We start from the raw sequence: 68,950 nt of genomic DNA, 5'->3' as shown, positions 1-68,950 counted from the left end.
TCTCTAACTTAATTCTATCCTATCTATGTCATTTATTTCATTAACATTTGTACTTAATTATTGGACGGCTTGAAACCGTTCTTCTTCTTAATTAATTTGAGGTAATTAATATTTCGATACCCTTTGTTAGTTTCATGAATATAGATGTGAAGAAAGACAGAAGTAAAAGAGTATTCCAACATAAGTTTTTTTTAATTTTTTGAAAGGCTCTAAAGATGATTTCATTACTTAAAGAAAAGTGTACAAAAACTACCCATTATACAGGTAGTAGAATAGCCAAATCATGTAGGACAAGCCCCCAACTTGAAATGAGCTGTGTGTATGCCAAAGTAACAAAAAGAAAAAAAAACTGACAGAACAACCACTGAATGACAATAAAAACCAGAGCCATCACCCTAGCATCCACCTATCAACAGGAGTCGAGCAACAGCTCCACAAAGCAGCTTCCTGGCAGGCTAACCAAAAACATCCCAGCAAGCCTCGAGGTTCTGTCCTGTCAGAGTATATTCAACCAAACTGTACGCAGGCTAAGTGGGCAGCGGTTCACCACCTCCACCCTCATAGCGTCGCTCTTGGGCACAATCGGGTCGTCCCCCACTCCCACGCTCCTTTGGGCCAATTTTTATTTTTTTCAGAAAAAGAAAACCCCTCTGTCCCCTTCTAAGCAAGAATCAGAACATAAAGCCCATGTCTTGAGAGCTGCCTTCAAACTTCAGAACCATTGAGAAAAGAATCGACGCAAACTTTGCTATTGTTCATTCTACTGATACCAACTACATTTATTCCCCTTTTATCTGATTCTTGCATTTTCAATATAAGGAAAAATACTATAATTCGAATCTAAAATATTTATCAAGAATTTATTCCATTTCCTTACTAATTTTTTTAATTAACAATTAAGAATAAATGAAAATGACCATTCTTAAACAATTTCATTTCACTTATATTAATTGTATATAATTCTGTGATCTCAATTATTCATGGGAATGAGAATTTTATATAATTCCAGTCTCTTTGCAGTAAATTGAATAATTACAAATTTTGAGTTAAAATAAGAATTGTAAGTTTTATAACCCTTTGGTCACTCTCTTTGAACATAATCATGAAAACCAAATGCCAAAATAAGTTTAATATAACAATTTTCTGTTCCTTAGATGCAAGCCCCAAAGGCCATAAATATTCATTTCATCAACATATTGAGTTCATCTCTGTGTTATCAAAGAATGCTTTGAAAAGTTGTAGCTTCACTAGAAATCGGGAGTTGTTTGATTGGACTTTGACTTTCTGAATTCTTCCCCTTGTTTTTGAACAATTTAGAAGAATAAATGAAGAACACATTTGCTCTTCACAAGTCATGGCCGTAAAGGCCATTTTGCAATTGTGATAAACATGACTCTTACTTCGAGGTTTTTTGATACGTGTGAAAACAACGTAAAATAGTTCACACCATCTTATTCAAAGAAATATATATCAATAATTAAAATTTAAAATTTTAATAAAAATTTTGTATTCATATTCTGAGATAAATACAATAAGACTATGAGATAGTTAAGGATTCACCAATCCTTTTGTATTATTCAAAATCATTTGTATTAAAATAAAAAAAAAACAAAAAATGATACATTCAGACTATCAAATCACAAATTTCAATCACCTGTAGAGTTAAGGTGGTAACGGCAATCACCTCTCAATTTTTATTTTTTTTATTATTATATTTATAATCATTTTTATAATTACTTTTTAATCACTTTTCATGTAAATTTTAAATTCACCCTTGATTTCAGCTAAATCAGAAGAAAACATTCTTCTGGAATTCCATCACCCAATAGCCATTAGCACAACAAACAAGTTTAAAAGTTGAGAATCCAGCATTTCTTGCTAATGCCTCGTACTCTTCCTTTGTCCTCTCTTTTGCACCAGGGATAACGTTAAACAAGCATACGTCAAGTGTTAAGGTATTCTTGGTCACAATGTCGGTCATGGGAAACTCTGGCACAATTAATTCCACCACTACCACTTTACCAAACTTTGGTAAAGCATTGTAGCAATTTTTCAATAACTTCAAGCATCGATCATCGCCCCAATCGTGAAGTACACACTACCAAATTTCAAGTTAAAATTACTTTTTAGATTAAATAAAAATCAGTTTAATGGTTGAAAATATGTAATCAATGAATATATATTGAACTACATATCTTTCGTGTGTGTGTGTGTGTGGTACATACACACACATATACTAACCTTCATGAAAATAACTTCTCCTTGAGGAACTTCGATAAACATATCTCCTCCGACATGGTCAACACCTAAAATAAAAAAGAGAAAATGAAAAATTATTTCTCCAACCAGTCAAAGTTGGGGTACTTTTGAAAAACAAATTAAATTAAATTGAGAGCAGAGAACACTATTTATTCTCTTCTAAATTTTCTGTGCCAAAAAAACCTTCCAACAATAGCAAGACAGCAGAATTATCTATTGAATTGATTACCTAAAAAATGGGGTGCCTCTTTAATAACATGGGGCAAATCAAAGTTAATGCCCTTAGTTTGTGGATACTTGGAAACTATGAGCTTGAGATTTGTACCCAATCCACCTCCCACATCTACAAGTTGGTTTATGCCTTCAAACCCCTTATATATTTCCAGAACTTTTTCCATGATTATGGCAGTTTGGTTGCCCATTGTACTGTTGAATTTGCCACTTATTTCATCATTTTTCCCAGCAAGCTCAAACAAATCCATCCCATGTGCCTTGACAAAGGGTATGGCGCCACCTTCCAATGTTGCTTCTTTCAAGTGATGCCTGCATAAGTGCATGTAAAACAAAATTGGTTCACTATTATGAACAATATTGTAATATCGACATGATTTTACTTAATTAAGTGAACTATAAGAAACTAATTCAGAGTGAACTCTGAATAAAATTTAACTGAAAAGGATTAGAAGGATTTTGTCGACAAATACAAATACAGTCAATCCTAATTAAGTTTATAACAAGGCAATAATAATTATAAGTCCCCTTTGGGATATCCTGCAATTAAGAATTTGAAATTCCAACTTGAAAGTGTATTAGGTTCTAATCCGGGAAAGCGAAGAGTGAGATTTAATTATAGGGTAAACGAGTAATACCAAGGTTCAAGCAAATATATGTCCGTTGAAATGGTCAGTGTCGGAATGAGGGAAATTCCATCATCATTATGAAGGAAATATTTTGCGATGGGTGCTAAACCATATAATCTTTGAACATGTCCATCTTCGTTAGTGGCAAGATCGCATGTTAGAATGGAGTGACTAGCAAGAACACGAAGAATGCGGTCAATGATTGATGAAGCATCAGGGTTTTTCGTAGGGAGGTGAGAGGCAATCTCAATAGGAGAGAGCTTGCTGCCTGCAGGGCTAGCTTTCGCAATGATCTCTAACAAATCAAGATCGATGGCAACTTTCAAGAGCATAGGAAGAGCTGTAGATGTAGCTAGTTGCATTGCCTGATGCAATTCTTCTTCTTCTTCATTTGCTGTAATATGCTGCTTGTCTAGTTTTGAACTCATTTTTTCTTGAGTACTGGATATGGAAAACACAAAAGAGTGTGGTGATGAAGTGTTAGCTATGTATTTGGAATACTGAAAAGTCTAGTACTGCACCCGCAGATTATATAGAAAATCTTAATTTGTCAGGTGAAGGTGCCACCAACTGCGCGCTCATGCAATTACGTAGTCAAGTTGGTATTGGAGATGGTTGCTGACTACCGCCGCTGTTTAAAGAGGCAAATTTGAATTTTTCCATCTTCAAATCAAAATGAAATGTCAAATACTTTCTTTTATTGTTTTCTTGTATCAGGTAACTATTATTTGAGGTTATCTCTACCATTCAAAATTGGCCTTTACTTGGTACCAGGTCTTGCCTTCTTTTTTTTTTTTCTTAAATGTATGCATATCATTTTTCTTTCGAAATAAAGAACTATACTTCATTACATTTTTTATGTTTAAAAATTTTTCACTTAAAAATACAGTGACAAAAGTATAAGAGCCATCGGTCAGGAAAGAAAGAACCCAACACCCAAACAACAACAGAGAATCGTAGAACCATAACAATATCATCAAACTAAACACTAACTAAAAAACCCAATGAACCCAACTCAACCCCAACACATACAACCCAAGGCCACTCATACCTTAATTCTAAGACCTCCCATTACCCTCAAAGGTGGCGCCACCTTTAGAGTAACTAGATCCAGCATCACCGTATCCACACTCATGGCATCCACATTCGTGTCTGCAATTGGCATATCCTCAGCCACCTCCACGGCGTCCACCTCCGTAACCTCCCTCACAGCAACCTTCATATCCAATGCCACCTCCACCACGACTGTAACTGCCATTTCCACCACCAAAACTGTCACCGTCACCACCACTTTGGTGAGATTGAGCTTCATTGATGATGAAATTCCTTCTGTCAAGAATCTTATCGTAAAATAAAATATATTTATTAATTACCAGCATTCAAACTTTTGATTTAATGATAATTACATGTAGTTTTATATACAAAAGTTTAATTCATATCTCCTTTTTCTGAATAAAAAAAGAAATCATGCGTTAATTGCTTCCCCTACGAGTTTCATCATATAATCTTCACTTGGCTATCATCTTAAACAAACTTTGTTTTAACCAAGGGTATATTATCAACTCTTTAGTTTAAAAAGGTTAGGCTTATTTGAGAATTTCTTTGTTGGAGTCTAAATTTATAAGTCGTGGAAATTGTTACTTTCTTCGTCCATGTAGACTGAGGTAATTGGGATCTATCCAATGAAAAATCACCTTAAAAGTTAGATAATTACTTGAGTTAGAAATAATTCGAGACTTTTTTTTCATCCTATTCAGAAAAAAAATTAAAGATCATATTTACTTTTGCGAAATCAAACAAAATTTATTAAAATCAACAAATTGACAAATTAGTAGAATATTTATGATCTCATTAAATTAGATGAAATAACATAAAGTAATGCAATCCAACTCATCGAAAACCTACGGTCAAAAACAGCATCCAAAAGTAACCACTTCCCGCTTACTACCAAGCGTAAAACAATATGAATTTATGTTAAAAAGTATGCAATGAATTTATTTCTTTGTAAGTGTGCGCAAAAGTAACATTCTCTATTATTTTCTTTAACCTGTCAATTTCATTCTAGATCCGTAGGTACCCCAAGGTCTTGAGTCCAGTTTATACACCTGAACACCAAATACACATCTAGCACTTGGCTTATGTCCTCAAAGCCCTTGTGCTGTTCTAGAAATTTTTTCATGACAAGGGTGGTGTTGTTGGACATCACTGTATTGAACATGCTGGACAGCTTACTGCCTTTTCCAATCAACTCAAACCAGTGCATTCCAAATGCTTTGACGAATGAGAAGCCACCTTCCAATGTTACTTCTTTCAAGTAGTTCCTGTCGATAACATGATGAAAATTATTATCACCCATACTAATCATGAATAATATGGAAGATCTCGTCAAGAAAGTGCTAAATTAAAAATCATAATTATCGAATATAATATACATATATGCATGTATGTGTATGCATATATGTGATTATGAAGCAATATATATATATATATATATATATATATATATATATGGGTTTGGATGAAGATCTTAGCTGCGTTGGGATTTTATAGTTGGGAGAATAAATAGATCTAAGACATGAATACTTTATAGAATTCATTTTTTTTTTTGAGAGCACTACTTAACTCTCTAACTTAATTTCATCCCACCTAAGTCATTTATTTCATTAACATTTGTATTTAATTCTTGGAGGGCTTAAAACTTTTCTTCTACTCAAGTAATTTGAGGTAATTAATATTTTGATTTCCGTGATAGTCGAATCATTTTTTATGAATATAGATGTGAAAAAGATAGAAGTAAGAAAGTGCTCAAACATAACTAGTTAGCTAGTAATAATGACAGATCCAAGATTTTATATGATAGGTAATTAAAGAATAATTATATAAAGTCACTATAAGAAAATTAAGTTTTAATCATACTTCTTTAGGTGATATATTTTTTTGTATAGTAAAATTTTAAAAAGTGTAGCTATTTAAACCTTTAGTTTCACTTTTTTCACATTTATTAGTAATATAAAAAAGTGCAACCTTTACTAATGTATGTAATTCTTATCATTACATTTTATTCATAATGCATTTAAAAATTTATATAATGAGGTTAGATCTACAAAAATATTTTAAAAAATATAAAAAAGTGTTATTAAAAATATTTTTAGTAGCACATTTTAAAAATGTTCTGTCTTAGGTCAAATTTGTTGTAGTGAGTCATGGATCTATATATTTTAAATTTTATATATATATAATAAAAGTTAAAAGCTGAAAAACTAAAGGGTGGCAACCGTCACCACCCATTACTACTTTGGCTTTGTCACTAACTAGTAAGCTACAATATTCTTTATTTGGATGGAAAGGGAACAATTATATATAGAAAGTCTGTTGGTGCAAATGAAGTTTAGATGGAATTCAAAGAATCAATAAAAATGACATCAAGACGAGTTTTTCAATAGATGCTATATTTAAAATTTATTTCACCCTCATCTGTAAGTAAAAAGAGAAATATGTTAATAGTTTTGGATATACAATAAAGTCAACATCTAATTTCATCTATACTTTACAAGAATAGACTATTAAATACAACTGAAGGTTTGCAAAGTTGTTCAATCTTAGAACTTACTTTCTACAATAAGTATATTATAAGAAATTTGGATTTCTTTGGTAATGATGAGAAATTAAGAGTTTATATTTGTTTTCAAAATATAACACTTCTATCTCTATTGAATTTTTTGCTCTTATTTTATTTATTCTTGGGATATCAAAATAGTTGACAACAAGTCTTTTATATAGACTTACAAGTATCTTTTCTCAAGAGCAGAATCCTTTTTATCAAGTCACCTTTTTATCTTAAAGATATCTCTGTATTTTGTAATACACAATTCTTGGATAAAAATATTATTTTAATAATCATTTGATGAAAAGATAACCATTTATTTCATAAAACATAATCTTTAAGCCATAATATGAAAAGATAACATTTTATATCCAAACTTTTTATAACATTTTGATTTAAAGGTGTTTTTTCAACATATTACTTTATCAAGAAATAACTATTCATATGAAAAATTTACCTATAATTCAATAGTCACATTATATCACACTATGTAACATAATCTTATATTTTGAAAATACACCAACAAAGTCTTGGTAAGATAAAGGCCTCATAAATAACTTGGCAATTATTGTTGAATTTGAGATGGATAGTGAATGGTGACTGCTACGGCTATCAGTGGGCAGGTGTCAAGAGGAAAGTGCCTCTATCTCACATTGAACAGGAACGGGAGGTCATGGGCTCTTTATAAGCGGGTGTGCTGCACATTCCTATCAGCACGTTTATGGGGGAGAGGGTAATGACTGACTCTCCGACACTCCTACGACATGCCAAGTATCCCGACGGATCAGGGTAGGCAGGGTTGAGGCTGGTGGGTCCAGTGGGAGTCGTCGAAAGCGGTGTTGCGCACCCTTCTAAGCACGTTTATGGAGGAGAGGGCAATGACCCCGTGATAAGTGGTATCAGAGCAGACCGGACCTCGTCTAACTCACGCCAAGCGCTTGGACCCAAGGGACTCAGGGTAGGTAGGGTGGCCGACGGCAACAAGGGCGTTGCCGAAATCAGGTGGGAGAGAGTGTCACGAGGAAAGTGTCTCTATCCCATATCGGACATGAACGGGAGGTCCTAGACTCTTTATAAGCGAGTGTGCTGCACACTCCTATAAGCACGTTTATGGGGGAAAGGGTAATGACTGACTCTCTAACACTCCTGCGACATGCCAAGCGTCCCGACGAACCGAGATAGGCAGGATTGAGGCCGGTGGGTCCAGTGGGAGTCGCCGAAAGCGATGCTGCGCACCCTTCTAAGCGCGTTTATGGGGGAGAGAGTAATGACCCCGTGACACAGGGACGTCTTTGGGATAAGACCACCAAAATAAAGGCTTTAGGCCCTAAATTTTCATAGGCCTCATAATTTTATAATACTAATATAATTAATTATATTAAAAATAAATAAAAATTAAAATAATTAATAAAATATTTACCTATTCTCTCATGCCTAATAAATATTTATTTTCTCTCACTTTCACATCCCTATTCATTCTCAACTGTTTATCTCATTTCTTATTAAAAATATATAAAAGTCAAAATAATTAATAAAATGACATATTCTTTTACTTCCCTAATCATGAATCTGATAAATCTCAATTTTTTTTATCACTTTTCAATCCTCACAATGCTGTTAATTCTCAACTATTTTTTTGATTTCCAATCAACTAAGCATAATATGTATTTAATGGTCTCCAACCATTTTTTTCTTATATATGAAACTAATTTTTTTTTCAATTTATAACATCCATTTATGAATTTTCTCTCCTTATTTGCTCTTTCTTCCTTAACTTTAACAAAAAAAAAGTCTCATTTTCATAATTTCAATAAAAAAGATTTCATTTGAATATTTAATTTTAGACCTAAAGTTATTGAGCTGTCGTTGTCTATGGGTAGAAATTAACTAGAGGTGGAGGGGGATATTAGAGGCCTGCTCCACCAACCGTTTTTTAATTTTTTATAACTTACTCTTTTTTTTTGAAATCTTATAATTTCACCCCTATAAAATTTTTAAAGTTTTTCCAACATATTTTATTTGTTTGAAATTTTATAATTTTATCTCTACAATAATTTTTTATTTGGTGAGATGTCCACAACAATTAGTCAACAATTAATTTTAATAGAATTAAAATAAAACCTATTGCAATAGAATAATTCTCAAACCCCACTTCTCCAAAACCTCACAACCACCACCTTTTGTAGAAACCAAATACTATAAAAACCAAAAAATAATTTTTTATACTTTTTGTTTGCCAGCATTCTCGATATGGAAAACCTCTAATCAATAACTCAATTTCATATCATAAAAATCTATAAGTTTGGTTTATTTACTTATTTTATTTTTGATATATTTTTCACTTTTAATTTTTTTTATTTAATAATTTCTACTTGGTAATTTTGATTTGAGATTTATCGTCTTAGCCATTTTTTATTGAAAGCAACAAAACAAAGATTTGATTAAACACCTAATATTAGTTATTACTTATTTATTTTGGGGTTACTTGATTGCTTTCCTACAAATTCTTTGTGTTTTTTTTCTTAGATTCTTGTGAACAATTAAGTTTTTTATTTGGGATTGCTTTGTCAATAAATTGTTTATTGATATTGTATTGAATTTCTGTGACTAATTTTAAAGAATTGCTTCCCCATTGAATTGTTTATTTATAGTTCTTAATATTTTTTAAGGGATTACTTCCAATTGAGGTTTTTGTTATTATATTTGTTAATTTTTATTTATTGTTAAGTTATCTAAAAATTGAGATTGTTATCATTATTGAATTATTTATGATTATACTAGTTAATTCTTTTCAGTAAGTTATTAAAATTGATTCTTTTAAATAATTTTCAGAATTTAATTTTATAATTTTCATATGAACTATTTTCATCTAAGTTAGCTTTATATTTTTGTTAAACATTAAACTTTTAACATGACTGTTTAATAAATATTATTTTCAACTCTTCACCTCTTAAACGTAAAATCCTAATCCTGTCACTGATAGAAACTACAATCAAGTTGAGATAAAAACAATATGAAAGTGAAGGCATGTAGCAACTTTTGTACGTTACACTTCATTTCTATATTTTTTATTTAGGTTTTTGACTTTGACTTTTTGAATATGAGAATATATATATATCAATAATTGGGCCTGAATGAGTGTACCAACCAACTACTCCAATAATAACATTAATTGGTAGTTGCAAGACAGCAATTTTCCACAAGGTTTGTTGAAATCGTGACGGAAACCAAAAGGACAAAAAGGGTAAGAGAAAGAAACGGAAACAAATGTTTATTTTACAACTTGTTTAGACAAAGATGATTTTCTGTCTCGCCAACTCCATTAAAGACTCGATGCAGAAAATTTAAAAAAGGCTAATCTAGCTAGTAGTGCCATGAATAGTGAAGCAGTCCATGCAGGTCCTGCTTCTCTAGAATTGTCATTCATGTTTTCCCTGTTTTGCTTATTCATTATTAAATGGCAATGAACATCACTAGCTATATGGAATGCTAGGAGCTTTGGAAACACAATAATCAAGTCCATGCATTGCCCGTAAAAATAGATTGTTAAAGAAAAATAAAGACAAATTAATGTAAACTGAAATCAGCAAATATATATATATATATATATAAGCTCCAAATTAATGGTGATGGCTCTCCCTTTAATTGGCAATGTTAACATTTTTGCACAATTCCATGACCCAATAGCTGTAAATACGACAAACAACATTCAAAGTTTTGAAACCAGCCTCTCTTGCCAATGCCTCAAATTCCTGTTTTGTTCTCTCCTTTGCACCAGGGATCATGTGCAACACACTCACGTCAAGCTCAAAGGTAATCTTAGTCACAATGTCAGTCATGGGGAATTCTGGTAGTAAAGATTCCACGATCACCACTTTACCATTCTCTGGTAATGCTTCAAAGCAATTCTTCAATAGCTTTGAGCATTGTTCATCGCCCCAATCATGAAGTATCCACTGCAAAATTTTTACAGCAAAAAAAAAAAACTCTTTTTTTGTCTACAAAGAACCAAATTTATTTATGATTGTAAATATAGACATAAACAACAAATTATTGGAATCACTTGCTTCAGTTGATCAAACAAATTGTTAGTGTACTAACCTTCATGAAAATCACTTCTCCTTTAGGAACTTTGCTGAACATGTCTCCTCCAACATGCTCCACTCCTAAAATTGAGAAAGAAAATCAAGAAAAGTTTAAGTGGAAACTAAATTTTGATCATACCTTTTTTTTCCATTTCTTAAACTTTTTTTGAATAAAAAAAATGGGAATTTTTACTTGAAATAATAAGGTATGATTAAAAAGAAAAAGAAAATACCAAGATATATAGATTGAATTAGAAGTGGCTAGCTAGAATTACCTGGTATGAGGGGTGCATCTCTAACGACATGGGGCAAATCAAAGTTAGTACCCTTAATTTGTGGGTACTTGGAAACTAGAAGACTAAGGTTTGCACCTACTCCACCACCAACATCTACTACCTGGCTCAAGGCCTCAAATCCCTTGTAAGTTTCCAGGACCTTTTTCATGACCATGCCGGTGAGATTGCTCATTGAAGCATTGAACATGCTACTAACTTTATCATCTTTTGCAGCCAGCTCAAACAAATGCATCCCATGTACCTTCATGAATGGTAACACACCCTCCAATGTTGCTTCTTTCAAGTGATACCTATGTGAAAAATCGCAAAAAAAAAAAAATTAATTAATTAACTTAGGAAATAGATGCATAATATTCAACTTAAGCTTAACTTAACAGTCATTATTGTTTTCTACTAAAAAAATTGTAAGGTTAAGATTCAAATCTCCTTTCGGAATACTCATAAACTGACAACAGATAAAGATGAATATTGGAAAAGAAAGAGAAACAACTGACCAACACTCCATATAAAATTTTTCCAAAGACACTCTGAGGGTAGGAACAAGAGAATTTCCTTCTTGATTTCGGACGAAATATTTGCCAACTGGTCCTAGGCCATATAATCTTTGAGCATGTTCATCTCTTCCTGCAACTAGTTTACATGTTAAAATAGAGTGACTGGCAAGAAGGCGAAGAATGCGATCGAGTATGGTTGGGGCGTCTGGGTTTTGTGTAGGAAGACGAGAGGCAATCTCAGTAGGAGAAAGCATGCTATTGCTAGCAGTTGCTGCTGCCATGATCTCTAACAAATCAAGATCTATGGCAGCTTTCAATACCAGAGGAAGTGTTGGAGCTGTAGCTGCTTGCAGTGCCCGCAAGAAATCCAACTCGTTTTGTGACATTTTTTGTTGGTCTGGTAGTGAAGCCATGTTGCCTGAATATCTTGCTCTGGAGATGGGTTTCTGTCTACAAGTCTTAGCTCTTGAGTCTTAGCTATATATTTTTAGGTGAAATACATCGTATTGATATTATCAATTATATTATCAGGATTTTAATAAATAGACATCACATTTCCAACTGATTACCATGTTTGATAAAAAAATATTATCTTGGGATTGTCAGTATCATGGATAATCACTGATTACCATGTTGGATATAAAAAAATATTATCTTGGGCATGTCAGTATCATGGATGATCAATGAGAATGCAATTCTCATTGAAAATGGTTGGGAAAGTTACAATTTTTTGCTTCCGTATTTTAGCCCAAGTCCTTCTCCTTCTTCTTCTTCTTCTTCTTCTTCTTCTTCTTCTTCTTCTTCTTCTCTTCGCCCCCAAAAACCCTCGCCGCTGCAGCTTGTCGCCGCACTTGTGCTATCAAATGGTTTGATTAATCTCTACCATTCATTTTCAGACTCTGACTGATTGCTCTTGGAATTATATTCAGATGAGCAAACTGCAAATGGGTTTTAGAAACAGATTGCAGATTTTTGCAGACATGTAATGCAGGGTTTTTTTTTTTTTGACATGTAATGCAGGGTTCTTTTATCATCTGAACATTAAAAGGTAGCTCAAAATCTGCACATTTACCTCTTTGATGATTAAAATTTCCGAAAAAACATTGATGTAATGCTCCAGGTCCTGTGCTAGAGCTGTGGGTTTAACTTCCACTGCAAACCGATCAGCTGCTTCAAGAGGTTGGCTTTGTGGGTTCGGGACAGGGGAGAGAGGGAAAGCAAAAACCCAAAGAGTCAAGAGGAACAGAGCGGAAATAAAAAATCCATTGAAGTCAAGTGATTACAAATTTCATATTACATAATTTGGCTGGGTGATATATTTAGGTTGACTCTGTATGGTGAGGTTGCCATGCTTGTATGCTCTGTTAATCATGGTGTCTGTAGTTTTCTGGGCCTCCAGGGTACATGGCCAGCTCCTCTTACTATAGGCTGACTAATTTTATTATTCTTGACTATTTTGTCAAAGAGATTGCATAGTTATTAGTATTAAATAAAAATTGTAATTACAATTGAAATAATTTTTTAATATATCAATTTATATTTTCATTTACAAGAGTAATTTTGTAAATTAATTCTATATTGTCAATAAATTGCTCCTAAACGAATGATACAATGTTGTCTTTCTAAGATTTTAATTATTATCTTTTCATATATACCCATCACTACAATATTATTTCTCAACAATCATTTTACCACTAATTACATTCTATTCAGGAGCGAAGTTAGTCAATTTTTATTGAAAAGACCAAAGATTAAAAAGAATAGAAGTTAAAAATTTTTAAAATTAATGTATTGAACTTAACCGTTAATAATTAAAAGATTTATAATAGACAATAATTTTACATTACATGTAAATCAAAAGAAACAAAAAGAAAAAAAAAACTTATAATAGTGCTCTAAGAAAGTTTTGTTCAACGATGACAATATTTTTTTGGATATAAACGACTAAATTATTTATAAGAAACTTATCTATTTTATTTCGAAATTTTGTCTTTCTCATTATAATCGACTAAAAAACTAATGTAATCAACATCCAATATTTGTACTTTATTATATTTATGTTTATAATACTAAATATTAAACTATAATACATAAAATATAAATAGTTAAATAAAATATACATAATTAATAATTTATTCTTACACTCAAGATAATTTCCTTTCAACTAAATACAAAATGTAAAGCACATTAAAGACATATATTCAAGATAATTTTTTCTTATATAATTAGAATTAATAAAAAATAATACATTAGTGAAATTTTAAACAACAACTAATAATGCAACACTAAAACTTATATTTGAGAATAATATATACAATAATTTTTTAATTTTTAAAAAATTAAAATCGTTAAAAATAAATTTTACATAATAAGAAAAAAAACTCATGACAAGTAAAAAATATAACTTATATAATAAAAAAAAATATAGTTGATGATTCGTAAAAATTTAAAAAATATATATATAAAAACTTAAAATATTGAGTAAATAAAATATAATTAAAACAAATAAATAATAATATAAATTAAAAAATCAAACAAAAACTTTACTTTTTTGTAATTTCACAATATAAAAACAAAAAAGAAAAGAGAAAAAAATGAATGGAGAAACTTCAAAAATAAAAAAAAATTAAGTAAAATTGAATAAAATTTGTGAAGTCTTTTTATTATTTTTAATTATATTACTTATTTTAAAAAATCATTAAAAATATATAATATATAAAAAATTTCAAAAATTTGGAGGAGCCACAAAGGGACGCTCCGCCCCTGATTCTATTGAAAGTTGCTTTATTTTGTTTCTTTTGTATTTTATGACATATTTGGTATATTTAAGATATTATAAAGTATAAAATACAAAAATTGCCATATGTAGTGTACTAAAATGCATGAAATATAAACATAAAGTGTCACGTGCTAGTATGGCCATGCCTTGTAGAATGTTAATTCTTATCTTTAACAAAGTACAGTCAACTATATATTCCTTCCATCCTTTTTTATTTGTCCCTTTTCTATAATAAACGATATTAAGAAAAAAAATACAGACTGAATTCAATCTAATGATTCTCTGTCTTTGTGATAAAAGCATCATCATCATCATGAGATGATGAAATATGAACAAAAAGAGGCCCTTCTGCTGTTGAACCTGAGAATGCAAAGAGCATGGTCATGAGAACTCTTTGAATGATCAGTATCTCAGTAAACTCAAAGGAAAATGAAGTATGGTGTCTCAAACTTGAAACCTCAGAATGCTATTTTAATGGAAACTGTGTTTATAGAGACATGATTTCAATGAAAATGTGTTTCCAAAAACGATTTTAATGCTAATATATGACCAAAAAATAAAGAAATTAGTCGAGTTTCATGAACATGTTCAAAAGAGCTTTATCCTTGGCTCTATCTTTTACCTTAATCCACTGTGGGCAAATGAAGTGTAGCACTAATAAGCTTTGAAATTCTGCAATAATCAACAGAAGCCAGAAATATCAATGTCAGAGCAAGAATTTACTGGAACAGCTAAGGGCGAAATCATGCATTCTAATCTTAGACTGCCTAAGTTTTAACATAAGAAGGCTTAATTTGGCTTGCAGGGTTTAAAATGATAGCTTCCCCAGGTACATTAGGGATCATTTTCATTATCTAAAATTACTTTAGAATTTCAGGATCTGCATTCTGAAAAACAAAAACACTTAGGCAGCTAATGTAACTGCAGCTATCTGGGGAGTGAAGGCTTTCATTTTAAAGGTGGTGGTAAACTGGTTTTGTCAATTTCATCTTATATATTGCTTTTGCTTAAGTTGCATTGATGAAATATTTTATCATTCAAATCAGATAGGCCCTTTTTTATTAAGTTATATGTAAAAATGAAAGTTACCAATACAACAAAGTATAGCATTTCGTATAAGAAATTATTGAAATAAACCAAACAGTCTGATCAACCAACCAGTTAGTTGGATCAAAACTCAAACATGGTGGGATTTGAATCTGGCATCCCAGGATCTTAGGGTCTCCTCCATGTCACTGAGACAAGATCTCGTTCACAATAGACTTTGATATATGTGCTTTCTAATTTACATTTTAAATTCGTTTTGTTGAATATTAAAACTAAACTGCAAAATTTGTTTTGAATGAGGGCAAAGTAGTTCAATGCAGGTTGCTGAGGGTTTCTCACGGGCATATGCGCAACAATGGTTATAGGAAGCCACTTTGCAGGAGAAAGCTTCTAGTTAGACCATCACTTTAAAAAACCACGACGGACATTGTCAATAGAGAGAGAGAGAGAAAACTATAGGCTACGTAAAAATCAGTTCATCAGAGCTAGGTTTGACACTGGCAACGATGGAACTTTGGATTCTCCGTCAGGCATCAGAGTAATAATAGTTTCAAAAGTAGCAAGGTGAACCATAGCTTGGATTTATGGAGAGATTCCCTCCACTCCATCTATGTAGGGAATCTAAAACCAGGCATCTCAAACGCAGAGGTTAGGGATTGGTTCTCCCCCCTCGGTAGAGTCATGGATGTCTTTGTCCGTCAAGGCAAGGACGAAAATAGAGGTACTTGTGCCTATGCCTTCGTTAGGTACAAAGAAAAGGAGGAAATGGCTAGAGCAGTTAAATGTTGAGATAATTATGTCATGGATGGAAGATTTCTAATTGTACAAAGGGCGATTCCAAGACAATTCTAAAACCATTGCTCGAGGGGAGGAAAGAGCACAACATTTTGGACAATGGTTTAGCAGTCGTCCTAAACTTGCTGCAGCTTTTGATAGGTGGTCCTTCACATTGGTAGTACGAAGGCCTACTCCCTACGGACACAAATCTTATCAGAGTAATTTTCCTGCAGTTAGCGAAGCTAGGTGGATTTCAAACAAGGCCGATGTCGAGGAAATTAAGTTTGATTCAACCAGCATCAGAGGAGAGATGTGCTGGGTCTTTAGAAGTGCAGTTCGCACATTGAGAACTAGGGTAAGGGTGTCAAAATCCAAGCGGCTTTAGCCAGAGAAGGGACTGAGGTTGAGATAAAGACGTTGGACGAATACCACGTAATTGCTACCTTCAAGGATAGGACTTTCATGGAGGATCTCATCCAATTTTATTGAGATAACTTTAAAGATTAGTTTGTGGAGCTAGTGCCATTTAAAGGAGAAAGGCAAAACTTCAGTCATGAAGTATGGGTCAAAGTTAGGAACACACTATGGTTTTTGCGGCATGAAGACCTTTTCAAACTAATAAGTGATAAATGGGGGACATACATTAAATCGGATGCCGCTACCATGAACATATAGAGATTCAACCAGGCTAGGATTTTGGTTGGAACAAACAAGACAGAGGGCGTCTTCAAGGACTTATGAGGTTAATGAGGGATCCAGAAAAGAGAGGGAAATCAAGTGCAACCAAAAGAGAGCCGTTAACGAAGGTCAGCTTAGCCGAAGTACGGGGAATACAGTGGTTGGGAATAGTAGCAAAGAAAGGACAAACCTCGAGAAATTAGCCATTTGGGTGACAAAATTGCGATTTTCAAACTGCTAAGGCATTAACCAAAAGTCAATTGAAAAGAACAACTAATCATAGAATTGATGGAGCACAAATGGTGGCAAGATGTCAACAGATTGTAAGGCTTGTAAAAAGTATTGATGATGATTACACGTCAAACTCTAAGTTAGAGAGTTTGAAAGATAACTCAAAGAAGACAGAAGCCAATAAAGGAATTTCAGTGGACTCAAGTGAACACGTGATAGGCCATATTTTAAATAGGCCAAAACTGTGACATATGGACTACGTCGCCGATCAGTGGGAGTTTGGGGCCTCAAGCACAATAAATCATGGGCCCAGTGGAAACATGAAGCAACAGAACCTGAAGTTGACAAACATGTTAGATTCCATAGTGAAGGTCCCTGAATGTGGGGGGTCGATTTCTGAGGGAGTAAGAACAAGACAGGGAGTGGGCCCAGCCAACAATTGGGACTCTAGTGGATCCAATGCGAATAATCTCAGAAACCCAATATGTGGGAATTGCAACAACTAGGTGATATCACTGCAAAATGAGAAGAGAGACGAAGCAAGTGGTCAAGAAAGAATTGTTGATGAGGATGCTCCGCTTGTTCAATGGGTCCCAAAAAGGAAAAGGAATTTGATTGGGAAAAAGCTTGCAAGGATAGCTTTCAGACTACAACATAAAGGGTGGTCAACGGTAGGGACAACAAAAGAAAAAAAGGTAACGCAAAGGGAAAAAATGAAAGAACTAGTGGTTGTGGTTTCAGAAGAATCGACGACAGGGATGGGTTTGGAGAATTGTATGGAAGAGGTCCACCGCGAGGAAGACTTGATGGAAGAAGGGCACAACATGGTTCAACCAAGCCGTGTAAGCACTTCGGAGACTATACAGGTTACGAAGAATATATCTGAAGGCCTTGGTGATACTATAAAATCAGCGATAGGCGAGATTGGATTAATGGAGACAATTCAGGTAAGTCATCAAGTGCAAGTCGGGAACGGTAGTCAAAATGTGGATAGGGGGGTCAACCACAAAGAAGAGGATTATGTTAGGGTCAGAGCTAACATTGAGAAGAATATATCTGAGAAACAACGAAGAATGCGGTTAAGAGAGGCAGTGATGAAGGGATTAAATTGAGAAGAGAACTAGTTACAAGCTGAAATTAAATCTTTAGGTGGCAATATTATGATTAATGACAAAACCATTCAGGAGGACGCAGAGAAAGTATGAGGGGTAGCTAGCAGATTGAGCCTTCATTTCACTGAGGACAGGGAGTCAATTACAAGGGAATTTAATAAATTGGAACTAGAGATGCATGGCAAAGAAGCACAGTAGGTACTAGAAATAAGGTACATTGAGGGTTAAAGCAGTAATTGGATAAAGATCATGACTTGGAATGTCAGGGGCTTGGGTAAATTTGAGAAACGCAGGGCCGTGAGGAACCTAATCAACGCTAGAAACCATGAGTGGTATTGCTTCAGGAAACAAAAATTAAAAAAGTGGATAGAAGATTTCTTAACTCGCTGAGTGAAGAAGTGAGTTCAAAGGGATTGGGGTCAGCTCAGAGGGGGCATCAGGGGGTGTTATTACTTTGTGGTAGGAAAAGTATTTCTTGGTTGATCATAGTTATGTCAGTAGACATTTCATACTGTTGGAAGGTAGAATGACAGATGGGAATCGGAAATGCAGAATAGGGAATATTTATGCACCAACAAATGCAAGGAAGAAGGTGGAAATGTTTGTGAAATTAATGGAAAAGGTAAAGGAGTCAGATCTTCCATGGCTCTTGGGTGGTGATTTTAATTATGTTCCGAAAATAGAAGAGATATTAGGAGCTACCTTAGATGACAGAGATATCGAGTTCTTTCAACAAGTGGTCAATGAGCTCAGGTTGATCAACTTACCATTTAGAGTGGGGGTAAGTACACTTGGTGTAACAACCACAACAAGGTGATATTCAGTAGACTTGATAGATTTTTGGTGTGTCAAGAGGTAGTGAAAAAATTTCAGAACATTAGGCAGTGGTGTTCCTTTTTTTGTTGTCCGACCATAACCCAGCAGTTCTGAGTGTTAATGATACTAATTGGAGACCTAAACCCTTCCGTTTTTATAATCATTGGTCGGAGGATAATCATTTTCAATAGATTTCTGACATTGCATGGGATGAAAGTTGTAAAAATAGTAGAAACCAGGACATTTGGGGAAAACTCAAGGGCATTAAACCGATGATCAGAAACTGGCAGCACTCTGTCTGGGGAAACCGACACCTTAGAATAGCCAAGTTAGAAGAAGAAATTCAGCCAAAGCTAAACGAATGGCACAGTAGGTGGAGGGATAGCTCGTACAAGGCAGAAGTTGCAAGACTGAGGACTGACCTTTGGGCATTATACAAGGCAAAGGAAGGATCCTGGCATCAAAAATCTAGAGCGAGGTGGTTCCTGCAAGGGGATAAGAACACTAGATTTTTCCATGCTATTGCCTCTGCGAGGCATAAGAGGAATTTTATTGATAGACTTAAAGTGAATGATGTTGTTCTTGAAGATACGCTAAGTTATCAAGAAAGCTGCTGCTTTACACTTTGAATCTTTGCATGGACAGAGAAGAGTTCTTGAGTTACAGAATTGGGATATCGACTTTCGTAAGGTTCCTGAACAATTGGTTGATGGGTTGAAAATTATGTTTACAGAAGATGAAGTAAAAGAGGCCATTTTTAGCTGCAACGGCAACAAAGGCCCCAGACCAGATGGTTTAAATTTTCTTAAAGCTCAATTGCAAAGGATCAAGGATGAGGTAATGGAGGTTATGCACTCGTTTTATGATACAGGTGATTTCGATAAGAGACTCAATTCAACTTTTATTACCCTTATTCCGATATGCAACAACCCTATAATGCTTGGTGAGTATAGACCGATAAGCCTCGTTGGTAACATCTACAAAGTAAGGGCAAAAGTCTTGGCCAAAAGACTCAGTATGGTTATAGGTGATGTGGTTGAACTGAACCAATTTGCATTCATAAAAAAGAGACATATTACTGATTAAGTCTTAGTTGCTAACGAACTTACTGAGAGTCTACGAAAAAGTAAGGAAGGTAGAGTTTTCTTTAAGGTTGACTTCAAAAGAACCTACGACAGTGCAAACTAGAACTTTCTGGATTTTTTGTTGAGCAAAATAGGTTTTCAAGATCGACGGAGGAAATGGATTAGGAACTGTGTCTTGACTGCAATAGTAGCTATACTTATCATCAGATCACCCACTAGGTTAGCCAAGATGAGGAAGGGTGTAAGACAGGGCTGTCCTCTCTCTCCATTCCTTTTCAACATTGTTGCTGAAGCTTTTAGCTGCAATGACATTACATTGAACCAAGTAAAAAGAAGGTATGGAAAATGTCGTTCTTTATTATTGTGTGGGCGGTATGGATGTCAAGGAATGAATTGGTGTTTGATGGCAAAGCTTGGGACATGACCTTGCTTCTGGAGCTCATTAAGATGAGGGTGGCTTAGTGAGCTAACTATAAATGGCCTAAGGAAACTATTTCCATTTTTGATGTTTGGAGGCACCCGTGTAACGTTTGTGCAAACTCAAAAGAGACAGTCAATAAAGCTTCGGTTCTATGGGTAACCCCACCAAAGGTTGGTTGAAATTTAACACGGACGATGCTTGTAATGGTTCCACTGCTCAGACAGGTTTAAGGGGAGTTCTTCGAGATGGAGCTGGGGCAGTGAAGATGACATTCTCAAAATCAACTGGTTGTGGTGATGCCCACTCAGCTGAAATCCTTGCCATTAAGGAGGCAATGGTTTTGTTTTCAGCCTCCCCGTGGGCTACAAAGAAAAGTCTTATCTTGGAAAGTGACTCCGTGAATGCAGTACTCTAGATTTCTAAGCCTTCTGGACTCCCATGGAGGTTACCGTATATTGTTTCTCAAATTAAGTCAATGAGCTCAAAGTTTCTAGGTTGAGATACCAAACACATCCCCAGATCGGGTAATGACATGACTGACAGCCTTGCCAAAAACAGGGTGGGAAGATCAGACGATTTATTGTATATTTTTCCTAAATGATGCCTCAGCCTTGTAAGTGTGGTTTATGACTTTCTGTTCCAGCCAGTAAGGAACGGAAACCGGAGTTTACTGTTTTCACTAATTACTGGTTCGTTTTAAGATTTTTGGATGCTAGTAAAATTGATGTGTGATTGTTCAAGAGGCCATATGTCGTATTGTCCTTGCCTTGGCTCTTTTTTTGTAAGGCAGGTTAGTAACTGACTACTATCTCAAGTCAGATTCTTTTGTAAATTACAGGGACTCCCTGTCTTGATCAATGAAAATCCTTACTTATTCCAAAAAAAAAAAAAGTTAGACCATCACTTTGATCCGGCTGGGGAAAGCAAAGTGGACTGGAATTTTTAGGAATTGCAAGGAAAGGTTTTGAAAATCTTACCTGCTCTTTGAACAGCTGCTGTACGGTGGTGTTATGGCTGCCCTCCGTATGCCCTTTAGCTTCATCTTCTGCCACTTGCACTTTTTGCAGCTTTGGTGTACTTAACCCTCCCTTCGAGAAAATCTTCATATTTGGGCACTGCATCACAATTAGTTGTTCCAAGGATGGGAAGACAAGGTCACAGCTTTCCAAGCAGAAACATTCCAGGTTTGGTAGACAATTAAGTTCCAAATATTTCAGCTGAGTGAAAGCAATTGCATCCTTCGTTTCCTCACCCACACATGCAACAATATTTTCTATCATTTTGCAATCTGTTACGCTCATTCTAGTTAACTGCATCAAGCTTTTAGCTGTTGAGTGTGTTACCAAATTTAGGAACCCATGACATTTTGATACTTCCAATGTAATAAGGTTTTGGAAAGAAGCTGAAGATGGTGCTAAACACTTCAATTTGTCACATTCCATAACTTTTATAGTTCTCAGCTTTTGGAAGATTGGTCCAGGTTGAAATCCTTCCTCCCAAAGATGCATCAGCTCAGGAAGTCTAAACAGCATTAATTCAGCCAAGCAATGAAATGTCCACGCATGTTTTTCCTCACCAGCAAGCCCTTCACATTGGAATATCTTGTCAAAAGAAGCATCACCTACATCAAGTTTTTCAAGACTCTTTAACGATCTGAAGAATCGACATAACAAGGTAGCTGATTGCTTAGGGAGCCCTCTGAGCACAAGAACTTTTAGTTTTCTGAAATACTCTGCCGGAACTTGTCCCTGCCATATCTCCTTCACCTTTTCCTTTCTAACCAATGTCAATTCTTCTAGGCTAGGGAATGTAACCTGTGTATTGAAAAACATGTTCAATAAAAACGATGCAGATGAACTATCTAAAGGATGTAAAAATTGTATTCAACCTCCATCAAGTATGCAGCCATATTTACATCTGATAAATCTTCTTGCAATGTTAAATTATCAATTAATTTTGTACATGAAGCAGAATTGAGTAACTCTTCTTCATTTTAGCATACACCTGAAGTTGAGGAAAAGTAGGCAAATGAAAGTTATCCTAATAGGCTAGAAACCAATGGGCTATCATTGTGAGAACAATCAAATGAGAAAATGGTTATTTTACATCCATCATGTTGGCATATAAGACCTTACATTATGAAATCATAAATGTGGAATCCACTACACATGTAAAACTGGCTTCCCAAAACTAGCAAACCTTAAATTGAAGTTTATTGGTTCATACCTTATTGACCCAAAACAAGGGTTGTTGAATTGGGAATTCGAATTGGGTCTTTCCTTGGATTTCTTTCGGGCTTGGATACTCTGAAGCAAATATCTCCACTTTGTCACATTCTACCACCCCCATTCTTTCCAATAATGGCCATTCTGTAGAATGTAACCTTGGGTAAAAACTCTTTAATTTTGGTAGCTTAGTCAATCCTAAGGACCTCACTTGAGGAAATGCCAACTTTGTGATTGCTTCTATCTCAGTCGATTGAGTGGCTTTTGCAGCACATGATTCACGAGCACAGAGTCCCTGAGATTCAAATATTTCTTCTAGGGAATCACATTTGAATATGACTAATGTCTCTAGTCCCTGAAGTCTTTCCAGCATGCTAAATGGAAAAACATTCAGTAACTTCTCACAGGAGCCCAAAGAAAAATAATTTAATTTGCATAAGGAATCCAAATAAAGTTGGTCATGCCATATCTTTTCCAAGCTAGCCATCCCATAAATTGACAATCGCTTTAACATAGGAAGTGCCACCTACATCAATTTGACTGCAATTATAATTGCGCATATATTCAAAGATATTGTACAAGGAAAAGCTAAGGAAATACTAAATTTAGAATGCTAGGAAAGCAAGAACCTATAAATAGAAAATTCCTAATTATTTAAAAAAGGGACTAAAAGAAGAAGAGAGAAGTGATAAATGAATCAACCTTTTCATCAAAAAGAGTTGGTACGACAGTATAGATGTTCTCCTTTGAGTTGTTCTTCCTTTCTTCTTTCTTTATTGCTGTGCCTGCACCTGGGAAGCCCGAGACAAGCACCTTCAAACAAGGGCAGTTTTCTAGAAACAACTCACTTAGAGAAGAAAATTCAATTAAACTTTCAGAGCAAAATCTTGTGAGCTTTGGAAGGTCACGGAGCAACAGTGTCTCTAGTTTAGGGAATATCATCTTGCTTACTTTTTCTTCTTCTGCAACTACTACTTCTTCCATCATCTTACAATCAGTAATCTCAAGCATTTTGAGTTGCACTAAGCTTTGAACCATAGAAGATGAAAGAAGACATTTCAAATTGCCACAGCCACTCACAATGAAAGTCGTTAAATTTTGAACAGTAGAACAATTAGCTGGAAAACAGCACATATGCCATATTTTCTCAACGTTGATTGAGAACAGATCCAACTTCTCCAAATTCGGAAACACATCCTGACGATAAAATTGATATCAGATAATGAATATAATAATAAAAGAAAAAACACAAGATATAACATGATTCAATTTTTGTGACCTACATCCATAGGAAAAATTAGTAAAGAGCTACACAACTATATAAAAAAGAAATCAATGTCAGGCTATTATTAAGCACCTAAAACTCAATCTGATTTATTGGCATTTTTTTAACTTTTCGTATGTTATTGGTTATTTAGTAGTTAGTTTCAACCTTGATTAATCGTTCTTTCAAAATAATGTTTGCGCCCTTTTCAATTTCCTCTTAAAATATCCATAATTGTTTTTTTTTTTATTCTTCACCTAAAACTATTATATAATTAATCAATAAATCACCTTACACAATTTTTAGGATTAATACAATTTTAATCAAATTCGATTATGGATTAGTAATCAAATAATTTGTATTATTAAATAAATCACCTCAACAAGTACCTTTTCGTCGAAAAGCGTCCTTTCCTTAGACCTTGTGTCAATGGTCGATTGTGATCGTCCATGTTCAGATGTTAAAAGCTTTTCCTCTCTTGAGCAGAAGTGAAGGAAATTCGACAGACAACCAAGACTCAAGTACCTTAGTTGACAGAACAATGCTTCATTATCTTCAATGTTACCCTCTCTTTCCTCAGCAACAATCTCTGTGATGTTTTTACAGTAAGTTACTTCAATTTCCTGAAGTTGGAAAATCTTTCTGGCTGTGGACAGTGAGAAGAAGTTGTTCAATCTATCACAATGTGCAACCTTTATGATTTTTAGTCTGCTAAAAGATTCTGCTACAATTTCACCATGACATATCTTCTCAAAATTAATCATATTTCGAAGAGATAATGACTCCAAGATAGGAAATGCTTTGCAAGGAACCCACTCCACAGAGTTAATGATATGTTCCATTGTTGGACTATTTTGGACATGGAGATATTTCAATTGAGGAAAGCCTTCAGCATCTAACTCATGAAGTACATTCTTTATATCTTCCACTTCATCTAGATACAGATCTTCAGTTTTCTTTAGTAAGGTTTTGATTTCATGATCCAAATGAAAGCTTGAATTTAACTTGAGCTTCAATGTTCTTGAGGTTTTCCTCTGACTAGACCAATACCACATATCTCCAATCAAAATCTGGTATCTTTTCAACTTTTCAGAGAACAACTTCATTGGCACAATTTGGACATTCCGAATATGTACATCCAACGAGGTCAACCTAGATAAACGCTTCAATTCGACAAGACTAGCATTGCCCTCAATGTCCCATTCAGTGAAACTACTCTCCAAACATAGTTCTTCTAATCCAGACAAACTTGAAAATACTCCTGATGGAATCAATTTCAGTCTGGGATTATAACCCAAATCTAACATCCTTAGCCGAGACAACTGCCCAATTTCCCTTGGCAGCTGTTTAATATCACATTCTCGAAGGCTAAGGATTTCAATTGTCTTGAGCTCTCCAACAATAGCTATGTTTTCAAAACTACTTCGATCCAGACACAATGTACGGACATTTGCTAAGAGACTAACTGACCAGGGTAGTGATGAAAAGCACACACCAGTCAAATCTAAGACTTCCAACTTTCTCATCCCTGTGAAAAAATTGTCCCGAAGTTTCAGAGTAGGAAAAACATTACAAATGTAAAAAAATTGTAGTTGTGGACATTCCAGGTCTTCAGGAAGCTCGATAAAATGGTTGTGCGACAATGACATGAAAATGCAGTTATTTAGCATATCCATAGGAGGCCAGTCTTTTGGTGCAACTTCATTTCTTAATGAAAAACCATGCTGCTCCCTGAATGCAATTGATAGTGCAACATCTCGAACAACATCATGCACTGAGAAAATATCCTCAAAAAAACTGTCAATCAACAAGCAAGAAGATTTCAGTTGATTGACCAACGAGTATGCTCTGTCTCGTGCTTCTTCAATTGTATTTATACCTTGAAATAAACCCAAACCCACGCCATATTTCACCAAGTCACTAATAGGAGTGTCAGCACACAGTAAACTACACAGCAAGAAAGTTGACTTAAGTTCCTGACTTTCCAAATGACTGTAACTCAGCTCTATAGCCGAATAAATTGGTGCTGGTATCCCAGTGAAATTTCTTGAGGAAGGCGTTCTTAGTTGCTGCAAGGCATCTCTCCATTGAAACAGACCCTTATTTCTCAAAGCCCTTGCAACTGTTACTATGGCAATTGGCAGTCCTGCACATTTCTTAGCAACATCAATTGCTGTGGAATACACGTCAGGATTTTCGGTGACACTGTCACCAGCTATCTTATTAAACAGGTTCCAGGCTTCCTTTTCTTCTAAAACGCCAACAGGGAAATTATTCCTAGAATCCATCATGGATAAAACATTGAGATCTCTAGAAGTCAACAAAATTTTGCATCCCACATGTTCACCTCCACAAGGAATTCCAACTGCTTCCAGATCCAGTCTTGCCCAAAGATCATCCAAAATAACAAGAACCTTGTTCTCTTTCTTCAGCCTCTCACGTAGCCGATCCGCTCTCACAGAGATAGTCTTTGCATCAAATTCCAGACCCAACCTATCTCCAATCTGTTGTTGAATTTCTGCTGTCTCTGCATTTTGTGTTACAAATGCCATCACCACAGTATCAAATAAATTTTTTTCCTTAGCTTGCCCTGCAACATGTCTTGCTAACGTAGTCTTTCCTACGCCACCCAATCCATACAGCCCTACAACGTTGACACTAGAATCTTTCAAAGCCTCCATAACCCCGTCGAATACATGCCTCCTTGACTCAAAGTCCTCGAAACCCTTAACATAGGTGGACGTTATCTCCTGGGGAGCTGGACGGTACGACACCGAAACTGAGTTGAATTTCTCAGCTTCATTCAGAAGCTCAACAATGGACTCGCTCTCCTTCTCTGCTCTCTTACTCAGCTGATAACGAGTCTTCAAATTAGGACACAACCCAATTAAACACTTGTTCTTGGCTTTGTCTGCATCCTCTTCTTGATCTTGATCGCTAAGCTTTTTGTTGACCTGAGTCAACCATTTTTCCACATCCTGCTCAATCTCTTCCCCTCTTCTTTTCGCCTCTTCAATCAAATGACGCACCCTTTCTCTTGCATCCTTCAGCTTCTCAACCCCAATTTTCAAACTTTCTACCTTGCCTTCATGCTTGAAAATGTAACTAATTTGGTTTGTGATTGGACCAACCGCGTACTCGGAAGTTTTAGCCGCAATGGAAATGCAGATCTCCATTTCTTTTTTATGTTTTCTCTTTCTTTTTAGTATTTTGTACTAGATGCGAAGCAAACCAAAGTACCAAAACCCCCAACAAGACAAGAAAAGAAACCCAATAACAACAACAGAAATAACAGAGTAATTGCTGTAGAAAGAAGAAGGATTACAAGAAGAAACACAACGGTGAAAGTAGATGCTAAAAGGGTTTCTAAAAGTGTACCTCCATGTATAGATTCAGCTCTATGATTAGTTTGAGACCCGCAGAGCAAAGATGAAGGTGTTCGAAACAGTGTGGAAAGAGTGGTTTTTTTGACGTAGAGGCTGACCAGGCTTCTTGACCAGGAGGAAAGCTTTTTTACTTGTAAATAGCTGTCGACAAGTATGTGAACTGGCCACGTGAAAGGGAATAACCACGAATTATTAATCAGTGAGCCCAGACAAGTCGGTGTAATAATTAATGTGCATCAAATATTTTTTAAAAATTAATTAAATTTTAAAAAAGTTTTAAACTGATGAGATGTCGAATTAATTTCATCAATTAAATTTTGGATAAAAATATTAAAATTTTATGTTTTTATTTTTTATAAATTATAATATTAAAACTTATCATTTTTATTTATAATTATAAAATATATAAATAATTTAAATATAAAATATATATACTATTTATCTTTTCATTTATATAATTACATCTTTTTACATAAATTATTAAATTAAAAATAAAATATTTTAATACTTTTAAATTTTGATCAAAATTCTATAAAGATCTGTTAATTTGATAAGTAAACACTTCACTTAATTTAACAATTAATCAACTATTACAATTTTTATTAATTTGCTTATGTAATAACTTTTTTTGAAATAATTTTAATTTTACATATGTTAAAAATTAAAATATTATATAAACTTTTATTTTTTATTTTTTATTTTTTCTTTCTTTAAAAAAAATATTATCTTCTTCCCCCATCTTGATCCAATTGAATCTAGCACATCGAGCTAGGTGATGAGCGTGAGAGCTCCCCTTTGAGAGAGCGTAGAGCTCCTTTTCAGAAAGAGCCAAGTCCGGGAATTGTGCTAGATTTGGCACTCCTCAACGTCAAAGAAAGTCAAATTTGACCTCAGGATGACCATCTAGCAAAAAAGAGCATTGTCAGCCGATCAAATTATATGAAAAAAAAAAAAAGATATTTTAATTTTTTATTAATGATTAAAGCTTTTGAGATGAAAGATTTATTTTTTAAATTAATAAATTTTTATGTAATTTTAATTAAAATTTAAAAAAATTTAAATATTTTATATTTAAATTAATATATAAAAATTTTTAATTTTTAATTTTAATATTCTAAACTCAACATAATAAAAACAATAAAATTAACATCCACAAAATTAAATCATTCAATACAAGACAATTATTCATCATAAATTATCCAATTAGTAACAAAAATATAGATATTTTATATAAATTAAAATATATAATAATATATATTTATATATAATATTAATTAAGTTCTTTAGTTAATTTTATTTAAAAATTTTAAAAATAAAAAATAAATTAATTAAATCAAATTTTTTAAATTAATAAATCTAATAAATCAATAGAATCAAATCATTTTATCAAAATTGTATTCGAGTCGATTAAATTTTTGATCCGATTGAAATTTGCTCCAGGTTACTGGTAATACCCAGCCCAGCTAGCGAAGACTCAGCGAGCCCGTTAAAAACCCACAGGCTGAAGTTAGACCAATTTTATCATTAGTTTGGTTCTTTAAAATAAATAAACCTACGAAAAGAAAAAACAAAAATAGCTGAGCAAAACCCTCTTAAAAACCCACGCACTGTCCCCCCCTCTCTCTCTCTCTCTCTCTCTCTCTCTCTCTCTCCTTCAATCGGGTTCTCCACCGCTAAGTGGCCGCTCTTCCGCTTTCCTCCGCCGTGTTAGCTGCTGCAGGCGGAGACCCACCAAGCACGGCAGTTCCTAATCCGGAATCCCAACTTCACACACTGCCAAGTACTCTCTCTATCTCTGTTTACTTTCTGTGAATAACAATTCTTGCTTTAGCAGTTCAATTTCAGAAAAACAAGTTCCTTTTTTATTTTATTTTACTTTTTTTGCTCTTTAGCAATAGGTAATGTAGAGTATTCTACTTAGTTACATTTTTAACTTCATGTTTCTGATTTTTGAAAAGGAAAAAATAATAATTCTCAATTATGATTACCCTTTTTGTTGATGACTTTTTGACCTGTTTTTAAATTATGAATTTTTTTAAAAGAATTTGCCTTCTTATTGATTACCCATTTGGTAGTTTTAGCCACACGCTATCACTGATTAGGCAGTTAAAATTAGTTTTTTCTTGTTTTGGCAGTTCATTTGCTGGTGATTAAGCTTAATTTGGAATAATGGGTAAGCAATTTTATTGGTTAAGTTTACTGTTATTGATTTATTTTCTTTTTATGTAAAGTAGGTTTGTTTTTTAGTTGAAAGATTGCAAAGAATTTTTTTTTTCATGTTGTTTTGATTCTGCCACAGAGAGTAAGTCACGCCGAGAAAAGCGAAAAGAAGCTCGATTAGCACATAATAAGCAAAAACATGACTCATGGCTCGAAGATCAGGTACAATTTAATCTTTTTCTTTCTTCTGGCTTACTCTTCAGAGGCATACAAAATTTTTTCTTTTCTTTCTTCTACAAAATTGTGTTTGGCCCACCTGACATGACAATAATTTATTGGTTAACTTCAAACATATTAATCGAGAATTTAAATATCCACACGTGAATTAGTAGATCTCACATTTGAAATTATCCCATAATTATATGTCACATCAGGGAGTGGAAAAAGTTTGGAGAAAAGTGGTGAGGCAAGTAGCATTATTTTTTCGGTTATATGATGTTAATTTTATAGTTACAGAAATCTCAGAGGATGGAGAGACCATTAAGAGACATAAAGTCAAAAAAGGGGAACAAAATAAAGAGTTCGCGAGCTCGGTTTCTTAAAGAAGATGAAATTGTGCGACAAGCTAGTGAGCACTCCATCATTCCAAGTAAAGCAGAGAGTAAATTGAAGCTTGAGGAAGATCATGATTTTAATGAATCAAAGATGGTTAAAGGAAAGAGGAGCTTGAAAAGAACTTTGAAGACTAAGTTTGAAGAGTATATTGAAATGGAGATGCCGAATGCTGCCACGCTTGCACAAGAGGACTTGGAATTGGAGAGGAAACTTGCAAAGAAACTCAAGGTGAAAGATGGTAAATTAAGGGGAGATGATGATGACCTCAATATGTTATTTGAAGATGTGCCATCTGCTCTTGAATCTTGGAATGAAGAAGTCCCAGATACTGAGGGGTTTTCTGATGAGAGAACTGTGAACCCTACTTCTAGTAAGAAGCATAAGAAGAAAAAATCAGCAGAGCAGGCTTCTGAAGATGATATTGCAGATGACTCAACTATTGCAGCTTCTGAGCTGGAGGACAATGCAGAGATGGCATTCGAAGATATTCCTGCAAAGGCGCCAGCACGTAAGAGACACAGGAAGAGAAAGTTTTTGCAGCAAGGACAAGAAGCTAACATGGCAGGTGAGACGGCCCTTGGTGTATCCCTGCCTGCTGAAAGCCATAACAAAGAGGTATCATTAAATGAAGCTTCACCCAAGGCACCTGCAATGGAGGGCAATGTAAAATATGTTGCTCCTCACTTGAGATCTCGTGCAAGAAATGAGTCGGAGGAGCAGACTCAAATTCGCAGACGAGTTCGAGGTATGAAAACTAAGTTTTTATAAGCTTTAGATTTTTGCCTTTCATATTTAAATTTGATATGCTGCTTCCTTTTTTACTATGTTCTAGGTCTTCTGAATAGACTGTCTGAATCTAATGTGGAATCAATTACTGGGGAAATGGCCACAATTTTTCATGTATGCTACTATGCTATCTCTAGCCTTTTGTTTTAATATGATTCTCTGTATCTTGTCTTCTGAATCCTTTGATTAGATTTAATCTATATCTGCAGTCTTACTGAGAAATAAACATTTTAGAGTTTATACTGATTGATTTGTCTGTTCCAACTTTAGTGCATGAAACTGGTATAAATGTTTCCCACTGTTTGGATGGAGGGCCTGCTGTTTACTGAAACCACATTTATGAGTTTGTTAGTAGGGCACCTCATGGTATACAAAACTTTTTCATTATTGTGATAGTTTTTCCCTATGTTACTTAGACTCAGGTGTGAGTGTCAGATATTGGTATGCCCCGTATCTGACATGGACATGTTCATTTCTTTTAAGTATTTCCTCATATTTGGAGGGTTGGACCTCCATATCCATGTCTTTCAGATATGTGTAGGACACAGGTACTTCAATGAAAATGTAGAATCAGAGCAAGAGGTTTTTTCTAAGAAATTAGTATGCAGTTACCTATCTACTATCCTCTGTTTCTTCATTTTGGAATGAAAACAATATGACTTAAACTACATCATTATACCCTGCTGCAGTCAATTAGCTGCAGTGTCAGCTCACAGATTATCATTGAGGAGGTGTTGGCATCTTGTTACAATGGTCCTAGAGGCAATGAACAGTTAAGAGCCGACTTGCCTCTCTTTAACTTTTATGTTCTCTATCATATTATCAAGTTAAAAGAAGAATAATAATAAAGAAACTTATTCACTTTATTTTATATTTTATCTATCTTCCTTCTAAATATTTTCTACTCTCCAGTTCATATATGTGCTGTGTTTGTAAATTTTGTTTGAAGAGCATTGCTCGTTAATGTCCTGTCTTTCAGTGATTCTAAAGCTGAAGCATTTATGACGTAGCTGTAGATAGCACGTGTAAATTTTGATACAAAACTATGTCTTCCCATTTGAATAGTACACACATGGTGTAATAATTATTTTATTCATCAGCACTAGTAATATACTTTCTAGAGTGAATAACAGTGATCATTAATAGAGTACAAGGTGCACAGTATGATCTATGTAGCTGACTGCATTTAGAGGGAGAAAGCTTATCTTATTGCTGTTATTGTAACTTCATTTTTTTCTCCTTACAGAAGTTGTATTTATTGTTAATGTTGTCTGTTTCTTTGTAAAGGCATGCTGCTGTCTTTGCCTCCTTTGTTGCTGGCATGGCTTGTTTAGTTGGGCTGGACTTCAGTGCAAAACTCATTGCTTCACTTGCCAAGACTTTTGAGGTATGTTTAACCAATTTAAGAAGCAGTTCTATTTTAAATGCCTTTATTGTCATCCAGGCTTGTCTTACAAGTCTTACTATAAAAAATGCTTTTCATGATTGATGCTGACATTCGAGATTTGTTAACTTGAAAGGTTATTGCTTCAAGCAGGCTTAGTCTTTAAAATTCCCCACTTTCTTTTTTTTTTTTTGTTTGATTGGTTAAATTTGCCATCTTTTATTGATCATATGTGTGTTTATATCCTAATTTGGACTTTCAGAGCATTTCTGTTTGCACTGGTGCAATTCTAAAAGTAAACATTTTTCTTTGTCAGGAGGAGTATCTCAAAGTGGACAATCTTTCCTTGCGAAATCTTACTCTCTTGCTATCTTATCTCTGCATCTTTGGAGTTTGCTCGAGGTAGGTACTCTCAAAAATGTTGATGCTTGACTTTACTGAAAATTTTTGTTGAGGTAAAGCAAGGATGCTCTCAATCAAAGCATTTCCAAGAAGTGAATCAATTGATGGTTAAGAGCATTTATTTATCATTTAATGTCTCAATAATATCACCAGTGTGGTCACATTCACAATGAGAGGGGGTCATGATGATCACAGAAAGCATTAGCTATTTCTTTTGCTTTTCACTGTAATGACAACAATAGTCCTTGTCAGAATGACAAGGGCATTGTTATCATGCAATGCAGTTTAAAAGTCACCAAATGACCCACATGAGCTTCATGCATTGTACAAACTCCTCGTATCTATGGCAACGTTTGTGACGTTTCACCTAACTTGTGGTTCCATTATATTCAAACAAGCTGCTTGATGGTTACTATATCTTTGTTTCTGAGTTGTTAACTTATTATCAACATCCTAACTTGTTATATATTTTCAATATGGCTTTTGATGTATTCTACAACACTATTCTCACAGCTACTTCCGGTGCTTGTTTTCAGTGATTTAATATATGATTTTCTGATCATGTTGAGCGAGAGGTTGACAGAGATCGATGTCTCTACCATCCTGACAATTTTACAATGTAAGGCTTATTACAAGCACCTTCACTTAATTGTTTTCATAATTTGATTGTTAAGTTGTATCTAAACCATTTATGGAAAACAGAATGCTTAAGCTTTGAATTTTCCCTGACCAATTACTTTTTTATTTGTTGACATAAATTATTATTTTTATCTCGTCTTTTTGCAAAATTTATGATGCACAAATTAATTGTTGTATGATATTTGATGATAGCATAATGTTGAAGTTCTTGCATGTGTGCATAAAAATTTCTAGATTCTGGACAAGCAAATTATTTCTAACATGAATTTTCATTGATTGAATAGGCTGTGGGATGAAAATAAGGGGTGATGATCCTGCGAAAATGAAAAATTTTATTCTTAGCGTTCAAAACAGGGTGAACGAGTTAAAGGCTTCCTCTGGAGACGGCCAGGCAAAAATAAATGGCAGAAGAGTAAGCTTTTTATTAGCTTTCTTTTAGGTCTAGTGAGCTAATTTTCTTCTATTTTAAGATATCTTATATTGTTAGTTTTGCAGATGGAATTCATGCTTGAGACAATATGTGATATCAAAAATAACAAGAAACGGCCCAAGGAAGATACGGTGCAACACACTCGGATCAAGAAATGGTTACAAAAGGTAATGCTTCTATTTGTATTTCTGGAACCTCTTTTTTATTTAATTTTGCCCTTTTTTCCTTTTGGAGTTAAACTTGCATCAAGAATACCTTTAATCAATTAAACCTTTTAGTTTTAGCCTGGCTACATGTGATAAATTACCCATTGCCTGTCATCAGCTGTATTTCAATGAAAATTGATAGGATCTTATATTTCTTTATCATTTTTCTCAATAAGGTTCTTAAATCATTAATAGGTTTCATGGTGCACCTTTTTTTTTTTTTGGTGATTTCATATTGTCATGGCTCTTGATATTTTCAGTTAAAGGTTGAAACTATTTTAATTAGAGGGCTTAAATGGAGCAAGCTGCTTGATCCTGAAAAGAAGGGTCAATGGTGGTTGTCTGGGGATTTGGTCTCTGCAACCAATGATGTTGAAGAGGTTGCCAGCAGAATCGATAAAGAATCTCTCGAGGCACAGAAAATGCTGGAGCTTGCTGCCGCACAAAGGATGAATACAGATGCCAGGAGGGCAATCTTTTGTATTATAATGAGCGGGGAAGACTACATTGACGCATTTGAGAAGCTTCTAAGGTTGGATTTGCCTGGAAAGCAGGTGAGGAGTCTTTTTTTCTTGAGAAAGAGAGGTGCCTTTTTCTCTCATCCCTCAATAGTTAATTTGAACATCCATCTACAGGACAGGGATATTATGCGAGTTCTTGTCGAGTGCTGCTTGCAAGAGAAGGTGTTTAACAAGTATTACACTGTTCTTGCTGCCAAGCTGTGTGAGCATGACAAAAACCACAAGTTTACCTTACAGGTATTTTCCTTTCCTTTTCATTTTACTTGAGAATTGCTGTTGTATGCCAAATGAACTTTTCGGAAGTTCTTTTTTGATCCTCCTTTAATATGGCATCCTCTCACAGTTCTGTCTCTGGGACCATTTCAAAGAGCTGGATTCAATGCCAATTATAAGATCAATGCACCTAGCAAAATTCATTGCAGAAATGGTTGCCTCTTTTACTCTCTCCCTTGCAGTCCTAAAAACTGTTGAGTGGAGCGATCCCCAGATGCTAAGCTCAAAAAGGGTCATGCATTTCAGAATGCTATTTGAGGCCATCCTTGAGTACCCTGATAAGCTTATATGGAACATGTTCACACGTATAGCCGTCACCCCAGAGCTTGAACCTCTTCGACAAGGCATGGAGTTCTTCATCAAGGAGTATGTTGTGAAAACGAACAAGAAAGTCAATGATAAATTTAAGGTTGCAAAGAAAGCCCTTAATAACAGTGAGGGAGTTCTCATGTGAGCCTCAAAGGTTCCATTATTTTTGTCCTTCAAGCTCAATTATTTGATTATAGTTGTTTGGTTGACTAGACCAAATTCTTGTAGAGAAAATTTTCAATCCCAGTCAGAAGTAGGTTTTTCAGATTTCTTATTTCTACGGTGAAACATACTTAAGACTGGTATGTGCCTAAAACTCCCAGAAATGAAGTGTAATATTGTTTTAAATCCCCATTCTTTGTCTACTAATCTTCAATCTCTCCTATACCCGTTAGGGGAGCACTTGAACAGCTCATTTCCCTTGCTCACATCTCCCACCTATCTCATCTTTTACCGGTGTAAACTAACACATTGCCAATTGCTAGGAATGCCTGTAGTCAAAATGAACTCTGTATTAGGCATGAGCAACTAGAAGAGGCGTATCCATAGATGGCGGATAATGATGTTTTCCCTCATGTCCAGTTTTTCAAACACCTAAAATGGCTAAGCCAGGAGCAAAGGTGATGTAACGAATTACATATGTTCTATTCATCAGTTTCTGTTTGCAGAAAGCAGTAGCATAAACATGAAAATTCACATTGGGCCTCGCAATTCCAAGCATGGTAAAACGTAGCATTTGCGATAAAATATTTAGTTCATAGGAGTCACTGGTTTGGTTGAGATTCAAACTTAAAGGCAACCCAATTCTCATCACTCATGGGCAGCAGAGTCCAACCAGCAGGAAACTTCAAGTTTGGCGCACGGGGAAGAACTACGACCCTGTTGCAGGGTAAGTTACCCATTGCAACAGGCTCCATCGTGATTGAATTTGTATCCGAATTGGTAGTAGCTGAGTGATTAGATGGCCAATTAGACATAGAAAGGTCATCTTCCGGAAGAAGAGGATCATACATACTAGAAGTGGATGAGCTACTTTGCCAATCTGTAGTCATTTCTGGCTGTGGGAATGGAATAGAGAGAAGATGATTGCGAAATGTTCCATGAACTGCAAGCAATTCACATGAAAATGCTGTGAGGAACATGGCTGTAAGAAATGTATATCAGAAGCTAATATTCAACAGGATGCATACAATTAGACTACCAAAGATGAAAAGAGATGGACACTAGTTTAATGAATTAAAAAGTGTTTGTATGCATGTATATGCACAAAAGTGTTTGCATTCATCCATGTGAGCAACCAAAGATTTTGCACAGTGCAGTGAATCCCACCTATGTAAAACTGCCAATGCAGGAAACTGACATTTTTATTATGAAGGTAGCACGCATAAATATGTAATGGAGAAAAACCTAGCTGTTAACCAAGTGAAAAGGCCAGCACTCATGGGTCTCCGAAGCAAATTGTTGTTTGCTTCTCAACTCACCACTGTACATAGGTTTCTAATGGTCCATCTATCTAGTAGTTCATGATGTATCCACACCAAGTATTGGCCTTTTCCAAGCATAAATACTTCTAGAAAGATAATCATTAAGGAGCTAAGGCACCGAATACAAAACCATTTGCATGTAAATTCAGGAACTTGTCAACCATCTACTTTTTCTGTAATTGAATATTAAATGCTAGAAGTTACCAGTTGAATAATCACCTCTATCCTCATGCTGATCCTTCCCTGTAGTTGAACTAGGACTGAATACTGTGCAGGCTTTGGGTCCAAAATTCTGTTGGGTATCAGCATTGACATTTGAATGTGAGTGAGAAACTGAGAGCACAGGCACTTGTCGTTCTTGGTAGGCAGGATTAATAATCATAGAGCCTCTATTTGACTTGCCTGAAAAGGAAGGCATAACTGTAAGCACTTTAACTACTCAGAAATGGGAAAAATAAATTAAGAACTGCCCATAATACTCACAAACAGGGACCAAAGACTAACGTGCTCGTACAAATAATTCACAATGATATGACAAACCTACAAGCTTTCTTCAAAGCAAGTAATTGATTTATCTTCTGTTTTTCACTACTATGATTCGGACCAAAGACCTACTTCCCCCAGATGCTGTTGTCTTATCACTAGGCTAAAGATAGGCAAAATAATGATTTCCAGTAGAGTCAAATTCCATGGAAGAATCAACGTGCAAGTCCTAAAGTTTATAAGTGTCTCCAGTTTCACAAAAATCTTTATGGTCCCAGCACAGAAACCGCTTATTTTGAGTAAACTCATGCTGCAATAAATTCATTCAGGGCATCATAGATGAAAGGTTTCTTTTCCTTTCACTTGCTTGTCAGGACTTGCTGAACATAAATCATCTTTCTCCACAATGTGATAAAACTTAAGAATTACATGCCATGGCACTCAAATGTTTTTGCCCTCAGAGCAACCATGTCAAACAAATTTCATTCTCCTGTGTCTTCCAAAAGCCAATTTACAATGCAAGTCAAACATAAAAACGAGAAAGGGCAATGAAAAGGAGAGACAATCAACAGTATGGTGAAAAAAGGGCCCTTTCTTTTTCTTACTTTTGTTTTTCTCAAAAGGAAAATGGGAAACGGGGAGTTTAGAGCACATACACTCTTTTAATTTCATGTAAGCAACTTTTGCTGCCAAAACCTCTGCCTGCTTCTTGGTTTTTGCTTCCTGTCCTGTGAAAACGTTTCCTTTTACCTCCACTATGGAAACAAATGTCGATGCATGGGCTTCACCAGATCTAGTTGTTGTGTAAACTGGTAGAGGACAACCTTCCTTCTGAGTTAATTCTTGCAAAAGGTTCTTGTAGAAGCTAAAGTCTTCCTGAAGAAGAAAACAAAAAGGTAGAAAGCAAAGACAAAAAACTCAAGCCCTAGCGATGTGCAACAACTGAACATTTTCAAGAATATCATAAACTACAGCAAAGCAACAAAGGCAAAATGCTCCATTAATCAGCAAACTGGACCTCTTGAAAAGCATCCGGAGACAAAGACGATAAAGCAATTTTTGCAGCTGCATGTTCAGCTTCCTTTATTGTTGGAAAGAACTCCAAACTCTCATAAGTTTGTTCATTGAAAGTGACCTTGCACCTGAAGCGACTTGCATGAGGAGGACCCTCAAACTCACAAGAATATACTGGTAGATCAAGGTTTCTCTTTTGAGCAAACACTTGCAGTAGGTTCTTGTACAAGTGTTGGATATCTATAAGCCATCAATTCGAAGTCAGAAGATAATAATAACTAACAAAAATAACATGTTAGGGTGAAACTAAGGAAAACACAGCAAGTATAACTAAAAACAAGGCAGCTGAGACATCAAAGGCGTTTCCAGTGTTACTACTATCTGCTCTGCTGTATTCTTGCTTTTCTTTTAAATTTTAATTGGCTCCAAGATTCAAGCATAAGAATTCTAAATGAGGTACTTGAGGCATATCAAAACAGTAGGGCAGTCTTTCTAAGCCAGTTCCCATCAATCCAAAGTCAGCAGAGCCCAGGAACTCTGTACAATGACATGAAATTTTTGAACTTTTGTTTTTCTATTTTCAATTACTTTCTCTCAGCAGGGTAACATGGAGCTAAATCAAGCTAGTCTAGTCAATACTGTTTCAAGCTTAGCTAGGTCAATCAACGCACTAGCTAGAGCCAAACTTGAATTCAAACTAGCTAACTTAAGCTAAATCAATTCCTATGAAGATTGCACTCAGCTCAACAAAATACCATGTTTGCACTTGGCAAGTTTGGGTAGCTTCACTTGATAACCGCTCAAACTGCTGAATATGAAGACAATATCAAGCTAAAACAAGCAAATTTATGAGCAACATTCAGTAGAAGAGAAAACTACTGAAGATGGCAAGCCGCACACTTCAAAACCTATATGAACTAAGTGCAGCTTTAATAAACAATGCAACCTTAGGCATGAGTTTGGCTTGTTTGTTGACTGCTAAGCAAGTAACTTGGCTTATCTACAACCGCCCTTGCCAGTAACGTAACATGTATCATGTAGAATATATTTTATAAACACTCGAAAGAAGACAAGGTTTTCGATGTGATACAATACAAAGTTGAGCTCCGGGTTGAGACTTAAACAGTATAATTTTCAGTACCTAGTTGAGGGTATAAAGTCTAACCTCAAATGCAAGAGGAGACACCAGCACTCAAGTGGGAACATGAACCACTTTCAATCATCTTTTATGACAAAAAAGTAAACTAAACAAACAAAATATCCAGTTTTTCTTTTGGTGTGGGTGGGGAAAATTAGGGTTTTTGGAGTACAAAAGAAGATTGCTGACCTTTAACTCTGTGATTATCTTTACAAACGGAGCCAGTTTCATTGACCTGAGAATATCGATTTGTTTCTTGTCTTCCTGGTTGCACTGTCCTTCTGTTTTCAGTATTACTATCAAAATTAGCAGTTACATTAGAGGAACCTGCAAGAACCACAGCAACCAAACATAAGAAGATAATTTACTTTCTAGCATATGCATGCTAAATTTAATAAAACTTGAAAACTTGTACGCAAAGGGGGGAAAAATATAAATCTTAAAGTCTTTAATAAAAGAGAAAAAAATGTATTGGTAAGTCATAAAAAATCAAAGAGCTAGAGGTGCATATAACAAGGATTTTATGATCTACAACCATATCGGTACTCATGATTTCCAATGAAACGTCAATGAAAGAGTACCTGAGAAAATCAACACAGTTCTTTACAAGGTGCATTAAAAACCCACACTATCTTAAAGGCAATCAATTGTCATACTATTTCCTAAAAGATAAAATCAAAAAATCTCACAATTAACAGCGGTTTTTATACTTTACATCTCCAAGCACCAGTTTCCGAAGGTGATCAGGGCAATTGAATTTGGAAAAATAATTAGTGAATAAACCCAACAGGGAAAGCGGAAAAGGAACAAGCTCCAATGCATATGAAAAATAATGAGTTCGAAAAGGCAATTTATAATTCAATTCTATATGTAAAAGCTACATAAACCACAAATGATTACCGATAACTTATTCCCAAAGTCAAATGATAAGGCCATTCAAGTGATATGACAAAGCATTAATGGGGGGAAAAAAATTTAAACGCAGACAAAACCACAAAATTTACTGTCAACTAAAGACATAGAACAATTACCCTGTCCTTGACATTTTCATTTACAATATTCACACCAATTTAATATGAAAACTGAAAAGATATCCAATTTAGTATTTTCAAAACAACCATTTAGCTCTACAAATTTCACCTTTTTTTTCTGTTAAGCCAATAATTTGATTGATATTAACAAATGGTACAAGAAGGATTAGCTCTCCTCTAGATAAGAGGAGCATCTCCTCTCGTTTTGGCATAGAGCACCTTACAACACGTCAATGAACACCTGTTACAATCCATAAACCTCAATATCAACCCACCATAATTTCACCTTCTATTTGAATTGCGGAAAACAGAAATAAACGCCGAAATCCATTCCCAAAGTTATAAAATCCGATCCACCAAACCAAAGTAAAGACCTCCATTCAAGAACATTGCCATCAACATAGTTTATTCAGCTAAATTTCAAAAAAAAAAACATTGTTTATGCAGCTTATTATACACAAACAAAACAAATCCTTGGGACTTCAAATTACCCAAAATCATAAAATTCAAATTTTAGCGTTTGTTTCATTTTCGCCACTTTCGACAATTTCATTTCACATTAAAACACAAAAAAATAAAATATCTAAACTTCTATAAATAATAACATGATCAATTGTTTCCTTCACATTTTCCCGCGTTTTCTTAGGGAGCAAACAGAAGTAAAACAAAATAATATCTTTGGGTTTGGATTTTTCTCAAATAGAATGTGGTACCAGGATTAGGAAGAGGAGGAGAAGTGAAATATAGGAAAGCCACACGAGCGGCGTCGTTTTGGGCTTCTTTGGCAGACCTGACCAGATTCTGAGACTGGAACGACATGCCGTTTACGACCACGGCAGCTTCGAACCGAGGATTGTGATCTTGGCCTTGCTTTGTGGTGTCGTACTCCGGTAATTCCCATGCTTTCTTCTGGCATAGCTCTTGCAATTTCGACTTGTACATTTTTCTTCCCCTTCTCTCTGTTGGCTCTCCCTCCACTGACAAAACAACCAGGATTTACATATACTACATAAAAGAAAAATAAGTTTTTCTTTGTTTTCAACTTATAGTTGACGGAGTTTTTTTATTAATTTTTTAAACTTTTTTCAAAAAATTTTATTGTTTCCTCTCTGGGAAGGGAATGGTTCGTAGACAATAATCTGTAATTTATATATATATATTTGAAATGCTTTATGTCTACTTACGAGACAAGGATATTATTTTGAATTAAAGCTGTTTGGTATTTTAATCATTCTGAATTAATTTATACATAAATTAATAAAAATTAATTTATTAAGATATTTTTTTTAAAATCATTAAACTTAATATGCATGCATTATGCAGAATTTTTTTTACAATACGAAAATGTTACATTACAATTTCTTAATGTAATAAAAAAAGTTAAAGATAAAGTTTAAAAAACATCAATTCAAAAAAAAACAAATAAGATTGGAATCATAGTTTATAAAAACATTTTAATTAAGTCATGTATATATATATAATTTTAATATATAAAAAATTATTAATTTATATATCAAGTAAAAGTTATAAATATTTTTTAAATATATTATTTTATAAATTTAATAAATTATTAATTTATCAATGAAAATCAATAACATCACTATTTAATCGCGTTTAAGTTTGAATTTATAAAGATTATACTGTGCAATGATGCCTTTTCCCAATCCGCACCCATTAAATATGTGGTTGCAATTTGATCAGAATGCATAAAGTTTACACACTCAGATCAGGTTCACGAGTCAAGACAGAAGCAAAAGAAAAGCCATGTCGTTGCTGACGAAATTTCTATTCCCACCTTCTCTGTTCGTGACTGCAACGGCTCTAGTATCTTTTACACCGTTGGCAATTTCTGGGTTATCAGAAATAAGAGGGAAACATTTGCAATATTCTAAGTTCTTTGGCGTTGGGTCACAAACTTCTGCAGAATCGAAGATAAAGCTTTCCAGTAGAGCTGCCATGGTTACGCTCTATACACCAGCATTCCTTGCCGGGGTCTTTTCGTTTGCAATTTTCCCAGATGAGGGGCTCAGGTTTGTGTTGCTCAGATCTGCCATTACTATCCATTTCTTCAAGAGGATTTTTGAGGTAATTAACTCCTGTGTGTCTCGTAAAAAATGTGTCCTACCCTGCAATGGCATTGTTTCTGGTACTCTCATTTCATCTACAGAAAACATAAATTGCATCTAGTTGTTTCATAATATATTTTTATATAAAAAAATTTCTACACTTTCATAATCCTCAAGTCTTGTTAACCATTTTTCATTGTGCAGTCCTTTTTTGTTCACAAGTACAGTGGTGAAATGGCTACTGACTCAATGGTAGCCATACTTCTCAGTTACTTCATATCCAGTGCACTCATGATCTTTTCCCAACATCTCACAGTGGGACTTCCAGAGCCAACAATTGATTTGATGTATCCTGGAATTCTTTTGTTTTCAATAGGAATAAGTGGTAATTTCTACCATCATTGCCTTCTTTCCAAATTGAGATGCAAAGGTGCCAAAGAATATAAGATCCCCAAGGGTGGGCTGTTTGACTTTGTAACATGCCCTCACTATCTATTCGAGGTTTTAGTGTTCTGGGGGTTTGCCTTCATTTCCCAAACTTTGAATTCATTTTCATCTGCTCTAGGCACTACTTTTTACTTGATGGGCAGGAGTTATGCCACTAGGAGATGGTACCTTTCCAAGTTTGAAGATTTTCCTGAGAAAGTCAAGGCTATGATTCCATTTGTATTCTAGATTCTAGATATGATGCGGGAGTCCAAACTAATTTGTATTTCGATTCTTTCGAAAATAAAATCACCCGTCTTTTTCGATTTTTTTTTTATTTTATCGTTTGTTTTAGTTTCAATTTTATTTAATAGACCTCTCTAGCCCATTCTCCATTCTCCATTCTCCATTCTCCATTCTCGATTGGATTTACAAGTGAAATGGCTGGTGGATTACTGGGACAGGGAGGAAAAGCCTACGTAGTTGTAGCGCCAGCCAAAAATGGTCAGGTCTTGCAATCCTTGTGCAACAATCTTTAAGCCAAGTACTAGTTTTTGCCATTCCTTGGAGCCTGGTGAAAACTTAAGTTGCAATGGACAACAATCCAAGCGAATACGAGAAGAAACAAGTCATGTTGCAAAATCCATTGCGACATTACCCCATGCAAGTTAAATGCTTCAAAGCATAAAACAAGATTCATTGCCGGTATCATGCAGAGTGAAAGAGGCAATGGCTTTGAAGGGATGCTAACAATACACTGAACTCAAAACATATTATGACATTTCATTCGGCTAAGATACGCTAAGAAATTTCGCGCCTTTCAAACAAATTTAAGGCTGCATATGTATTCCCAAAAATACAAAATATTTAGAGAAAAAAACCACCAAAAAGAAAGAAGGAAATCAATTGGCCCATGGGGCATATTATGCCTAACAAATATTTCATCAAGAAACAGTTATTCAAATGATCAAGACATATTTCTTTAATTTTTTTTCTTCTCTCTCAACTTGGGTATAAATCATCCAGGGAGGAGCATCTCCAATCTCTGTTGAGCCTCTCACTTGGCACTGGCAAGTTGGGTGCGGAGCAGCTTGGCAGCAGCAACCATGTTTTTGAGGGCTGGCTTCACCTCAGCATACTTGCGGGTCTTGAGTCCACAGTCAGGGTTAACCCACAAGATGTTGGTTTCAAGCACAGCAAGCATCTTGGTAATTCTGTCAGCAATCTCTTCGGTTGATGGTATTCTGGGAGAGTGAATATCATAGACACCAGGGCCAATTCCAGCACCATACTTCACTCCTTCACGGAAGACTGACAAGAGCTTCTCATCTGAACGTGAGTTCTCAATGGTGATGACATCAGCGTCCATGTCAATAATAGAGTGGATGATATCATTGAAGTTGGAGTAGCACATGTGTGTGTGGATCTGTCAGATGTTTAAAAAGATGAGACCAATAAGAATTATGATCATAAAGTGTAGGAGAATATGAATGATTTGAGACTCGAAAGCAATCAAGCACATATACAAACCTGGGTAGTGTCCTGGACACCGCAGTTGGTGATCCTGAAGGAGTGGACAGCCCATTTCAAGTAGAAGGCATGCTCAGACTTCCTGAGAGGCAACCCCTCTCTCAAAGCTGCCTCATCAATTTGGATAACATTGATACCAGCCTTCTCAAGATCCTCCACTTCATCCTTGATGGCCAAAGCAATCTGGTAGCATGTCTCAAATCTGGAAAATTGGTATGCGTAGAATGTCAAAAGATATTCATATTGCAAAGTAAAAAAAAATGCTGGCAGAAATGCAACATTTTCTTCTTAGGCATACCTAGGCTGATCATTTCTTACAAAGGACCAGTTGAGGATGGTTACAGGGCCAGTAAGCATTCCCTTCATTGGGCGGGCAGTCATGCTTTGGGCGGTAGATGACCAGAAAACAGTCATGGGATTGGGGCGGCTAACATCACCATAGATGATTGGTGGCTTGACACAGCGAGATCCATAAGATTGCACCCACCCATTAACAGTGAATGCAAAACCAGACAACTGCTCACCAAAGTACTCAACCATATCGTTTCTCTGCACAATTATAAGTGATAGTTAGGGTGCTTGCCAAGAACTAACCATAGATGTGCATCTCCCTTTTACTGCAAAAGGCCAAAAGAAAATGGAGTGCTCACCTCAGGCTCTCCGTGAACCAGGACATCAATGTCAAGCTCTTCCTGAAGGTCGACAACCTTCTTAATTTCCTCCTTAATGGCTTTAACATAATCATCCTCAGAGATCCTGAAGTCAGAGAGGCACTAGTTAATAAAATGGTCATACTGACATTTCATAAGAAAGATATTGGGAAATTTCCCAGGTTAACTCACTTTTTAGCCTTGAATTCACGGCGAACTCTCCTGAGTTCCAAGGTTTGAGGGAAGGATCCAATGGTTGTGGTGGGAAGGACTGGAAGGTTAAGCTTTTTCTGCTGGGCATCCAGTCTAGCACTAACATTAGTTGCACGACGGTGGTCAGAGCCCTTCAAAGCAGCAGCCTGGGAAAGCAAAGCACAGTAAAACATAATAAGCAAGAAAGGTTTCCACAAAGAAAAGGATTATTGCAGAGCAGCACTTGAAAGACAATAGGAATTTTAGTTGATCAAAACACTTACAGCCTTTTGAACAGCCTCATTGGTCACCCTTGGGGAGGACTTCCTTGAAGCCTGAGCAGCAGCATTGGCAGAGAAGAAGGCCTAAAATAGAAGAAGAATAACAAGTAAGTGACATAGTATCATCCAAATCTTGAGAAAGCACCAAAAAAAAAAAAAGAAAAGACCAACCCGGAAGGCTTAAGGCCCATCCAAAGATGCTATCCTAGTTTCTTAGGAAACTATCAAAAACAACTGGCAAAGTTCTAAGGAGATACCTCATCCTTCTGACCAGCCAATGCCTGGGCAAGTGCATTGACTTCAACAACTTTCTGGGCAGCAAATGCAAGCCAGGATTTGATTTCATCGTCTAGCTTAGTCTCATTTACTAGATCAACAGCAGTGTGGAGAAGTGAGCAGGAGGTGGACACCACAAGTTTGTCTGCACATCATAATATCAATCACGGATCAGTCTATATTAACTACTAGCAAAATTGTATTGTTCACCACGTAATTACAAGCCATATAATGCAAAGGAAAATAAAATACCTTTGCCCACAACAGCCTCAAGCTCCTGCAAGGTGTTGAGAGAAGAAGCCAGCTCATTGGCCCAAATGTTCCTTCCATCAACAACTCCAGCAAAGAGGTACTTGCCTTTAGGGAAATCACTCTTGATCAAATCAATGGTCTTGGTTCCACGAACCAAGTCCACACCATAAGCAGCGACACCCTTCAATCCACAGAGGGTCTTAAATGCCTCAGCAGTAAGATCAGCAAAGTAGGTCTCCACCAAAACATTCAAGCCAGAGAGAGTAGATTCCAAATCAGCATAAGCAGCAGTGAAAGCTTCCAATTGGTGAGAGTCAAGATCCAAGACAATGGTGGGTTCATCAAACTGAATCCAGGAAGCACCAGCTGCCTTCAGCTCAGATATAACTTCCCTGAAGAGAGATTCAATGTTATATAGCAAATTGGAGAAGTTACATAACTAAAAAATTAGAGCAGTTACAAATAGAGAACCAACACCCACTTGTAGACAGGGATGATTTTGGGGAGGAGAGAGAGAAGAGAAAAGGTCTTCTCAACACCCTTTGCAGGTTTAGACAGCAGCAAGTATGAGACAGGGCCAATAAGGACTGGTACAGTGTCTACTCCAAGCTGCATGTGGGACAGAGAATCAGCATCCAAGTTTCACAATAACACTAAGAACATCAAATAAGAAGTACAAAATATAGGATAAATGTGGGGCATAATAATAAGTGGGCTCAGGGCATTCTCAAAAAATGGAAGAACTCACACAGAAATACAACTCTAGACAGCTATAAACATTACCAATATAAAATCTCAAGCACAATAATGGCAAACATGAATCCATTCCCTGAGCCATTTCCCAGGTAACCACATTTTCTAAGATATTGCATATAATAAAGTATGCTGAAATATGTTTATCATTTAGGTCCAAAGCCTGGTTGAAGCTATAACAAATTCAAGCTATCATAAATCGTGATGCATTTATAAAAACTTATAAATCCTACTATTTCCATAAAATTTTCCATATCATGAAAAGATACTCATGAATCCCACTGCTCTACTTTCAGAGTCAGCTCTGTACGTACAGAACCAAGATTCCTTAGCTCTATTTCCTAACTGAGCTACTAGCATAAGTATACATGACACACAAAAATCTACACTGTTACAATACATAAAAAATCAGAATGAAAGAAACATACCGCCTTAGCTTCCTTGTACTCATCCACTGCCTTGTGAGATGCATAAGAGAAATTAACATCAGGTCCCAATTCAGGAACAATGAAGTGGCTGAATCAACACATTGCACAGAATATAAGTATCGGTATCACAAAACTCAACATGGACAACAACGCAGATAAAGTATGACCAGGATTGTTGACTTACTAGTTGGTGTCAAACCACTTGGTCATTTCCATGGCAGGCACAGACGCATTTCCTCTGGCCATGGAGAAGTAAGTGTCAAATCCGATCTCCCCACCATTCCAGCCATATCTAGGTGGAACAGCTCCGAGCATTGAAGTGGTATCAAGCACCTGGTCATAGTAAGAGAAAGTGTTGCTGGGGATGAACTTAATCCCAGCATCAGCCATCTGCTTCCAGATGGATGACCTGAGATCAGCTGCAACCTTCTGCAGATCCTCGGCGCTGCTCTTCTTGTCCCAGAAAGATTCCAAAGCAAACTTAAGCTCTCTCTTGGGTCCCATGCGGGGATATCCAACAATGTGGGAGGCCATTTTCTGAATCAAATAAAAGAACAGACAAACATCAGCATTATTTTATAAAATCTGATATAAAAATAACAACTTTATATCTCCTATATTTCTGAATTTAAAATCATCAGAATCAAAGCTAAGATCCATGATGCATCTAAAATTCATCATGAACTGAGATCAAAAGCTCATTTGAATTAATGGTTTTAGAAGTTATGAGCTAAAAAAAAAAAGTAACATACTAGCATAAGATTATGTGCCTAAAAAATGTGCATATGAAAGCAAAAACTTAGCCTGAGAAAAAAAAAAGCCTCAAAATATATCGAAGTTTGAGCCAACTAACTAAAAGAGGATCTTACAATAATTAGACAAAAGGCAAACATTTAAATTCAAGATCTCAATTGGCATTACATGGATTTAGTAAAGTGGGAATCCTAAGGAATCAGAAATAAAGATACCTTTACATAAATAACCAAACAAAATGCAGATCTAAAACTTTTAAGATAATATAACACTACACTGAAAGCAAAAGCCAAAGTGCTTACTTGACTTCAGATCTATACTACGATACCAAAAATTAAACACTAGATCTATAATTTCCAAAACCCCAAAAGATTGGATCTCTTAAATTGCTTTGTCAAACAAACTAAATGAAAAGATAATACAAAAAAAACTGATCAAATGCTAACACTAACCAACAGATCTCACTAAAAAAAGACAGAATCTTTATCTATTATAAAAACCCAAGGTAAAATTCAAATACTAATAAAAAACCAGAAAGAAAATCCAATGAAAATATCAATTGCTTCCAGAAAAACCCAAGTTGAAAATGAACTCTTCAAATCATATAATTAAAACCCAGAAAGAAAATCAACCGGGATAGTTGGAAATGCTAACACTTTTCAATAGATCTCAATAGAAAAGGACAGTTTTTGCAATGTTTTTGAAAAACCCCAGTCCAAATCGTATTAATGAAAACCCAGAAAGAAAATCACCAGGGAAAGTAAAAATGCTGACACTTACCAGTAGATCTCAGTAAAAGAGAAAGAAATCTTTAATGTTTTAAACCAAAAAAAAAAAAGGAAAACCAAAATTAAAAACTTCGAGAGAAGTTTATATAATTTCAAATAGACCCAGAAAGGAACGTCAATAGGGTATAGCTTAAAAGCGAATGAAAGAAGAGTGGGAATCAGTTAATGGATGATAATAGAAGAGGAGAACCAACAATTAATGAAGGAGAGCAGTGTGAGGAGGAACCGAACCGTACCGTTGTGAACGGAGGTGGAACCGGATATAAGCTAAAGAAGAGTTCCTTAGAGACAGATAGAGATGCAGAGGAAGAAGCGGCACGATCGGTGAGAGTGGTGGAGTTGCCTATTTATACGCAATATGGTGGCTACTGGCTACCAAAGACTAACCAATCAGATCGCAAATTTGCAGCAATTTTTTTTCCTTCACTTTCTTTTCTTTAATGAAGCGCGTGGGCCCTTTTGGGGGTGGGTGGGTGTGAGAATATAGGAATTATATTTATAAAAGAGTTATGTATCCTTGTGGGCCTCACGTATTTTCTTTTTTCAGTATTTTACAAACTTTTTTCTAATTTTGTGTGCCAAATGTTGATGAAATCAAGGATAAGTTTTTTTTTCTTTTATATATTTTTAATATTTATAAATAATTTTTTAGATTACATTTACACTTTCTATATATATCATAATAATTATATTCAATATAATAAATTATCAAATCAATATAAAATAAAATTTAAAAAATGATAGATTTAAATTTTTCCAGTAAGAAATCAACAAGACAAAATATGTATAATCAAAATCAATAATCATATGGCATGAATGTGGTAAAAATTAATCAAATTTTTTTATAAAAATAATTATTATTATGAAGCACCATTATTAATGAAAAGAAAAAATAAATTTATCTTCTCATCATTATTCATCAATTTATTTATTGGTACATCAAGTGTAATTATTAATTTGCTGCAACATAATAATTTTGTTTATGTCAAGAAGAGTAACATTATTTCAAACAAAATGAATTGGATTTGAGGGATATATTATTGAGTTTTTTTTATTTTATTTCTTCTTATGCACTATGTGATCATGAAATGTCATGACAAAATTAAATTTATCTTGTAAACCAAATTGATAAATAGGAAAAAAAACTAATTTTCTTTTCTTTTTTTTTAATTTTTTTAGATGAACATGGTCTAATATGTGACCTTCCAATGTTAAAATATTACCCCATAATTATGGAGAAAAAACTTCAAAAGTAAGGCTGCCCATACCTGCTCTGGTACTTTTGGTCACAACTCACGAGACACCTGCCCTTTTTTATTAAAACTTTAAAGCTATTAAAAGAGATTTTAAGTTTCATAATTCCTACTCCTTAACCTAATTTTATCATTTACCTAAAATCAAAACATTTAAAATTATCAAAAATAAATTGGTTAGCCGATAATAGGTTTATATTTAGTACATTTATCTTGATAATAAATAATTTTTTATAAAATTATAATTATAAATAAAAATATGAATTATGATAAAAATAATTTTCGTATATATCATGTATTATATTAATAAAATTAACTAAATAGGAAAGCTCTCCATTAGACGTTATCCCACGCGCCTCAAGAGACGCTTAGACCTACCAGGCTACAACTTTATAGTAGTCAAAAAGGAATAAAAATTTAATTGGATGATTTTTATTTTTTTTTTTGGAGAGTGAAATATTGAGAGAAGCAACGAAGAGGGTTGGTGGCGGAAAGTTGTTGCGAGTACCGGTGGTGGGGCCACCGGTTTACACTATAGCTGTGTTTGGGGGAATTACATTTTTTTTAAAAATGAAATAAAGTATATAAAATTCCAAAATTACCCATTGATTTTGTATAAATTGGATGCAGCCAGATATGGTTTTGTTGGGTGAGTAGGTGAAGTGGGGTCCAATGGTTTTACTTAAACACCTGCTGGAATCTATACATCTTGATGATGGCATCCACAAACCATGATTTTCATTCCTCCTTTTTTTTATTCTTTTGTTGGTAAATTACTTTTTCTTTTTTCTTGAAAAAAAGTATAAAATCGATAAATTATTTAATCTCTCGCACCCATGCAAGACGTGTTGTAATCTTAAATTTATCGAGATTATGCATCTGTCTTTTTTGTATTAAGTAGTAATAAATGTTCATATGTAAAATTTAAATTCAGTTATATCAATTGTCAAGACAGATAAATTTATTAATTGAGTTAATTTTTTGTTGATTTTTTTTTTGAGAGATTAATATGTTATAGGAAAGAGACATTTAAACTGAAATATATAGTTTGCTGCCATAAAAAGGGTAGGGAGGGGTGTGCATGAAAATGCCTTTTAAACTCATATGAGTTTGAGATTTTTGGCTTGATTCATTGTCAAAGTACTAAGCAAATTTGAAAGTAACATTTTTGAACACAATCAAGTTTCCCTAGGAAAAAGAAATTTGGAAATAGGTTCTTTTGATAAATAACTGAATATGAATTTTTGATTCACTCGTACGTTTAAAAATAATTAAAATGTAAAAAGATTCGAAATTTAAAATCTTTCATTACATGTTTAAAAATAAAATTAGTAAAAAAGATTTACAGTTGAAAATGCATGTCACCCTTGATTTGGATGTAATTTTAAATTATTTTTTAAATGTATCAAAAAATAAAAAAAATATTGAAAATTAGAAGGAAAAAAAAAAGGAAGAAGAAGCCCTAAATTATGAAAAAGTGTTGTCCAAGAAAAGGAAGTGAATTATGAATTGACTTTTGAATCATACAAAATGAAAAAGCAAAATAACATTTAAACATAAATTAAAGATGGAGTTATGAAATTTAATTAGGGAAAAATCAATTATTTCTTGCTCATTATTTTATTTTTAATGGGATGGTTGGTGGGATCACTATAAAGTACTACTAATCAGACTTTGATGTGTCATATGCAGTAAGGCTGAGAAAGTTGGAAGGCAAATGGACTTTTGTGGTGTGGGAGTAAAAGGAACATGGACGCAATTAAATCCTGAATTAAAAACAAAGACTTTATGCATCTGATTTGTAAAGACTCTAAACGCCACCCTTTCCGTTTTCAGAATAGGGGGTTATCAAATACATGAATAACTTTTTTCAAGAGACAAATAAAAAAAATTATTTATCAACTTTGTTATTTACTTTATCACAATTTTATTTAAAATTTTAAAATCTGATTCGATATTACAATTATAAAAAAAATTTACGATTAGAATCAATTGTAAAAGCGCATATTGATTTGTTTTTACAATTAATTTGCAATAGTAGATTTTAATGGCAATTTGTATAATATTTTTTGAAAAAATTATTGAATTATTTAAAAATATTTAAATAAATTTGTATATTAAATCAATCAAATCTCTATATTTTCATTTTAGACAAAATGTATATTTATAACTAGAAATTGACTATTTATCATTAGTTAAAATGTGATTTGTCAATTTTATATTCACATAACGTTAACGTGAAAAGTGAAATATCACATGATCATATTAACATGCCACATAAACATGTCACATTATTAACAACGTGATATAAAAATGACAAGTGATGGTTTAACTAATAATAATTAGTTAATAATTAATTATGAAGATTTATTTAATCTTATATATAAGTTTGATTGAACATAAAAAAATTACTTGAATGTTCACAAATAATTCAAACTTTTTAAAATTTTTGCTAATGCAATGGTGAAATTGGACTAAAGTAAGTATGATTATGATTTATCACAAATTGTTTTTTTTTTATACTTGGAGGAAGGGAGATTTAAATTTTACATTTTAGACATGAAGATCATACATTGATCTATGAATCAAATACTCAATATTAATTTATCATAAATTATTGATTACGCGTGTTAACAATTTTTTGAGATTTGTGTGAATATAAGTATAAAATAATACTCCCCAAAAGACTTGGTCTCTAAAATCTAAAAGAATATTCCACTTTGAATTTTGATAGTGGAGATATCCTTTGGGCTTTGGAAATCTATTAACTAAAATATTTTACTATTTTGTCTGCTTATGAGTTTTGGGTCACGAGCAATGCATCCTTGCTTCTAACAATTTCATACTCTTTCTTCTCATTTTGAATGTGCTTATGAGTTATATATATTTAATTTATTTAATAATTAAGTATAAGAGTGCAAATAATCAATCAGGTTTGATTGGTTCAAGGTTAAAAAATCATATTTATTTTTTCAAAACTGAATCGAATCAAATGTTTATAATTAATTGAATTGATCAAAAAATCAAATTATTTCAATTGATTCAATCAATTTTAAAAAACCAAACTCAGGTAAATTCTAACAACATTTTTAACAAATTTGAAGATAAAAAAAATATAAATATATCAACATTCTCAAGTAAATGCAACAACATTTTTCATAAATTTATATTTAAAGACATAATATATACTAATACATATAGTAATTTAAATTAAATTAATTGAACTTCAATTTTTTGATTGATTTGATTAAAAAATTTATCCATCAAAAATTGAATCAAACAAATCAAAATAATTGAATTCACTGATAATCGTTGTAACTGATTTGATTCAATCAATTTTTTCACTTCGAAATTGTATTTCTCACCATTATAATTAACATTTTAAATAATTCATATCAAAAAAGGAAAATGTTTTAAATGATTAAAAATTTTTTAACATCAAATGTCCTTAAAAGATTGATAAATATTCCTTAAAAAATATTAAAATCAATTTCCAACAAAATTTTACAAATTTGTTTCTTGTCAAATTACTTGTTAAATTAAAAAAAAAAAAGAGCGATGGATTTTCCAGTTACAGGAAAGGAGCCTTGCCCCACTTCCACATTATAAAATGCCGGTCTGTCTAAAATAGTAAATTCAAAACTGCTTTCATTTACTACAAAATAAACTTCAATCAATAAGGTATGACCCAATGCCATTCCATACAAACTACAAAGCTACCAACCTGCCTTGCCTCGGGCCTTTTACAAACTTTTATTTGTCTTTAATTATTTATTTTTGCTCGACTTTTCCATTTATTATAATAAATTAAATATTTCAAAATTTTTAACTTTCCATTAAGGTAAATTTTTTTAAAAAATAATTATAAAATAAAAAAATTCTCTTTTATATAAAAAAATTTTAAAAAAAAAGTGAAGATGAAAAACGAGTTACTATTACACGTGTGCGTGGCGTGGACTACGGGGATGGGGCGTCGGTGAAGAGCACGCAAATCGAATGAGAAGCCAAAAACTTGTCAGATTCGATGGGAAAGTGTGCTGGATATGGTGCGGCACTGCCTTCTGCTGTTGTCGGTGGTGCCACGGATCCCAGCGTACAACTGGCACCTCCGGGAAAGAACATTTTCTGAAGTAAATGTCCCACGCTCTTCCAGGGCTCGTGTGGACCGATCTCTTCTCGGTATCTGCCTGCCCAAAGTAAGGAACTAGCATTTTGCAAGTTGCCTAAGGAAGAAAATGACATATATAGGCAAATATTTTACTAAGTAAATTTTCAGTGCATATGCACAAATGGTATGAATAATATTATAAATCCTTTTTAATGGGAAATTATTTACCGTTTATGAATTAAACGTGGGTATTTTTCATGTATATCGAGTGTATGCTTACGCATGAAATTTAAATAACATAAATTTATTTTTTCGTTTTTACTATATAAACGTTTTTCTTTTCTGCTAACAATAAGTAGATGGACTTCAGATGACAAATGAGTTATGATGCTTCCCCGTTTGTCGACTTCTCTTCTCCCTTCTCAACTTTGAAAGCCTATTTCTCATCCACAACTCACAAAAACTTGTCATGTTTATGTCTGACTTGGGGAATGCATGGCTCTCATTGTCCAAAACCGGTGCTGACAAATTTTGTTGGGGGTTTAAATCAAGGTGCCACGGTGCCTTTACAAAGTAAGCTAACTAAATTGAGTTAACATATAGTTTTATGAGTTAGTTAGGATCTACTCGAATACCTTCAACGATCATACACTGACAAAATCGAGATTTTGCGTTTGGAGACGAAAATAATGTCTATAACACAGTCAAAGGATAAGTTTAATGTTTGACAAAAACATACAATAATTTAGACAAAAAAAATTCAAATAAAAATTATATAAATAACTCTAATTATGTATTAATTACAAAATAAGAATAATTTTTTAACAATTATTGTATGCTAAGATTGAGATCTTTAATTGAGTTTGATAGTCATTCATATACTAGAAGGCATTAATTACTGAATTAATGTCAAAGTCTCGAATGATTTTCTTTTTAATAAGAATCATTAATAAATTTTTAAAAAAAGTATTTAATATTTTATTATGAGTTTGATTTTTAACAACTTACTGATTAAAAATTTTTTATACAGAAAATGCTGATGGCAAGTTTACTAAAATGTTGTAGGGTATTGGGGAGGTGGGATTTGGAAAATAATTTTACTACAATGGGTGTTATTTGAATCCCAAAATCTATTAAAATTAATTATTGATTAAATGTTGTGAGGCATTTAACCAACAAAAAAATTAAAGGTAAAATTATAAATTCTAAAAAAATATAAAAAATATTATTAAAAATTTTAAACTTTTGAGAGACAGAATCCCAACTAACCTCTATTCCTTCCGCCCTTAAGGTCATGTACTTATTTTAGGTAAAAAAAAAAATGCAAGATTGGCCTTAAACAATACCTTAAACGGCTATTTAGACATTTGTTTATTTTTTAAAAAATTTTATTAAAGTTGCAAGGTTACATCATTGTGGATTAGGTATTGATTTAATCACTTTGTTTGTTTGTTTATATAATAAAATGTTTTGAATTCTAATATTGAGACTCCTTATTAATATTATCTAAAATTAAGTCCTTAATCGTGAACAAAATGTGTATTAACACTCTAACATAAAAGTTGAAATAATTTAACACTGAATTATTTTTTATATAATTAAAAAAAAAGATTTAAATCTTAGTTTTTAAGTAATAGATTATACATTAATCAATAAATTAAATATTCAAATCATATCTACCACTGAATTAATTAATTGAAAAAACAAAAAATCACATCATTGTTAGAAGGCAGGTTTGACCTTAAATTCTTGTAACAATCAAAGAAAGAAAACCACACAAAGAACTTTATTAGTTGACCCGTATTTAATCATTAAATAGAGACTAGTTATGGTTTTGGATAACCAATTAGAAACTGGCTACTGAGTTACCCAAAGGAACTTGTTTTCCTCATGCGTCACCAACAAGTTAGGAGACTGATTTGGATTGAAATTCCTAGGTAACTGGCGAGTTGGTTTGGACCAATATTTTATTTTATTTTATTTTTATTGGTCTTCCATAAGAAAAAAGAACCAAAAAAAGAAAAGACTCACCTAAAACTACCAACCCAATATTGATTGAAGGCATTTTGCGTGGCAGGCGAACCATCCAAGGCGTCTTTCACCACCAACCCCTGATCGTTACGTTTTCCTATCCTTTTCTAACACCAAAATCCCTTACCTTTGACTTCATTATTACTTTTGTTTTAAAATATTAAGAATTTGCTGTAATATTTATTTGGCTACTTGCCTCAAAATTTAACCACAAGTGTGCGTATATATGGTTGTACTTGTAGTATCTGTTTGACCTCTCACTTTCTATATATATTTTAGACAGTGAACTTATAAAGGTATGCACAAAAATAATGAAGAGAAAACTGAAAGTAGAATTGTAATGCATTCACGATTATTAAAATTTATTATATATGAATAATTTTTTTTATTTTTTAAATAATAATTTATGTACATATTGAAACACAATTCATTAAACTCTGAAATATTAGTTTATAAATTATTTAATACTACAAATTGTAAATTTTTTTTTGCAGGAGATGGGTCAGTACTAGTGGCTGATATTCCTTCTGGGCCTAGGGTTTCCGTTCAAAACCAGGCCTTTGCATGGCCCAACAAGAACCTTGGGTTGGTAATTATCATCGAATTCTTTTTTCACTTTCTTGAACAAAGCCCAATCGAGATGAATAACTTTATTTTATAATGATTTATTTTTCTGGTCAGTTATTTATCCTACCAAGCATATAAAAAAAATTAGGTGAATATATATATATATGTATATGAATCTATATAAATTAGAATTGTGAGTATATATAATGAACCCTAAGCCCAATTTAACGACAAATGTTAAATATATACTTGGTAGGGCAGCCTGTCCTATCAAATATATATATATATATATATATATATATATATATATTACAGTGGTGTAATGTCAATGGCTAGGCTCTAGACATATGATCAAGACATGTTAGTGGGGATTAAGAAAAGTCAATTAGATTATAGTTTCTTTACAAAATAAATATGATTATGCGTAATTAATAGTAATTAATAAAATTGATATTATTTAATTCCCCGTATCATTATTTCTGTTTCTTCACTTTGGCATGTGGTCATTATGTTTTAGATTAATCATTAACAATTAGATTCTTAACTCCTAATTTAGTCAACTATACAAGTAAAAAAAATTAAATCATCATAGATGCCTCCTGTCCACTAACACAAAAGTTGAATGCAATTAAATATCCAATTTCATTGGAAAAAGGTAAATTTTATAATCCCAGTTGTTTCTCATCATTTATAAAACTAATTGAGCCAAAGCATGTTTTCTTTTTCTCTTATGACTTCTATAAATTTTATTAGTTGACCTAATAAATTTTTCTTTCCTATCAAAAGAGATTTTTTTTTAATTACTCATACTTGGTGAATTAAGGTCAAGGAAGTTAAATTAGGTTAAATTTAAATCCTTGAAAATTAAAAAAATTGTGATCGATATATTACACTCATTGAGTTTATTTTTTTGTTGATTCGATTAATGGATTAAAATATACGTTTGAGTTTCATTTCGAATATTAAAGCAAATAGAAATATTAACTCATTTTATAACTCCATTAATATATACCAAAAAAAATCCATAAAAGAGAAAGCTTGTCTCTATCTTTGTAGGGATATTGAGGTGCTTGTCAATACCTACTCACTATTTTTACTTTGTTTATATTAAAAAATCTCCTACTGTGTTTGGGACTATGGTTAAAGGTCTTTAGTTTTGTAACCCCATTTTATCATTACCTTTTTGTTTTTAGTGATCATAATCAAGAGAAAATAGTTTATATTAACAAGAAAATGTTTCCCAGTCACACCTAAGTTCGACAGTTTGTTAAAGAAGAAATCATGTCTCCCTATTGAGTGGGGACTTTGGTTTATACACAAATGTCATCAAATGTAAAGCCATGAATGATGCTTGCTCAAGTAATCTTGTTAAGAAGGAAAACAACATCTTTTTGTCGATGATGTAATCTATTACTTAAAGAAAATTGACATGTCTTCATCGATGACATGTTTGATAATAACAATGAATAAAACGATTATTATATATAAAAATTTTGAAATATAAATTATTATTAGTTATTTCAAGTGATTGTTTTCGTAACAAGTTGCCTACTAATTTTTGTTTAGGATATATTTTCTTTTCGATTTTGAAAACAAAAGTATGAAAAATTATACAAGTATGATACATCTTTCACTAAGGGTTCCAAAAATACAATTTTATTGATTGTAACTTACACCAGGAATTTTTAGGTATAGACCGTTGCCCCCTTTGAAATAATTCATCTTTTCAAGGTCACTACACAGCATTCTACAAGCAAATTGTCTTGATTTTCCCTATGCAAACTTACAATGATAATGTATTTTATGTATAGATTCAGGTTATGGAATGACCATATGTGAATGAGTCTGAAACTTCTTCCACAAATTTATGTACCCCAGAATCAGAAGAATAAATTTTAAGCTCTCTGTGAGGAAGCCAAAAAACTCGTGTATCCACCAAGCTGCCTAAACCACAGCCAATGGTAGCGACCTGTCAAAGCTACCACGCAAGGCTCTTGCCCTCGAGGGTCTCCTCTTCATTACTGCCTTTGTTTCGTTCTCTTTCCCCATTTTTCCATTTCCAAATGGAATTGAAACCGGCATTGCAGCGACTTGTGGCATACCATCTTTTGTTGCACCACCATGAATCAGTATCCTGCTAATGCCTGCATAGTGTAATGATTCGGCAATTTGCAGGGCTGTAACACCTTTATTAGTCCTTGCTTCCACATCTGCTCCCTTCTTCACCAACAATTCTACCACTTCTGCATGGCCTGATTCCACAGCACAATGCAAAGCTGTGTATCCGTCATCATCTTTTGAATCAACATCAATTCCCTTGTCAATCAGCATCTTTACGGTATCAATTCTTCCTTTGAATGAGGCCCTATGTAAGGCTGTCCATCCATGTTGGTCTCTTCCGTTAATCACTGCACCATTTTCAATCAGCCTCTGGATGTTTCTCACTTCACCTTTTCGGGCAGCTAAACACAAGCTGTCGCCAAGCTTGAGTGCATCAAAAAGGCGTATGTGACCATACTCAGCAGCAACATCATAAACAGTTTTTCCTGCCTTGTTGCGTATTTCTTTGTTTGCTCCCTTTTGAAGTAACAGTTTCACCATTTGCTCATCCCCTAATCCTGCAGCGATATGTAATGGCGTCTCACCATCTCTAGCATTGCGAACATCAAGTGTGGCGCCATTAGCTAATAGTAGACGCGTGCAATCTTTTCTTCTTTCCTCAACTGCGAGGTGTAAGGCAGTGTTGCCATCCTTTGTGAGGGCATCAACATCAGCACCTTTGAGCAGAAGAAGTCTCAGAACCTCTAGATGACCACTAACTGCTGCTAGGTGAATTGGACCCCAACTAGAGGACTTTGATCGCTCTGTACTAGCCTTATGCGCCAATAGAAGCTCAACAATCAATTCTTCACCACACCCTGCAGCAGCCTCAAGTGGTGTAGAGCCTGACTGGCTTTGAAACTCTACATCAGGCTCAAATTCGAGCAGTAATTGGACAAGATCAGGTCTGCTTTGAGCTATGGCAAGATGGAGCAAGGTTTGTCCATATGAATCAACTGAATCAGCTGGATTCCATGCTGGTTCACTACGCTCTAATACCTCTCTGATGTCATCCATAGAACCATCCGCCACAAGTTGAACCAAAACAGGTGAACCAACAAACATGATCTTGATGCCACTGTCAATAAACACTTGCTTCTTCTTTGTTGTGAACCATTCGTTAGGAACTGCATCGAAACTTGATGTCGAGTCTTTGATTGCTGCACCAGGAACCACCACACTATGCAGAAGGAAAGAATCATCGCTGAGTGGAAATGAGTCCGGAAGTAATGAACCTGGAGGAAGATGATACACAATCTCCACGGTTTGTGTGCCGAGTGGTGCTATGATTCCTGATTGAGGCTTGACAGTGTACCGACCCTTGTTCACCGGCTGGAGCCTAAAGGCAACCGGCATGGTGTACATAACATTGCGTAGAGTAAGCTCTCCATAACATTTCTGCCCTGGCTCAATCCTGACAGCAACAAGGTTTGATGGCTCCAAACTAATAAGTCTATCCATATCTTTTCTTGCAAACGAGTAGGTTAACTTTCTTGTTCAATCTTTCTATACTGCAAACCAGGTTGTCAGTTTTTCCTTGGTGGGTTTTGAGGGAATATCAAACCCCAATGAAGCATAATTTGATAAAGATAAAAGGGAGTGAAGAAGAAGGTTGTGTTGTAGTACTTAAAGGAGAAAAATAGCCGGCTCTAATGGGACATTGCCAAGTGGTGGTGTTAAAAACAATGAAGACTTGTTCTATTCGGCGTCCTGGCTGTATAACTCCTAAGACACAGTCGTATAAGTTAAAGCAGGAGGAAGTTTTGTTTCAGAGTTGTTTCTGCAAGTCACTTTCACTTTGCTATATTTTATTATGTACATGAGGCAAACTGGCATTGTTTACCATTGTTTGCGTAAAGTTTGTTCCTAAGCATCATTATTAATTAGATTACAAAGAGGGAATCATTATAGGGTGGCTGCTAGAGTACCAAAGTACAAAGAATGTAATTTATTCTAATCAAGAGAGAACAAGGCAATTGCTAAAGAAATCTTCCAAATTTCCTTAACAATAAGTGGAATATAACTTCACTTTTACTTTTTTAATAAAAGGCACTGCACTTTCACCTTTTTTTCACCCTTCCTTTTTGGATTAAACAAAAACCAATTGTGACACTTCTCCCTTGGAGGATTATTGTCTTACATAATGGCTTTAGTGGAGTCTTGAGTGCTCCTTACTGAAAAGTGTAATCAGAAATATCCTAAAATTAATTCTATTAATTTATTTTTAAGTTTTTGTTTATCCAAAAGACTATGGGGGTATTCTAGAATGATTAAGCCAAATGTTGTATTTGCATATAAATCAATGTTAAGGTCATTTTTGTTTCAGGTGATAATGTCAAGCCTTAGCGAGGGACTTCAAATATGAAATGATCAGTTTATCAGTGCTGTGTCTCTCTGAGAGATTGCATTGGTGAGAGAGTTCATGGTCAGGCTGCAGCATGTATAATCTAACCCATTTAATCCTACTTTCCATCTGAAGCCAACATTTGGATTGTGGATTATATTCCGAGGGTCACTATAAAATGATTGGCTCTGAAGCTTTCCTCGAAGCATTGGATGTATCAAATGTTTTATGACCAATTCTTTGACTGTGTAATGTGGCATATATATAGATTGGCTTCATTAGCTCTCATGAATCAGTGCGAGAAACAGAACATCCACTTTTGAATCTATGTATAAATGCCTTTTACCCAATTGAGAAGTCTTTGAGATTTTCACTATGAAACCTGTTAACAACAAAAGATCCTTTCATCTGTCTTAATTGCTAGAAAATGACTATTGACTGCTGCTGTTAAACTATAAACGATGCTATCTGAAAAAGGACAAGGGAGGAGTAAAAGCATCTGCGGAGAGTAACAGTTAAATGCATTTGTATTGAGAACGAAGCAATCAGATTTTGGCTAATTAACAATACTTTTAGCTTATTGTGTGTCTTTTGTACAAGAGATATTCAACACACTGCCAAACTGGTTAATATCATGTGGAGAAAATGACACCCAATCATGGAGAATAACAAGACATTAAGGACAAAATATGCATATCTACTAATGCCTAATTAAGCTTCTTAGTAATCACTGTTATATGTAACAGAGTCAGATTGAATAAAAAATTTTTGAATGAAATTAATAGCATTTCTCGTATTTATATATCGACAAATATATGTGTATATTATTTTGGTGCATTAGAATATTATCAAGAACAGAGAGACTATATAAGAAACAGAAAAGAGATTAAAAGAAGAATGGAAGCCTTTGTATATGCAATGTATTCAATGAGAAATGAGATTTGGTGGTACAATCTATATATTGTTAATAATTTAATTGGCCTCACAATACTTCCCACTTATTAATTATATATATGTATATGTGGCTTTGTCTATGCAACATTCACTAATTATAAAAATAATTAGCAAATAAAGGAAATTCCAAACAATTTTTTTTTCTTTTTGGGTAAAAAGAATGAAATGGGAATCTTTGGGTGGGAAATTATGAACAAGTTTTGATGAGGACAGAAAAGGGTCTCAAAGCTAACAAAGTTTTTCATAAGAAATATCTTTGAAATGTTAATAATAACACTACAAATATTGTAAATTACAAAAAAATATCTTTAATCTATAGTTTCTTTTTATTCGATGCTAACAATCTTTTGCCCCTTAAATACTACCAAAAGGATTTTCCTTTGTTTTGCCAAGTCAGAGCCATAGGCAGACACGAACAGATGCAACGATTTGAGATGTTCACTCTCCTAGTCTCCTTCTTCTCTCCATAATTTATTTTTAAATAATTAATAAAAATTATATGAGAAGTTCATGTTTATTGATAGATATGTTTTGCAAAATGTTAAATGGACATTAATTAATCATATTACTATATATCTATATATATTTAAGTATCTTTACTGCTTAATATTCATGAATGCCAGCTGAAGTATTTGTATACAACAACTATATACAACAAACTAATATTATTCCCATCATGTACCATTCTCATATTCTTGTCTTTGTTTTGGAAAAAGTTTGAAAATTAGTATATATCTGTTTATTAAATACATTTACAATAATTTGGTTTTAAGTAAAAATTTTTAAGGATATGCACGTGGTGTGATGTCCGACCATAAATGAAAATAAAATAATTTAATTAAAAAAAATATTATAAAGTTAAAATTTAAGAATTTTACTCGAATCTAAACGTGTCTTTATAATTTGAGTTAAAACTCGGTCGAACTAGTATGAATTTAATATAAGTTTTTTTTAAATATATCATAAAGGAATAACGATTGTATATATATATATTGAAATGGAAACGAGGAGGCTCCTAGCTACTAAGAATTTTTTAACTTAACCATTCTAGAATATTAACCTTGTTGGCCTTTGGCAATGAACTCTGGATTTCTGCAAGAAAACCAGGTGTCACGCATAAAACTATATATATATATATATATCATCAATCCTATGTTCTTATTTTTATGTGTTACTGAACATAAATTGCTTGCAAGAATGGAAATGAGTCAAAGCATTTGAAAATATTAAATAAAGCCGTACTCCAACTTTCTTATTTTTGCATGCATCACTAAACATCGTACTACTATTCTTTTTTAGTTCAAAGATTAGAAAATTTCTAATTTAGGAAAATCTTGCATGGAACTACAATTCATGGCCTAATATATAACTATATGTGCAGAAAAGGAAAGCTATAATTCCATTGTGTCACATTATTTTTAATTATGTTTGTGAATTTTGCAAGGCAAACAAATGGCATTGCTCCAAAATTAAGGCCGATCAAGAAAGCTTCTCTATCTGTACTATGCATATGCATATAAAATCGTTGCACGAAGTACACTTGTGGTGTGTACTTACCAAAGAAATATGTGGGGATTAGGGAATGGCACATTCATTTACTTAGTCAACTATAGCGACAATTTAAATAGTAAAATGCCTGGTCACTAGAATGGGTCAAGTAATTTGCCGCCTTAGTAGGATTTGTGCCTTGGTTTTTCACTCGTAGGGGTCTCAGTTAGCTAGAGTATGACCAATTCCTTCATTGCAAAGGAATTTACAAAGCTGATCTGATAGGGGAGATGCAAACGAGATGGAACAAATAATAGTTTTAATTTTAATGTGTGATGATCTCACATGGTTTATTTATTTTGTCAGTAGAAGATATTCTTATTGATAGATCTTACAGACCTTATATCTGAATTACATTTGGAACATACTGAGGATACTGCCTTCCCTCTATAGACCCCAATGCAAACTCAATTACTCTGGTGGGGTAGGCAGGCCTTCAAACTTTTTAAGGAAGGATTTTAATGTCTGTTACCATGGGCAGGATTCTCCATTCTGAGTAAGGTTTGTTTGATTGCGAACTTTCATGGATAATTTCAGAATCTGTCTCCATAGTAGCTTTCTGAAAGTTTTCTTTCAAAGCAAGTCGAACTGGCCCCTCCTTGATTGCTTCAGCTTCAGCTTCCAGACTTGAATATGCTTTAACCTTCTTCCCAAATCCCTGTTATCATTCTGCCCTGCCTATTTCTCACAACTTATGTATCCCGATTGCAGCTGTGTTTGGGAGCTGCTAAAAGCTCCATCACCATATATTCACCTTTACCCAACCCTTATCTGATTTTTCCCCACTTCTCATTTGATCTTGCTATATTCTGTTCAATTATTTTTGAGCCCAAAATTCAGCTAAAAGTCCTTGTGATTCTATTCACTGTCTTTCCTCCCATCTGGTAGCTTGTTTCAAAACTAGCTTTACATCTACCTTTCCAGATATGCCAGCAAGTAAAGTAAATGAGTTTGCTACAGACACAAGTTTCCTTTGATAATGTGATTCCACCATACATATGTAAAAGTACATTGCACTTTTGAGTTATATACAGCAATATAGACTGGGCCTCTTAACATGGAGAGGTCCATTCCATGGCTAGATCAACAGAGTCCCATTTCCAAATTTGTTCTTTGCTTATCTTCAACCATGTACTTCATAATGAGATTACTTAAATCAAATAATTAAATACAGTGATGTTTGAGTAAAATCACATACTGATACTGTAATACTTGATTTGTTCTTAAGAGTACCATTCTTCTTGATGATTGGATTCTTTTGCTTATCATTTTGTGGGGACACTAATCCCCAATGATATCTAATAAAATAGCGGAGATAACGGTACATGACTTGAATTTTTCAATAAGGACAATCAATTCAATAAATCCTCTCAATATTAATTTATTTTTATATTAAATTTTATAAAAATATCTTTGATATGGAAAAAATATTTCCATATATTCTTGATATAGTTCCCTATTTTCCTTGATATTTAAAGTCTTGATTAAAAATGGACAAAAATAATCTCTTCCTCCTCTGAGAAGTGAAAGAGAAAACATGCACAAGAGGGAATAGCATTATCAAACAGGAAACATATTATTCTCATATCATATTTCCATTCACACCCTGCCTAAATACATTCCACACCATATGTAATACCAAACAGCAAACATCCTCTCTCTCTTTTTTTTTTCCCAGCTGAAGCTAAAATATATAAGAAAAAGACATAATTAGACAAGCCTTCACATCAATCCCATACACCTGCAAGGATAAACCAACAAGAAAAAATGGATTAAGAAAATATATACGAAATTTTATACCTAGAAAATGGAAAGGACATGCATATATTGTTCAATTAATTATTCCTTCAATTGCGGACGATTCCAATTGTGGACACGATGATCAATGAGATGAAAAAGGAAAAAAAGAGAGAGTTAAATTACCCAATATAGACTAGTAGAGGTATATATCGGGGAGACGATGGTTGAACTGATCAATCGCTGTCACTGCTACTGCTGCTCTCATGGCCATCCTCGTGCTTCTTCTTCTCCTTCTTCTTCTTCTTCTTCTCCTCCCCGTCGTGGCCATGCTCAGCACTACCGCCGTGGATCTTGTCCTTGATCTTATCCATCATCCCTTCCTTGTGCTGGCCTTCCTTGTGCTCTCCACCATAGTAACCTTCCTTGTGCTCTCCACCATAGTAACCTTCCTTGTGCTCACCACCATGGTGACCTTCCTTGTACTCTCCACCATGTCCATGTTGACCTTCTCCCTTATGCTTCTCTTCCTCTTTCTTGTGGTCTCCCATGTGGAGAGTCTCCCCGATCTTGTGCATGATTCCTGACATTTCGGATCTCTCTTTTTCTTTTTTGCTCTCTGGTGTCTTGATATATCTTTTGATTCTTTTGCGATGGTACACAAATTGATGCAGTTTTGGTTGCTATTTATAGGCAGCTAAGCAAGACAGTAGCATTAGATTTTTTTAGTTCGTCACCGAACGTTATCCTTCTTATAAATAGGAAATTACATTAACACCCTTTTACCCGTGTACGCGGCGTGTTGTGTGTGGGTTGCCTCTTACCGTCAAAAATTTATTAAGGAATGGAAATGATGGTCCATTATAAATTAATGGATGATACATGGATTAATCTATAAAATGGATATACTACTTGAAGAAATAAAGGAAACAATAGTTCATTTGAATAAACTTTGCACTCTTTTTAATTAGTATGTTCATCTTTTAATTTTATCATATGTTCCAAAGGGGAGAGGATAAGATAAAATTTTAAACCAATGTATTTAGATTTGTATGAAAAGTTATAAGGTGTAAGAATCAATTAATTATATTTATGTACAATAATTCCATCTATAAATCACGTAAACATAAATAAAATCCATTCTTTTGATCAAAATATAGTAATGTTTATATATGATATGTTATCCATATATAGTTTTATATATTAATGTTATCATAAACATAAGATAATAAAATTTAAAACTTTTTAAAAACAAATATTTATTAATAACATAATAATATTTGTTTTATTAATAATATACGGTCATCAATTATAAGTGGTATTGCTTTGTACTTTGGAATTTTGATAAATTTTTTTTGGTTCGTTAACTTGAAACTTCTATCCACAAAAGATGGCCACGTGGCATAGCATGAGGGAAGGCATGAATCTGCGTCTAATCTCTTTCACAGCATTTAATGCTACCGATTTTGACAGTAAATCACGTGGCTCTGACGCGTTGCATCGTATGGTCAGCTGATGATAAATCTTCATCTTCAAAGCCGATAAAATCATCATCTTGATGGGCCCCTCCGCGTCCCTTCATTTCGCACCTACTTTACTGACCTGTGACTTTATTTCCACTGAAAAAAAAAGGTATCGCTTCTTTAAATCATCCCCTTACTTTGCGCAAAGACACGTGGACGTCAATCGTTGATTGCCGACAGAATTTTGGGGGAATGTTATGCTGTTGCCGGGAACATTTTAGTGGCAATCCATTTTGTTTCCATGTGTCACCCCTTTGCAAAGCATTTGGAACCAAGTGGCTTATTTTTATTCCTTTTTTTGTCGCAATCGAATTTGTGCCAGTTGTTACGTATTAAGTTTGGATCCTGATAATTAAATTCAATGTACATTCAAATAATAATAATTGAATGAAAATTCGAGAAGCGGATAACTAATTTATAATTTTTGGATAAATAAATTTATAATTTCCAAAGAAACAAATTATAAATTTGATGGAATTATACTTCAGTTGGAACTTTGGATGGTAACTTTTGGTGTTAGCTATTGGTTTTGATTATGTAAAAATGCTGTTGCTAATTGTATCTAATTAAGTTTTTTACACAATTAATGATGAGAACAGATAACTAATTTACCCAAAAGGATTTGCATCTCACTGAAGCAAGAATGTTACTTTTGACTTATGCTCATATAAAGTAAAAGAAAACAAAAATAGGATGCATTAAAAAAACAAAAGGCAATACTGGGGATTTTGAAAAAAAAAAAATAATAGACAATGGAGCTTATGAATAAGGTAGAGACGTATCTACCTTCCAGAAACAGATGAACTTTTGTACGAAAAGATGCTTGATTTTTTTTTAATTTTGTTTTAAGAATTATCTTTTATGATGAGAAGTCAAAATAAGTAACATGATTCGTAACTTACTTTCACTTTTGAAATGTTATAAGGAGCTTGATTCGATAACTCAAATGTAAAGATAAGTAAGGAATCTTCTTTTTAAACAATGTAACTTTATTTTTTTTTTCCTTTGAAAAACATGTAATATATTATTATATGTCACTTTACTCTACTAGCAATCACTTTAAATATTACAAAGTTATGCTTATGATTTTGCAAATATATTTTTTGTATTTATATCTTATTAAAGAAAAAAAAAAGGGTAACAACTAAATGAAGGTTAAATTAGGAATGACATTAAATATTACACAGTCTTCCTCTTTCCCAGCAAAAAATATATAACCATGAAAGTGAAATAATAGTCCTACTTTAAAATTAGCCCACCCTTTTCTTTACTTTTCTTGGTTATAATGCAACCGACCAATGGCTTATTATTTCAATTTCCCTTTTTTTCAGGTAAACGCCCACCGACCGGTTTTAGATCTAGATTTGCAACCCCAAAAAAAAAGACCAAAAAAAAAAAAGAATTCCCAGATAATTTAAGGGTCACCAAAAGTTTGAGCATTATCCAATGACAGATCCTTGACCAAATATCATTTGAAACTAAGGGTTGTGGCCTGCTTCCATTCTCACCCACATCTTTATTGCTGAATCCAAATGTCATAAATATCTCATGAAACCGTCTGTCATGTTAATGGAAAATGTTTGCATTCATTGGGCATGGTCCTTCCAAAAGGGAGAGAGGAAATCTGTCATGGATATTTTCTATGTCCATGAAGGATAAGACTTGCTCAACGATTTCATCGTGATGTACTCAACCTCCAATTTCGCGTGAATGGAAAACACGATGATTTTATAATTTTGTAAAGAGAAGTTGATTGAATAGTAGGTCAATGTTGTCATATATAACACGGTTTGAGGACGTGCCGCCCCAGAGGAGTTACAACATTTTTTTATTATTTTAAATATAAAAAATTTTATAATTAATAATTAATTTAATTAAAATAACATTTATAATTTTATATCACAAAATATTGACGTGAAATTTTAACATGTCATAATAAATAATGATATATTATATAACATGATTTTATTACATTTTTTATATTTTAAATTATGTTAACACTACGTGAAATAAAATGATAAAAACATATTGATTCAAAAAATTTTAATCATAAAGGCTCAATTGACCGAAAATAAAAATATAATAACTTAATTAAA

At 33.9% G+C, this 68,950-nt stretch overlaps 9 protein-coding genes across 13 annotated transcripts; 2 read left to right on the top strand and 7 right to left on the bottom strand.

Annotated features, from left to right (window-relative positions):
- Positions 1-1,521: 1,521 nt before the first annotated feature.
- LOC110415538 (caffeic acid 3-O-methyltransferase-like) lies at positions 1,522-3,602 on the bottom strand. The gene is made up of 4 exons (XM_021427216.1): positions 3,129-3,602; positions 2,489-2,802; positions 2,242-2,306; positions 1,522-2,098 (listed from the first exon to the last, which is right to left on the bottom strand). Exons 1-4 carry the CDS (start codon positions 3,545-3,547, stop codon positions 1,790-1,792), a joined length of 1,107 nt encoding a protein of 368 aa, XP_021282891.1. The 5' UTR covers positions 3,548-3,602; the 3' UTR covers positions 1,522-1,789.
- Positions 3,603-10,362: 6,760 nt separating this feature from the next.
- Positions 10,363-12,090, bottom strand: LOC110415525 (flavonoid 3'-O-methyltransferase FOMT-like). The gene is made up of 4 exons (XM_021427199.1): positions 11,599-12,090; positions 11,084-11,394; positions 10,825-10,889; positions 10,363-10,679 (listed from the first exon to the last, which is right to left on the bottom strand). Exons 1-4 carry the CDS (start codon positions 12,009-12,011, stop codon positions 10,365-10,367), a joined length of 1,104 nt encoding a protein of 367 aa, XP_021282874.1. The 5' UTR covers positions 12,012-12,090; the 3' UTR covers positions 10,363-10,364.
- A 2,391-nt stretch (positions 12,091-14,481) lies between these two features.
- LOC110414592 (putative disease resistance protein At4g27220) lies at positions 14,482-27,530 on the bottom strand. Of its 2 annotated transcripts, none has more exons than XM_021425846.2 (6): positions 24,411-27,530; positions 23,472-23,966; positions 22,771-23,295; positions 21,522-22,358; positions 15,000-15,049; positions 14,482-14,737 (listed from the first exon to the last, which is right to left on the bottom strand). In XM_021425846.2, exons 1-5 carry the CDS (start codon positions 27,207-27,209, stop codon positions 15,032-15,034), a joined length of 4,674 nt encoding a protein of 1,557 aa, XP_021281521.1. In that variant the 5' UTR covers positions 27,210-27,530; the 3' UTR covers positions 14,482-14,737; positions 15,000-15,031. The 2 variants fall into 2 exon arrangements, with proteins under 2 accessions (XP_021281521.1, XP_021281522.1); XM_021425847.1 differs by having other exon boundaries at positions 24,423-27,530.
- Positions 27,531-28,960: 1,430 nt separating this feature from the next.
- On the top strand, positions 28,961-35,486 carry LOC110414944 (MIF4G domain-containing protein / MA3 domain-containing protein). Of its 2 annotated transcripts, none has more exons than XM_021426356.2 (14): positions 28,961-29,199; positions 29,555-29,592; positions 29,719-29,801; positions 30,096-30,939; positions 31,027-31,094; positions 31,670-31,752; positions 32,268-32,367; positions 32,681-32,766; positions 33,303-33,385; positions 33,690-33,817; positions 33,901-34,002; positions 34,302-34,595; positions 34,677-34,799; positions 34,906-35,486. In XM_021426356.2, the coding sequence occupies exons 2-14, from the start codon at positions 29,589-29,591 to the stop codon at positions 35,287-35,289; spliced, it is 2,382 nt and encodes a 793-aa protein (XP_021282031.1). In that variant the 5' UTR covers positions 28,961-29,199; positions 29,555-29,588; the 3' UTR covers positions 35,290-35,486. The 2 variants fall into 2 exon arrangements, with proteins under 2 accessions (XP_021282031.1, XP_021282030.1); XM_021426355.2 differs by having other exon boundaries at positions 30,090-30,939.
- Positions 35,487-35,724: 238 nt separating this feature from the next.
- LOC110414945 (double-stranded RNA-binding protein 4-like) lies at positions 35,725-41,428 on the bottom strand. 3 transcript variants are annotated; one of them, XM_021426359.2, is made up of 6 exons: positions 40,404-40,987; positions 39,453-39,590; positions 38,130-38,365; positions 37,768-37,987; positions 36,833-37,030; positions 35,725-36,249 (listed from the first exon to the last, which is right to left on the bottom strand). In XM_021426359.2, the coding sequence occupies exons 1-6, from the start codon at positions 40,504-40,506 to the stop codon at positions 35,909-35,911; spliced, it is 1,236 nt and encodes a 411-aa protein (XP_021282034.1). In that variant the 5' UTR covers positions 40,507-40,987; the 3' UTR covers positions 35,725-35,908. The 3 variants fall into 3 exon arrangements, with proteins under 3 accessions (XP_021282034.1, XP_021282032.1, XP_021282033.1); XM_021426357.2 differs by lacking the exon at positions 40,404-40,987 and adding an exon at positions 41,008-41,428 and having other exon boundaries at positions 35,734-36,249; XM_021426358.2 differs by lacking the exon at positions 40,404-40,987 and adding an exon at positions 41,008-41,428 and having other exon boundaries at positions 35,734-36,249; positions 36,848-37,030.
- Positions 41,429-41,969: 541 nt separating this feature from the next.
- Positions 41,970-43,122, top strand: LOC110414777 (uncharacterized). The gene is made up of 2 exons (XM_021426182.1): positions 41,970-42,379; positions 42,565-43,122. Exons 1-2 carry the CDS (start codon positions 42,059-42,061, stop codon positions 43,033-43,035), a joined length of 792 nt encoding a protein of 263 aa, XP_021281857.1. The 5' UTR covers positions 41,970-42,058; the 3' UTR covers positions 43,036-43,122.
- Positions 43,123-43,544: 422 nt separating this feature from the next.
- ATMS1 (Cobalamin-independent synthase family protein) lies at positions 43,545-49,085 on the bottom strand. The gene is made up of 12 exons (XM_021426181.2): positions 48,926-49,085; positions 47,333-47,685; positions 47,149-47,236; positions 46,449-46,576; positions 45,968-46,359; positions 45,697-45,860; positions 45,443-45,523; positions 45,159-45,325; positions 44,967-45,072; positions 44,615-44,865; positions 44,317-44,518; positions 43,545-44,212 (listed from the first exon to the last, which is right to left on the bottom strand). Exons 2-12 carry the CDS (start codon positions 47,680-47,682, stop codon positions 43,844-43,846), a joined length of 2,298 nt encoding a protein of 765 aa, XP_021281856.1. The 5' UTR covers positions 47,683-47,685; positions 48,926-49,085; the 3' UTR covers positions 43,545-43,843.
- A 9,222-nt stretch (positions 49,086-58,307) lies between these two features.
- LOC110415478 (protein VAPYRIN-like) lies at positions 58,308-60,331 on the bottom strand. Its single transcript, XM_021427146.1, has one exon. The coding sequence runs from the start codon at positions 60,207-60,209 to the stop codon at positions 58,593-58,595; it is 1,617 nt and encodes a 538-aa protein (XP_021282821.1). The 5' UTR covers positions 60,210-60,331; the 3' UTR covers positions 58,308-58,592.
- Positions 60,332-65,146: 4,815 nt separating this feature from the next.
- LOC110415822 (dehydrin family protein) lies at positions 65,147-66,009 on the bottom strand. Its single transcript, XM_021427568.1, has 2 exons — positions 65,518-66,009; positions 65,147-65,335 (listed from the first exon to the last, which is right to left on the bottom strand). The coding sequence occupies exon 1, from the start codon at positions 65,919-65,921 to the stop codon at positions 65,568-65,570; it is 354 nt and encodes a 117-aa protein (XP_021283243.1). The 5' UTR covers positions 65,922-66,009; the 3' UTR covers positions 65,147-65,335; positions 65,518-65,567.
- Between the last annotated feature and the right edge of the window lie 2,941 nt (positions 66,010-68,950).

The sequence above is a fragment of the Theobroma umbraticum genome, unplaced genomic scaffold (genome assembly GCF_002168275.2).
Source record: "Theobroma umbraticum cultivar Fairchild unplaced genomic scaffold, ASM216827v3 scaffold_147.0, whole genome shotgun sequence".
NCBI lineage: Eukaryota > Viridiplantae > Streptophyta > Magnoliopsida > Malvales > Malvaceae > Theobroma > Theobroma umbraticum.
This window is presented reverse-complemented; position numbering and strand designations above follow the sequence as displayed.

What these genes read in the sequence shown, in the direction of transcription:
- LOC110415538 (XM_021427216.1), bottom strand. Translation starts at nt 3,547, where the DNA reads ATGAGTTCAAAACTAGACAAGCAGCATATTACAGCAAATGAAGAAGAA. An exon ending in ATATATTTGCTTGAACCTTG is followed by an intron (nt 2,803 to 3,128) that starts GTATTACTCGTT and finishes GCACTTATGCAG; the next exon opens with GCATCACTTGAAAGAAGCAA. An exon ending in AGAGGCACCCCATTTTTTAG is followed by an intron (nt 2,307 to 2,488) that starts GTAATCAATTCA and finishes TTTTTATTTTAG; the next exon opens with GTGTTGACCATGTCGGAGGA.
- LOC110415525 (XM_021427199.1), bottom strand. Translation starts at nt 12,011, where the DNA reads ATGGCTTCACTACCAGACCAACAAAAAATGTCACAAAACGAGTTGGAT. An exon ending in AAATTTTATATGGAGTGTTG is followed by an intron (nt 11,395 to 11,598) that starts GTCAGTTGTTTC and finishes TTTTTCACATAG; the next exon opens with GTATCACTTGAAAGAAGCAA. An exon ending in AGATGCACCCCTCATACCAG is followed by an intron (nt 10,890 to 11,083) that starts GTAATTCTAGCT and finishes TCTCAATTTTAG; the next exon opens with GAGTGGAGCATGTTGGAGGA.
- LOC110414592 (XM_021425846.2), bottom strand. Translation starts at nt 27,209, where the DNA reads ATGGAGATCTGCATTTCCATTGCGGCTAAAACTTCCGAGTACGCGGTT. An exon ending in CAACTCTTTTTGATGAAAAG is followed by an intron (nt 23,296 to 23,471) that starts GTTGATTCATTT and finishes AAATTGATGTAG; the next exon opens with GTGGCACTTCCTATGTTAAA. An exon ending in CCTTGTTTTGGGTCAATAAG is followed by an intron (nt 22,359 to 22,770) that starts GTATGAACCAAT and finishes TTCAATACACAG; the next exon opens with GTTACATTCCCTAGCCTAGA.
- LOC110414944 (XM_021426355.2), top strand. An exon ending in AAATGGCCACAATTTTTCAT is followed by an intron (nt 31,095 to 31,669) that starts GTATGCTACTAT and finishes ACCCTGCTGCAG; the next exon opens with TCAATTAGCTGCAGTGTCAG. An exon ending in ACCACAAGTTTACCTTACAG is followed by an intron (nt 34,800 to 34,905) that starts GTATTTTCCTTT and finishes ATCCTCTCACAG; the next exon opens with TTCTGTCTCTGGGACCATTT.
- LOC110414945 (XM_021426357.2), bottom strand. Translation starts at nt 41,236, where the DNA reads ATGTACAAGTCGAAATTGCAAGAGCTATGCCAGAAGAAAGCATGGGAA. An exon ending in AGATAATCACAGAGTTAAAG is followed by an intron (nt 38,366 to 39,452) that starts GTCAGCAATCTT and finishes GATGGCTTATAG; the next exon opens with ATATCCAACACTTGTACAAG. An exon ending in TAGAGGTGATTATTCAACTG is followed by an intron (nt 36,250 to 36,832) that starts GTAACTTCTAGC and finishes AATTGCTTGCAG; the next exon opens with TTCATGGAACATTTCGCAAT.
- LOC110414777 (XM_021426182.1), top strand. Translation starts at nt 42,059, where the DNA reads ATGTCGTTGCTGACGAAATTTCTATTCCCACCTTCTCTGTTCGTGACT. An exon ending in TCTTCAAGAGGATTTTTGAG is followed by an intron (nt 42,380 to 42,564) that starts GTAATTAACTCC and finishes TTCATTGTGCAG; the next exon opens with TCCTTTTTTGTTCACAAGTA.
- ATMS1 (XM_021426181.2), bottom strand. Translation starts at nt 47,682, where the DNA reads ATGGCCTCCCACATTGTTGGATATCCCCGCATGGGACCCAAGAGAGAG. An exon ending in TGGCTGGTCAGAAGGATGAG is followed by an intron (nt 45,524 to 45,696) that starts GTATCTCCTTAG and finishes CTTCTATTTTAG; the next exon opens with GCCTTCTTCTCTGCCAATGC. An exon ending in ATGAGGCTGTTCAAAAGGCT is followed by an intron (nt 45,326 to 45,442) that starts GTAAGTGTTTTG and finishes TTGCTTTCCCAG; the next exon opens with GCTGCTGCTTTGAAGGGCTC.
- LOC110415478 (XM_021427146.1), bottom strand. Translation starts at nt 60,209, where the DNA reads ATGGATAGACTTATTAGTTTGGAGCCATCAAACCTTGTTGCTGTCAGG.
- LOC110415822 (XM_021427568.1), bottom strand. Translation starts at nt 65,921, where the DNA reads ATGTCAGGAATCATGCACAAGATCGGGGAGACTCTCCACATGGGAGAC.